Source organism: Passer domesticus, chromosome 1 (assembly GCF_036417665.1).
Source record: "Passer domesticus isolate bPasDom1 chromosome 1, bPasDom1.hap1, whole genome shotgun sequence".
In the NCBI taxonomy this organism is placed as follows: domain Eukaryota; kingdom Metazoa; phylum Chordata; class Aves; order Passeriformes; family Passeridae; genus Passer; species Passer domesticus.
Window position 1 is genome coordinate 91,807,292 of NC_087474.1, and position 72,089 is coordinate 91,879,380.

General features: G+C 37.4%; 2 protein-coding genes and 1 long non-coding RNA gene across 23 annotated transcripts in view; all 3 read left to right on the forward strand.

Annotated features, from left to right (window-relative positions):
* The first annotated feature begins 3,969 nt into the window (after positions 1-3,969).
* Positions 3,970-17,826, forward strand: LOC135305509 (uncharacterized). Its single transcript, XR_010366643.1, has 3 exons — positions 3,970-4,091; positions 12,079-12,181; positions 17,110-17,826. It is a non-coding gene; the product is annotated as an uncharacterized LOC135305509 (long non-coding RNA).
* A 7,016-nt stretch (positions 17,827-24,842) lies between these two features.
* SPMIP7 (sperm microtubule inner protein 7) lies at positions 24,843-49,985 on the forward strand. Its single transcript, XM_064418718.1, is given in 11 exon segments — positions 24,843-25,157; positions 25,590-25,651; positions 26,539-26,687; positions 26,690-26,782; positions 26,785-26,943; positions 26,946-27,075; positions 29,032-29,036; positions 34,110-34,158; positions 35,874-35,972; positions 46,047-46,154; positions 49,371-49,985. Coding segments are annotated over 11 exon segments (1,194 nt in total). The 3' UTR covers positions 49,396-49,985.
* An 11,222-nt stretch (positions 49,986-61,207) lies between these two features.
* IKZF1 (IKAROS family zinc finger 1) overlaps positions 61,208-72,089 on the forward strand; it is a 107,427-nt gene continuing 96,545 nt past the window's right edge. For 6 of the 21 annotated variants that reach the window (XM_064429288.1, XM_064429359.1, XM_064429289.1 and 3 more), the window contains exons 1-2: positions 61,862-62,174; positions 70,818-70,891. In XM_064429288.1, the coding sequence (XP_064285358.1) occupies positions 70,858-70,891 (34 nt within the window). In that variant the 5' untranslated portion in view covers positions 61,862-62,174; positions 70,818-70,857. Of the gene's footprint in view, positions 61,227-61,858; positions 62,175-68,415; positions 68,553-70,817; positions 70,892-72,089 lie in introns of those variants that run through there. The other 15 variants (XM_064429280.1, XM_064429337.1, XM_064429367.1 and 12 more) reach the window with 11 other exon arrangements.

Genomic DNA, 72,089 nt, shown 5'->3' on the forward strand with positions numbered 1-72,089 from the left:
TCACATCTCCCTGATTGCTATACATGAATTACATGGAAAAGAAGTGGAATAAGATTATAAACTCTATAATACTTATTAAAAACTAAGCAATTTGCAAATGCAAAACAAATAGCATTTTAAACAGAAGTCCACTAGTGAATACCAACTTAAACAAGGTGCTTGGTGAATGATGATAACAACAAATGCATTGAGTCAACCATTTAGTAATTCTGAGCATTAAAGAAGATGAGTGTCAGGAAAAGTATCATGGTACTTCATATAGCTGTTTGTTTTCTTTGGGTAAGAGCAAAAGTCTTGTGCTCAACATGGTCTCAAAGCTGGACAAATAACTGACCCACATGGATATGTTACATCCTTTGGGAAGAAGTTACCAATGGGTCAGTGGTGATAGTATAATTAACCCTGAAAGAAAGACTTCAGGATGTTTTCACATCAGAGGCTAGATGGCATCATTCATGACCTTTCACGTACACTAAGAGCTGCTGACTCTAATCCTCTTAACCAACGACTGAAAGGGCAGGGAGCTGAAAACTACAGTACAGACTCCTTACATCAGCCCATCTTTATTTGAAATAGGCTTCTTGAGCATTCTGAATTGATGATGAAAAAATTGTATATAATTTCTACATCATCTATTTCTTATACCATACTCTTCTTCACTTTTTACTCCATTTACATATGGGGGATATGCCCATCAATTGCATTTTAACAGGGCCTATATGCAGTAATGTTTTAAATACACTTCTATAGCTCCTTGTATAAGTCCTACAAGAGAAAATAAAGCTGAAATTTACACTCTGGTAATTATTAAGAAGTAGTGCAAAAATAATACATCAAATTAGAAATCAATGTATGATGCAGAACAAGTGTTCTGAATGAAATCTTTTTCTCCTCTTGGCTCATGTTATGCCATTTGACAAAGTCTGCACAGTCACCTGCAGAATGACTTCACTGCAGAAGACAAACTCAGCACTGTGCTCTTGGCAGAAAAAAGCAGGATTTGAGCTACTTGGTTATGACTGTCCTGAATCATACCTTGATTTGGCAATGGTAGCCTTTCTTTGGGATGGACCTTTAATTGACAGCATTTGCATTTAGTGTGTAAAGATAATTAAGGCCTTCTTCCCTTTTGCATAGTTGGCATTTCCCTTGTTACTGTGTTCTGCCTGTCTCAGGGCTGACATCACTGCTGCACAAACCTCCAGCAGGATTTTCAGTATTTGGTTTGGTTTATCTTTGTTTGTTGAGGCTGGCAGGATTCCCTGGATTCCCAGTGCTGTTACCAACTCACCAAGCATGTTTTTCCCTTGCTATAGATGGAAGGGACTTTAGAGGTTATGAAATGTGAGAGAGAAGGAGTCCTCTTCAGGTGATGTCAGATCATTGCTGTGTACTAGTACAGGCAGGCCAAGATGGCTTCATTGGAAATAGAAAGCTTTGCAGTTAACTAAAGATATTTTCCATCCTTTCTGTCTGCAAAATCCATCATCTTGTGTACCAGAGGAATAATTGTTCTCATTTTTTTGAGGATTATAGGCACATATCTAGCAAATCCTTCAGAATTTTCAGTTTCTTTAAATGCAGGAAGGTGGACTTTTCTTAAAATAGGATAAAAATTTTATTTCTCAGAAGTGCCATCTTTTTGTTATCTATCAGAAAGCATGAAAAACAGAAAGGAGTCAGAAGTAAGAACCAGTAGCATGCTTACCCAGCTACTGGAAACTTTCTCTAACTGTTAAATTGTTTTAATCTTTTCACTAATAGAAAACCCCTGTTTCTCTATATTTACTTTGAAAGCATAAAAATCTTAACAAAATACTCCTTACAGTATATTTTACATACTTGCCACATCACAAACCAAAGTAGACACGTCCTAATCTGTTCTTGTATTCTATAAACTAAATAGTATCTTGCACTTTCTTCTGATTTTTAGGATTGTTTCATTGTTCTTTGAATAATGCTTTTCCTTTTGGACTTTCAAGTTACTATATGTCTGCAATATAAATAATCACCATACTGTGAGCAAGAGCTGAAGAAAACCAAATTAGAACTGACTATTCAGTATTTAGTCTACTAAAAATAACATGGAAATCAAGCTCTGCAGAATAAAAATATTTCAATAAATTACAACAGCATCTCATATCAAATTTTCTCGTCAGTGAAGACCAAAGAAACATATGACATTTTGTACTGTATTAATCTCACAGCTGCATATTTTATATATATATATATATATATATATATGTATGTATTTATAAAGCATACAAATTGTATTTGAAAGTTTTGATGACATGAAAGTGACTCCATCGCCTGTGTTAAGTAAAATTTAATGGTGGATCAAGCGCGTTATCAAAATATTTAATTAACTTATTCTGAAATAACATTCTTTATGTAACATAAAACAGGATTTTTAAAGTAGAAAAGCATTAAAATTAATACAAAATTATATTAAATAATTTCTCAGATGTTTGTGCTTATCAATTCTGTTTATTCAAGGCTGCTTTATAGAAGCAGAACACTAAATGGAATTACTAATCATCATTAACTCTCTGTCTTTAAGACATTGCCTCTACAAAACTGCTCAGTAAAGGGTTGGCCTGAGGCTTATCTAGTACTGGATGAACAAAACCTTGATATGTTTTACCACCTGTGTTTTCTGCCAAAAAGATTTCTCAATGGATAGGTACAGCACACGATGACTAATCAGGGTAACACATTTAACTGATTCAGAAAGAGATTCAGACTAGAAAACAGGAGTAGAAGTTGAGACAGTAGCCCAATGTTTCCTGCCATGCTAGTAGAAAAGTAGAGGTGGAAAAACAAATCGGGATATTGTTTGATACTGAAGAGCATGAGGCTGATGCATGCAGAAGAAGTTGAATGCAAGTTCTGATACAAAGGTTTGGGTTGGCAGATGATGCAGTAAGTGCAAGGGGTTTATGCTTAGGGCACAGATTGTGTGATGGCAGTGTGAAATAAATGATGCATTGCACAACAGAGCACTGCAAAACAGTATGCAGGAGCAGAACTACTGAAACACCACGTGAAAAGAGATATTCTAAAAATAATAGAGGAAAGAGAGCAGGTGTAACAGAACATCAAGCTATTTTGCTGTATTAAGTAAAAATAGAACAGCCTTGGTTATGAAACCTGCAGAGGCCGCGGATAGGTTTTTTAATTTTTCCGTGCTCTTGGGCCTACTCCATAACCTGTTTCATTCTGTCAGATCCTTATCAAGACATGGAGACTAGAAACAGATGCACTGCTCCAAGTTTAATGTACTTTAGAAAGTGTGAGTGATATCTGATTGCATGTTCCAAAATGGGACTGACCCACAGATGGCAATATGAGGTTTTCAATGTGTCTGTGGCGATAGCCTATGGCTGGTAAGAAATGTACTTTAAACTTTTCAGAAAAGGGAAAAATAAGAAAATAAGAAATCACAGACGTGCTGATCATACTTATGTAATATGTAAAGACTTCATGAATGAATTCTGAAAAACATGCAGGTAAGTGTAAAGCAATACAATCTGATGTGGTTTTTAAATTAAGATATATATGTAATTAATTTGAAGGCACCTGATATGACATCACATACAAATGTAATTAACCAAAGAAAGACAATGTTTAGAATGAAATTTTAAAAATATTACTGAATGATCCTAAAAGGGAAATGAGAGAGAAATTGCTAAAGGGGTTACTCAGGAGCTTGCATTTAGAGAGGCATACTAAATATTTCCAGTAACAAGATTATCAGAAAAGGTCCCAATTGACAATGCTGACAATAAAAGTGTGAGAAACAATGAATAAAGACAATGTGTAAATAGGCAGGAAGAAACAGAAGAATGAGAGTGGCCTGCATATCTGTTTGATTAAAGAGGACTGTGGGCACAAACAGTCACAATGGAAAGGGGAAGTGTGTGCTGTGACATCTTTGGCAAAAGAGGTTCTGTGGACCAAGAGAAAAGAACTAATGATGTAAAAGGCACTGGTAAGAGCTCATATGAAATGCCATGTTTCATTCTAGTGACCCCTGTGTAAGGATATTAAAATCAAACATGACATGTAGGATACAGGTTTGCTTTCCAGAGGTGAGGATGTGCAGTTTTATTTCCTTGGGAGTCTGTGTAGCCTTCTGGGGTTTTTTAAGCTTGTGGAGGATACATCTCTCAGGTATAACTGAAGCTCATGTCTTGCCTTGAGATAGAATGATAAGCAGAGGATGATAAGCAATGTGATTTGGATTCTGGGGAAGCAAATTCATGATTTTACCAAGATGTCAACCTAGGTGTATTTTTCAGCATGAAAACACTCAAACTATGGGACATCCTCAACCATACAAAGCAGTAGCAGTCAGGTTTCAGGACTGGCAGTTTCAGATTCTTGGGTTCTTCAAATGGGAAATCTTGCCAAAGACGTGTCTGTTGCAGTCCTTGCTGAACAGGAATCAGCTCCTTGGGCTGACGCTGGACTAGGGCTGTGTAATGTTTCTGTCTAGTGCAGGAGGTAATGGAGCATGGAAGCTAAGAAAACAGTGTTATTTTTTGCTACTTATGTTAAACAGCCACCAGAGCTAATATGTAAGTTGTGTTTTGAAGAAAAAAGAAATGCAAATTAGTTTAATCTTGAGTAAAATATTCTGAGGGAAAGCCCAAAACAAAACTGCAGTCCATGCAAAGCAAGTGATCCTAAAAAAACACTGCTTTTCTAAACTTGATTTCAAATTTAGATTTATTTTTCAAATTTATACAGAGCAATTATTGTACCTATTATCCTTATTATACTTGGCTTTGGAATGGGGCATTTGAATTTGTAATTAGATGAAAGCATTGCATTATCATGACCCCCTTTATAAATTCAAGAACAAAAATAATTATCTTGTTTGTCTCACTGTAAAAGAGCCCTTGAAACATACCTTGTCAAATTACAGAGTTTATATCCTAATTACAAAAAAAAAATACCATTGCTACTTAGAGGTTTGAACTCAATCTGATTGTTTTCAATTTGGATCAGGCCATCGAAATTTAGGGTCTGGCATGAAATCTAAGTCAACAAGGCCTTATTAAAGTTCTAGCTAAGTACTAACCTGATCTAGTGCTTGTTACCTTGACAGGCTTGTCCCAAAACAGTCTGGCATAACAATCTTATGAAGTTAAATATCAAAGTACTGAGTCAAATCAGAGGAAAAAAAAATTGCTTCATTTAGTACTTCAAATGATAAATTAATTTGGCACTTAAGACAACAGTGTGGATGTATTAGAGCATTCATTCCATGGATATCCCCTGGATATTCCTGGGACGGTAACAATCAACTCCTGCCATTTGCAGAGTATCTTCAGTGTGGTGTATTACAGGGAATAAATCAGAACTTTCCCTTCTGACTTCAAGCAGTTCCACAATGAAAACATGCCTACACAGTGTTTTGCCTAAATTGAAGCAAACAGTTTTTTTCAAAATCTTTGATTTAAAGAGGTCAGAATACAAGAAAAGACAAAAACATTTAGGTATGAGTTAGGATTAAGATGTAAAGGATGTACTACTGAATCTTTGGGCTGTGGCTAAATGGAAACAGGACAAGGAATATTCTTGAGTATGTTTGGTTTAGTTTAGACAAACCTTGATCAATTAGTTCAATGTTTTTGAATGTGTTCTGGATTATACAAATGGAACTTTCAAAGCTCATCTGTGGCAACTTTGCCTACATTAGAGAGCTGGAGCTCACCCTCAGTAGTCTTAGCTTTCCATCTGCATAAATACTATTGTTTATGTCCACTTATATTCCAGAAATACTTTCCATCTTTATTAACTATTTCTGTTCACTAAAGAAAAATTCCAGAAGTCTCTTGAGGCCAAGTTAAATGAAGATGGTGATGACGTTTTTGACGATAATGATTAATCAATCAAATATAATCACAGAAGATGAATGCTCTTACCAAAAAATATTTGTACAAATACAGTCCTAAATAGGAAAAACATTAATTTCAGTCAGAGTGGGATATGCACCACAGAAGTACAGAAATGTTAGGATGCAAAGGAGTTCCATTCTATCACACCAATTCTATCTCCCTAGCCAAAGACAATATTTGTTTTTAAAAATGCTTTATTTTCTTATGAATTTTGGACTAATTTTATACACTATTTTCCATTTAAATATTAAAAGTTTTAAGTCATAGCAGTTAAATTTGAAGATGTGACTTTTAACTAGCTAAAATACATAGAATACAGAATAAAAAAAGCGCAATCTGACAAAAAGTAACATTAAAAGTTGTCAGTGCTTCATATCCACACAGTGCTTTCTTTCTGTAAATGGTCTATATGGTTATATAGCAAGAAAGCTAAGAGGAAAAAGTAAAAAAAAAAAAAGTCTTTATAAAGCTTACAAGGTTCAGTACACACACAAATTGGCAAAAACAAATTTATTCATGCTGTCTTAACTTCATTCCTTTTTATTGAAAAGTTTCACTTTGGTCCTGAGCTTTCCCTACAGATTAAGACTTTTTTTCAGTGGGCAGGATGGAAGCTGCTTAATGACTACAATGTTATTTTACACTCCCTCACACCTCTGTTGGAATCCCAAAGCACAACAGGTATACAAAATTATACTTCTTTCTTGCTATTCCCCCATACTTCCCTTCCCCTTTGTACTTTCCCCTCTCAGAATCTTTGAATTTTCTCTTAACTTGGTAAGCAGGACTATGGCTTCTGGTTCTTCAGTGCAACAGCCAAATGCCCTCAAGCAGAAAAAATTCTGCCCAATCAATAATAAAATCACTTTGAAGTGATGGAAAGGCACTCCCACTGCAGAACAGCGTGTTGGTTATTTATAAGATAGCACATGTTCAAAGTTTCCTGGTTGGCTTGCCACTTTTTATGCTCTTAATATAGATTGATAGTGTGATCTGCCTTATCCATAATGGCAATGGAATATTAGCAATTGTAACTAATAAAATTTTCTATCCACTAGAACTTTTCTATCGATTTATTAATTTACTAAACAAAGGCAGTTTCATTTTTTAAGTGCTGTTATTCTTTATTGTGTGAATAGCTTATTATGTTAGGTGCTGTTTTATGCTTCCATCTACAGTACCTTGCTTAGTCTCTGAGGTGCATCACAGGTACTCTGCTGACAAAGGCTGATTTTTTTTCTCTGTCTAAGGAAGCAACTGTAAAAAACATAATCTGATTATAAAAGAACAAAATCAATGAAATATTTTTTTTTAATTTACTTTTAATTGACTTGTTTAAGATTCTAGTCAGCTTTGATGAAAGTATTTAGGAAATCTATCCCTCTAATAAATTCACACATCTACACCTAATTTTCAGTATTCTTAAATATTTCAAGAGAGTTGTCATTTATTTGCAAATTGTAATGGCAAGGAACTGTATAAGTCTGGACTCTCCCCAGATTTATATAATCAGAATTGCTTAAATAAAATAAACTACTCCCTCTCAACTTCCCTGCTGTTGTGGTTTTATGAAGATTCAGCTTTATAAAACAGCTGTACAGGAACCATAACAGTTTCAGCTCCTGGCTGTTTCTGTTATGGACTCAAGTTTTCCCTCAAGAACAATCATTCAGGTTAATATCTGGTACATTTAAAGACTTTCACTGCTCCAGCCCCCTACAGAAACATATCAGTTCTTGACCCTCCTGCTCTCAACCCTTTATATTCTCCCTGGAATGTCTCTGACACACAGGAACAAAGGGAGATTTCAAGTACAGGCTGAAGAAGCAGCATAATTACATTTTATAATCCATTTGCGTGGCTCCACGCTCCTTATCAGCTGGCTAGTACCAACATACTGTGGTCAAGACCTGGGGAATTATTAACTAAGCTGCTGGAGTGCTCTCCAGGACTGACATTAGAGTAAGCTGCCATATTAAGAATGAAATAAACTGTTAGCATTTGAATTTAACTCTTTATATTACAAATTTTACCTACCTCTGTCACAGAAGTTATTCTGAAATACCAAATGTTATGTAGAAATCAAAAAGTATTTTTGAAGACTTGAAGCTACTTAAGGCCATGTAGTTTATGACTGGTTCATATCAAAGTTTACATTAATTAAAATCTCTCACTGAAGAATTTCTCCTACTAACATTCCAATATTCTATAAAGCCTGCACATGGGCCAAATCTCATTTATGTGATTTAACCCTAACTAACTACTTATGAGAGGAAGCAGATTTTTAACCCTAACTAATTACTAGAATTAACCCTAACTAACTACTTATGAGAGGAAGCAGATTTTTCAGGTACATCACTACAAATACAGTTTTCAGAGAAACACAACAGACTAAAGATTTCAATGCTTTAGTGAAAAAAAGATGCAGCATAATTGGTGCACTTTGTTCAGAAAGAGATATTTTCAAATTTCGTGTCTGGATACATAATAACTAATCTAATGTAACGTAGGGAAACAAGCCCTTTCAGAACCAAAATAATTAGAAACAGTTAAGTCCAAGAAAATACTGCAGAAGTTCTAATGTACGTTCAGCTCAACAATTATAAGGAACACCTCCTTGCGGTTTAGATATCTCTTTTCATAACAAAGCACTTCAATGCTGATTGTACATTAGAGCTTTCTTATAGGTTCCTTCAGAACTCAATGCATAAATGAATCTTTATTTTTTCCTGTGGCTTCACCGTTTGGAATGAAGGGTTTAAGAACAAATCTCAGGGAAAAAAATCTCTTTTGGACTGACATGGCACTGAGATTTCTGACTTCCACACTTAATGCCTTTAGTGAAAATCTGGTAATGAAAATATTTTATAAAAGCAAATTCATGTTGAAGCAAAAATGTATTTTAAACAACTTTGTCAAAGGAGAATGAATAACTAAGACACTGAAGTGTCTTCATTTATGTTTTATAATTATTACAATACACAATCACACTCATTAAGAATCCTTAAATATCCTGTAATTTGGTGACATATTCCCAAGACACCTAATCGTTTGCCATAAATCAAGCCAACTCAATATTTCTGGCAACTCAATTTTATCCAAGTCTCCTTTATGCTCCTTTTTTTAAAGGAATGCAAAATTATAACATCTCTCTCTTTGACTGGTGCCACTTCAAGAAGGGAAAATATTTAGGTTCATGTCATTCAACTTAATTCTTGAAAATCAGACATCCGGCTTTAGTCTGTCATTGGGCAGCTGTTTATAAAGACCAAGGTGCATCCATGGAGTGATTTATGCGCCTGCTGTCCGTGGCTGGATGAAGCCTCTCGGGGCAGTTAAAGAATGCACTCTATCACTTCCCTTCCTGTGTTACTGTGCAACCAGGGACATTATAATGGTTTATGATAGAAAATTAGAAACATCTTCATCTGTCCACAGCTATAAGAAGTTCTAAAGCTATTTGAAATAATGTCAAATATGCACTTTTGAGTAGATCAACTATCCTTTTGCTGTTGACATGAAATTTACATTCAATACTTGGAGGTATTTTACAATCAAGAAACTTTATTATTAAATCTTTACAATATTTTCTGCATGTAAGCAGTAAATACCATTAAAAATAAAAATTCTAATCATGCTTTTAAAGTGAGGCAGATTTTTACCTGAGGATGTAAGATTCTGTAGACCTCCTCTCTGCATTTTTACATGATGGCAAGTTGACTTAATTATGGCCACTCACAAAGTTCAGAAACTACTTTCCTTAGTATCAGAAGCAATACAGCAATACTTCCTCAGAAGTGTTACAGGAACTGTTGCAGGGGGCTGTTTGATACTAATCTATGAATTCACATTAATTTTTATAATCAGAATAAGCTTAAAGAAAAAATGTGGAAGATTATGAGGAACACATATAAAATCAAAAGAAGAAAAGAATTTGCACATTTAAAAATAAAATTTCCAGTTTAAATCCCCAATATATAAACAAAACTTATTTTGCATCCATACAGAATTTAAAATTATAAAATAGCATATGCTGGGCCAGTTGGAAACACTAAAGAGATTTTTACAATTCAACATTCTTGTTTAAATCCATAAGTAAGTCTTATTCTTTATTATTGTAATTTTTTTTGGTTTTGTTTTTAAACTAACAGATGATTACAGCAAGAGAATCGGGAATATGAACTCTAAAGTTAAGAAGCGCAGAAAATACACTTTATTTAATACACTATATTGTGGCATGATATTTCATCTCATATATTTTGACCAGTTCTAGTACATATTTTTAGTCAAGTATCACAAAAGTATTTTCAGGGGTATAAAAACTGAATCCTCTTCCCCAGAGAGCAAGAAGATGAACTAATAGATGAACAGGAGCTATGCTGCTGCATATTTCAGATTTTTTTTTTTTTTTGCATATATAAAACTGTAATTTTTCTGTCAAAACTGCTTCAAAGAAACCTTTTCCTACCCTGTTCTGTCAAGGAAGCCAGGTGCTAAAATCATGATTATTCTGAATGGAGGCTACATGACCAAATTTTAAACTCACAGGTTTACTGAAGCTATTGGGTTGTACTGTGTTTCTAAATGAGCACTGGTATGCATTGTAAATTAAAGAACCGATATAGTTCCTGCTGAGGGCAATAGGAGCTCTTTCCTACATCTCCTCAAGAACAAAATATCCTTTAAAGAAGAAAATAAGAGCTAGTAATTAATAAATAATGATTCCTTTACAGTATTTCACTTTATCAAAGAGTTTTTACCTGCTGACAAAAAACAAAATGTAATCAGAGCAGGAAAAAATAAGCTACAAGTATTACATCATTAAATTATATGTTCTTTAAAAACACAATCAGAAAATAATCACAGCACTAACATGTGTGAAATAAATTCATATGGCTGTGCTAAAATTAATCTCCTAAAGAGTAACTGTTAAAATTATAGTATTTTAATGTCATTAAGGATTACTGCCTATTCAATTTGTTACATTTAATGTTTTATTTTTCTTTTTTTAGTCAAGAGCTGTATCATAAGTTTCTCAGTCAGCCACTGAGCTTCACTTAAGGCTCTGTAAATAGCATTAAATGAACTGCCTGCTAGTGACTAATATTAAAAACTATTTCCCAGGGAAACAGAATGTTCCTATCTCTGCATATTAAATTCTGAATAAGCCCATTTATTTTAAATTAGCAAGACATATTTTAAAAAGTAAAACTTCTCCAAGGCAAGACCACCCCACTTACCTGGACTGATAACTCAATATAAGCGAAGTAGTTTATTATGAGGGTTATATCAGGCTTCACTGCTGTTAGTTTATAAATAATGGAAAAAAATGCAGACTCCACTCAAAAAAAAAAAAAAAACTGGAAAAAAGGACAAAATGTGTAAATAATCTCTTTATACCTCAGTATAGTCAGACCATCAACCTTGCAGTCTCCAGAACTGCTTTATGAGGTAGCTGCTGGTGATGTTTAACATGCAGCAAACATCAAAGTAAGCAAGACAGGAAGTTTATGTTAAGCAAGTACTGCACAATGGACCTTCAAAAATTGTGTTTCTACGCTAAAATAAGAAATGTATTTAATATTGTAGAATAATCCTTCTAAAGAGAAAGCTATGCATTGTCATGGTGGCCAAAGACTTACATCTTCTTAGCTCAAGGCAAAGTGGAAGTAGACTCCACTTCAAAGGCAGATCATGAGCATGGCTCTTAAAATGAGTTTTTCATTTGAAAGACAAGCACTGTTAAAGGTCTGGGTTGAGCACTGACCATGTATGTGGGTCACTTGATGACAGTTGTTAGGTCCTTTCCTTAAAAGTCTTCAGTCAGTAACAATAAAGGGTTTATAATAATGATATGAAGCCCATCTTGCTGTTGAAAAAAGCCTATATTAGATTATATTTGAGTCAGTTGTAATAGATTTCAAGGTAAAATTATCACTTTCATAAAATATTTTGAGAAAAAATATTTTGTTTCCATTTTCAGACTAAACCCCCCACCCAAGATTTAACAGCCTAAATAATTCAGAGCTTTTATGTAGACAATGCAAGTTCAGACAGTTAGTGTGGTGCAAAAGCAGTGTATTTTTAGGCTAAAAAAAAAAAACAATGAAATATCTGTATTACATATATTTTAGGGCTTTTACTTCAGACCAGTCCTAATCTGGTTTTACAGGCTGAGCACATATTTTTTGAAGCAAACCTCTTCAATAAACTTCATCCAAAATTATTCCAGTTTGTGCACTGAAGAAACCAGACAATGATCCAAACAAGATGTGGTAAGTGGGTAAAATCAAGCAATTCACTTCAAAGTCACACTCCTATTCAAAACAATGTGTTACTGTAGACACATGCTGTTTTTCTTGGTTTGTGATTTTAAGAAAGATATTGAGGAATAAAAATAACACAATTTAAGTATATCTCCTAGAGTACTTTGCAGGAGGATATAGGACAACTTTGTTCCACAAGAAACTAAGGTTTTAATTAATTTTCTTATATAGAATACAGTGTTTAAAAAAGTTGAAATTCTACTTAAAAGGGGCACTATTACAAAGAAAATGCAAGTTCTTTGGCAAGAATGGTTTGGGATTCCATATTTGCCTAGGCTCTTACAATAATGGTGCACTGTCCTTCATTTTCTGGATGATGGTTTGGTTTTTAGCCTGTGAAATAGACATAATTTTCTCTTGCGTGCTGCAACAGGTAAGAGATAGACTCACATTGTCAGAAAAACTGCACAGATTTAAGAACTACATGTAATTCTGGTCTTTGACGTACGGAACTGCCCCATGTGGGCCAAAAGCAAGAACACTGTTAGTTAGCTGATGGCTGGAACACCTTTAGGATGTGTCAAGGACAGCTTTGCTATGCTTATACTATGTTACTGAACTGCAAAAATGGCAAGAAGTCTGCAAAAGACAAAGCTTGGAAATCCAGTGAAGGGATCAGAAATATTTTTTCAAAGTACAACAGCACCAAAGGAAAAGTAAAGTGTTCTTCTGATGGACTGAGTCCCTGACTAGAATTTTTATCCTAGCTAGAACAGTAAATGTTTCATACACCAGAAAAGAACAGTATTTCTACATGGGAACCATTAATTATTTTAATGGTAGGTCTGAATGTAAGGAATCTCCTTTTGGATCATGTAATTATGAGCCTGTTATATTGCTGGTTTATGTAGTTTTTTCCTCCCAGTTCTATAACAGAAAATAGACCTAAAATACTTTACTCCATGGGATTATCCAAATGAATACTACCTACTCAGATGAATTTGGGTTGACATACAGACAGTTATTTTTAAAGCAAAATTTTTTAAGTGACTAAGGTATCCACCCTTCCCTGAAATCCAGCTTTTTTTGCATGTTACTTCTCTGTAATAGGCTCAGTAAGGTGAGCAGGTTTGTGATGTGAAAATTGATTAAATATTAATTAATATGTTTGATGGCAAGTTGACCATGAGTCAGCAGTGCCCTGGCAGCCAGGAGGGCCAGGTGTGTCTTGGGGGGCCATCAGGCACAGCATCAAAGCCGGGCAAGGGAGGGGATTCTCCTGCTCTGCTCTGCACTGGGGCAGCCTCACCTCAGGCCCTGTGTGCAGTTTTGGGTGCCACAATATAAAAAAGACATTGAGCTATTAGACAGTGTCCAAAGGAGAGGAGCAAAGGTGGTGAAAGTTCTGGAGGCAAAGACATATGAGGAACAGCTGAGGTAACTTGATCTGTTCAGTCTGAGGAGACTGAGGGGAGATTTTATTGCAGTTACAGCTTCCTCATGAGAGGAAGAGGAGGGGCAGACACTGATCTCTGCTCTGTGGTGACCTGAGGGAATGGCCTGAAGTTGAGTCTGGGGAGATTTAGGTTGGATATTGGAGAAGAGTTCTTCACCCAGAGGGTGGTTGGGCACTGGAACAGGCTGCCCAGGGAAGTGGTCACAGCCCCAGCCTGAGAGAGATCAAGAAGCAGTTGGGCAATGCTCTCAGGAACGTAGCGTGACTCTTGGGGATGGTGCTGTGCAGAACCAGGAGTTGGACTTGATGACCCTTGAGGGTCAGTTCCAACTGAGCTTATTCTGTGATCCTGTGATATTGTTAACTGTGAAACTAAATGAGGAAGGGAATTAAGGAAACAATTTTTCTGTACTTGTTGTGCTAGAGAAAAGAAGGGTACCCATTGAAAAGTAAACTAGTTTAAAGCAAACCAAACCCACTGATTTTTAATGTTATACATGAATGGTGGGAGGTTTCTTTTGTTAATTTGGTTTATTTGGGTTTTTTTGGTTGGTTGGTTGGTTTTTTTTGTTTTTTTGGTTTTTTTTTGTTTTGGTTTGGTTTTTTGGTTTTTTGGTTTTTTTTTTTTGTTAGAGGATTTTTTTTAAAAGAACAGTTAAAAATTATAAAAGTAATGTCAGAGACTATTGTCACAGACTGGTTCAGGGTGTCTCTAAACTGCAGACTGCCAAGAGCAAGAGTCAACACCATGAGAACTTTATTCCTTTTTTGGTCTATTATTATATTTTCCCCCTAGGAATCCTTTATATGCCACTGTAAGAGGCAGAAAAGCAAAACTAGAAATGGACTTTGGCAGTTTGCTTAGGTAAACCTGTCTTGCAGATTTTGGGATTTCATGTAGCCTCTCATTTGCTGTAGACATCAGGAAAAGGTTCTTCACCTGGAGAATGGTCAGGCACTGGAACAGGCTCCCCTGGGAAGTGGTCACAGCACCAGGCATGACAGAGCTCCAGAAATGTTCAGACAGTGCTCTCAGGCACACAGTGTGATTCCTGGGGATGGTCCTGTGCAGGGCCAGAAGCTGGACTTGGTGATCCTTGTGGGTCCCTTCCAACTCAGATTATTCTGTGATTCTGTGATTGTGTGAATATGCCTCTATTACACAGGATGCTTTCCACATGCACCATGGACCAAAAGTAAATTCAGAGATTCCCTGGAGCTGGTGGAAATTGATATGTTTTAAAACTGAAATTCTTTTTAAATAAATGATAAGAGAGGGAGCTAGATCATTTCCCAGGACCCTTTAGAATTAGAAGGATGCAAAGCAGAGCTATTTCTGTGAGAACTATGTTACGGATTCTAAACCCCACTGAAAATGTATGAATGTACATATGTATCGAGCAAGGTTTATGAATCCCTTAACTTTATATAATTTTTTTTAAGCAAATGTTCCTGTTTTTTAGTTTCTCTGTTTACTTAATTTAAAACCAACAGATTGATCCTTCTTCAGTTCTTTCAGATAAAAAATGAAGTTACTCCCCATCCTTTCACCCCATCTGTTATTCAGACCAGTTTTACAGTAGATCAACTTCTGTATTTCGGAATTATACTATAAGAACAAAATGCAATGACAGAATCATGCTGATGGGCTTTTCAGAGTTAGAATTTTCAGACATTTAGGAACAGCTATCAATCCAAACCACAAATTCAGATTAAACTACTGTGCATGCTCAAATTTAAACCATCAATATATAAAGATGTCAAATTCCGTGATTAATTATTTATATACAGAAACAAAAAGTAACATATCTAGTAATACATGTACATATAAAACTCATATGTGTGCATATATTTATATATGCACTTATATACATACATAATAAACTTGAGTTAACTAAAAAGCTTCTTAGGAATGAAATACACTCTGTTTTGTAGGACTCTGACAGTCTTATCAGGAAATAACTCATGTACCATTTATAAGGATAAAATGAGTATACAGACAGACCTATGTACTATAAGCTGTTTCATATTTTTTCTGATTCTCTTTTGTTTCCTATCCACAGAAGAACTGTTTTATTTACCAATAGAAGGTTTTAGAATGTCTGGGGTTTAGCTTGTACTTGAGGCTGACTGCAGGTGTTTGATTTCTCAGTTATTCATTTGCTTTGTTTTACAAAATTCTAGGATGCTCTTTTTTTCAGTATGAAAGGACATTCACAATCTTGCCACACATATATTCCTTCTATGCATATATTAGGGAGTGATGTATATGAAAAACAGTTACTTTCCTGTAAATCTAAATTCCTAGGTTCATTTTCACACAATTGGACCAGGCCTATTCCAATGTTTGCTTTTGGAAATAAAAATTGAAACATTATCTTTTTCTTTGTTCTATTTGGGCTGCTTAGAACATCAAAAATTGTGGTTAATGCAGTAAAACTCTAAGATCCTGAACTTAAGAAGCAATTATTTTGAAGAGTTTTTTCCTCCATTCAAAGTGTATTTTAAAAACCTCTTATTCTCAGCCAGCCCAACAGCTGCTCAAAAACTTCAAAGTACAATTTCCAGATCTCAGTACAAAAGAGCCACTATGCCAGCTGAAGAAAAATGGTTTGCTAATTTTAAAGTTTTAGTGATTCTAAATTAAATTTCATGCAGTATTCAATTTTTCATAACTGTATATGTGGATTAGAACAATCTGTGAACAAAGCTACTTGTTCAAAAAACAACTGAGTTTTAACGCTACAGAAAGGAAAGTGCTCATTGCACTTTGTGGGCTTTTACTGTAGTCATGATGTTTGAATGCATGTAGCTAGACAGACTTTTGGGGCACAAAACACCTTCTTAGGGAGTGTATGTATCAAGAGCTAATGTGTCTGAAAGAGAATTTTTCTAACTCTGACAGATAGTGCAATGAAAGATAGGCTCTCTTCCTGTAGATGTTATGCTTAAACAATTGCATTTATTTATTTTAAAGCATCCCAAGAAGAGGTATTTTATTAGTCTTTCCTAAAACTTGATTCATAATTCATCATTTCCATTTTTTCTTTCCTACAACGATACTGAAAATGAAATTATGTATCAAGCAAAGTTTATGAATCCTAATTTCTCACTGTAGTGGAGACTTGGTATGACAGGTATTAGAAGACTCAGTAGTCACACAAAAACACAGATATTTTTTACTATGTAGAGAGGATTACACCCATTGTTAAAGGAGGCCATATTATCAAATTCTTCTTTTTACACAGCAAACATTTAATGAGCTAGAAAGTTTAAATAGCTTTTTGTCCGTTTATATTTTATTTGAATAATAATTTAAAAAAATGTATCAAAGCTTTAAAATAAGGAGTGTCTCCATGGTATTTACCATGATGGTGGCTGAAGTCCTTTGATTAACATTTTAAAAAAATGCTTTTTCCCAAATCTAACTCATCCCTATAAAAAGTTAAATTGGGGAATCATAAGTTTTCTTCTCTTACAGAAATGGTTTTTTCCCTCCTGCTGCTGACTGCAGTACACCTGAAGTTGCCACAGAGCCAAGAATCCCTGCCACCATAATTTTTGTTTTTGCTGCTGAACTCAAGGTTGGCATAGCAACTTGGGATGCTACTCAAGCAATCTGCCCTAAGGGATTTAACCCTGTCAACTGGAAGAAGTCTGAGGTCTCCATGGTTTTCTGTTCTACACAGACGAAACTGCAGTTTGAATAAACAGAAGTCAGAGGAGTGAAACGGGCAAATTTTGTTAATTGTGAATCAGAGATTTTCTTCTGTCAGATCAGATTAGGTTCAGTACTTAGATACATGACAACATTCCTGACTCTGTCTGTCATGCTTCACAGACTGGGCATCAAAAACATATCAGTTACAGTGCAGGGCACTCAGATAACCAGAATATATGCATCCAAAGGGAGATTAGCAGCTCAAACTACAAGGACATTGCCCATAGCCTTAAATATTAACAAAACCATTTTGAGACAAAGAATGCTAAAAATTCAGAGGGCAAAGTCCATCATCAGATTGAGAGCAAAAACACAGGGCAGTGTTAGATACAAGTCACGTAAATGAGAGATGCTCTACCATGAAGGTTGGCTTGTAGAGGATTAAGAATGAAGAACCACTATGATAGAAATGGTATTTCAGATTGTGTAATAGGAAAATATCAGACCAAGGACAGAGTTCTGATAGATGCTAGTATAGACTAAAAAAAAAGCAAATAGGATAGGGTTTGCCCTGTAAAAGGATTAATGGTTCACAGTCTAAATTGTAAAATTAATAAGAGATTAAACAGGTTTATAATTTAATCATAACATTTTTCTTATTCTTTGTAAAAAATGAAATTACACTAAAGGATAATTGAGACATACATAGAAGGAAACAAAAAAGCAGAACCTAGATTCCCTGCCCAGACTTCAAAAGATATTGTTGATGAGCCAGTCATGATCTCCAAGCAATCCTTATTGTTTGAGAAAAATAACAAATATACAAGTAACCCAACATACTCCATGTAGAAACAATGATGTGGGGGGTTTTGTGTCATATAGATTATTCAAACAATGACATCATTAGAGGCATCTTTCTGAAAAAGAATTTTAATATTCTTAAGATCAGGAGGCCATCCTAGCTCATACTCAGATTTTTCACTGTGCCATATAATGCAGAAAACAGCATACTATAAATTTCCAATTGTACAATACCATATCATGGAAATAAATGCCATTTACAGGTGTCCATTTTTAACCCTGAAGCATGAAAGCTACTACGAATTCTACATGTTAATGCATTTGCCAGCCTGATTATTCATTTTCCAATGCAAATCTTTAATACTTTTTCTCAAAGTTTGCTAACCAGCAGGTTTACTAGCAGTTTACTGGGGCAAAATTTTGTATGTTGTGCATGATTCCCTTTTCACATTTTTTTTTTATTTCCTCAAAGTCACTTTGTTCTCTCTTGGAGCAATGGAAAAAAAGCCCTATGTATCCCTAAGTAACAAAATGATCGTGTCATTATCATCATAACCTGCCAAGGTGGTAAATTCTATCATACCACTGTAAATTTCCATGACAGTTTTGTAAGCATGTATCACAGGATACAGAAGGGCATCTGACAGAAAATGAAGGCTGCAAAAAAGGCTTCTTTCCTTTCAAAATAAAGTCTTACTCTTCAATTAAAGTTCTTTGCTATTGTTCTTATTTGTTCATATTTTCTCCATCATAAAAATATTTATCTTAGATTAGATAGTGTTCCAAAAAAGGAACATTGATGTCCGGTATTTTAAAACGGCAAGATTTAAAAAGTGCAGTATTGCATTTAACCAAATTTTTGTGGGGAAAAAAGAAAAAAATACTGTAAAGTAAAGATGTTGCCCTTCATCTCAAAAGAACACTGGAGCCAAGCCTAGAATACTCACAGTGGTCTATCCCAGATATAGTGAAAATATTCTTTCTTTGTACTAAATTGTTTAGAAACAGAGTTGGGATAAAACATTTAAATCTCACCTTTTAACTTTCAAATTTCACAAGTAGTAGTCATGTTTACAGGTGTTAAATCAGAAGAGAGAAAAAATACACTAATAGGATAAACCTTTATACCAGTCAGAGCCATTACTGAACATTAAATAATATTACAAATTAATAAAAGAAATCTTTAAATTATTTCCCAGAATTGTTTCACCTTTAGAGAAAAATTTAACTCTCAGATTTTCCAGAATTGTTTGGTTAATGAGAAAATAAAGTGGTAACTTTGTATTCTGAAGTTAGATACGTACAACTTAGAAAGCAATACATCCTTAACTCTTCCTTTTTTTTTTGTTTTTAAGATTATAACGTAAAATTCAAGCTTCAGGTTCTGTGAACATAACAAGTTAGATGAAGTTGGAATACCTACTGTAGAAGAAAGCAATATTTTGAAGTAAACAGTCCTACAGACAAGTGGAGGAGTAGAGAGAAGGTTGTTATTGTTACAACAATCACAGAAAATCATTATCCTGGTTTCCTGAAAATTATTAACGAAAATCCAAAGAAATATTTAAAAATATTTAAATTCTGCAGGATGACCTAATAAGCATACATCAGTGAGTCCAGAACTGTAATTAATCAAAACACTTAAAGTAATTTAAAACCACTCAGTAACAAGGAATTTGATAAAGAAGAGCCTTTTCTTTTAAAAATATTTTCACTGAATTTGTTACTTTATATTTAAAGAAAAGCAGTGGAAATAAAACATATCCCACTATTTTTAACCTGTTTTGTCTTGGTGCCACACTTAGAAACTCTTAAAGAGTTGAATTTGGAAGACAGAACAACATTAATAGAACTACTTAATTTATAGGAAAAATGGTCAGCATAATTTATGTTAATCTACGCTCTTTCATAGTTGTTTTCTTCAATGGGTATTCAGTTAATATCCATTAATGCTGCTTAATGTCTTTACAACCATGACTCATTACAGTAACAAAAAGCATTGCCAAAGGCCTAGTATCAGAAAAGCACCCTCATTCTAAATAGCACTAAAGTTTAAATTTCATTTTAAATATATTAATGTTTTAAGAAAGACTTGTCACATTTTAAATTAAGGCTGTCCATAATGTGGAAAAGGGGAAAAAGCACCGTCCAAAAAGTGGATAAAATTCAGCTGCCTTGTTACAATACCCTCAGTCAGCAGGTCAATCCATATATACATGAACCCTCAATGAAGCAATGAGCTTGGATTCTGTCATGACCGTGACCTTAATTTCTTCATGAGATGAAATATGAGGTATTTTATTTCTGCTGTAATTTGTGTTCATTTTAAATAGAAATTAAAAAGATCCATAAAGATTGCAGAGATCTGCAATATTCTCATGGCTTCTGGAAGAAAGCTGACATTTTGTTCAGATGGGAAGTCAGATCTGGGTTCTCTGACAGAGTTTTCTGAGGTACAGAACTGAAGCCAGCAGGAAGATAAGGACAGCTTTCAGCGTCCCAGCATTTTGTGTTCTTTGTCTCCACCTTCTGCTTGGAAAGAATGTGAGTAACAGGGAGTTAAAGCATTGTGATTTCTAATTCATTTGGAAAAATCTAGGAAACAAAATAAATAACAATGGAGGAGAATCTCTCAAATACAAAAGGCAAAAATAAAATACCGAACATATTAGCAATTATTTTAAGAAGGCAGGCCAAATAGTTATGTGACACCAGACTGGTGCTTGTTGCTGACTTGAATTGAGTAGTCAAAACCTAATAGCAACAATAAATGGTCACATGAACTGGTTAAAGATTGAGATATTTCCTGGGGACAAGAAAAAATATAGGGTCAAATCACAACTTGGGTTTGATTTATCTTGATTTAAACAATAATTTAAGCAATAATGGGCAACCATCAAGTCACCCCTTCTATTACAAAAATTGCTATTGGACTTCTCTACAATGTTGTTATGGAAAATAGAAGCAAGGCAAATTCTCTGGCTCTAAGGACAAGACAATCCGGTTAAGTTAAAAGAACTGCCTGTATTTGTCATGTCAGAATATCAGCAGAGTATGCCACTGGAGACACATAGAAAGTAGGAAGATATAAAACTTCATTTAAGAAGTAAAGAAAAAAAAAGATACTGATAAGAGTATCTCATAGGTGGTGGATTTCTGTGATTAACAGTATAATTTACTTCACAATATTTTTTTTGTTATACACCACTTTCATAACTTTGTTTGAGGAGCAAAATTTTTCTAATAACTTCATTTTCCCCAAAGACTTCATGGAATATTAAAGGCTTTATATTGAAAAATAAAATTGATTAAATTTTTTCACTGTAATATTTAAGTCTTTTAGAACTCTGCTGCACTGGCAGAAGCAAAATTAATGTTTCATTAAAATTCTGCTCCCAAAAGAACTTGAAGAGATTCCCCATTGACAAAAATCAGCATATGTTCTCATTTTAATAAAAGCATACTAATTCCTAACAAATAACAAAGCCTACCTGAAAAACAGCCTGTTTTAAAATACCATCTGCCATTATTTTCTGTCATGGTCCATAAATATTTTATGAACTGTCAAATTGATTTATGTATCATAATTGAAAGTGAAAAACATAATCCACCAAAACCAAGTGAGTTAATGAAAGAAAAACTGAAAACAATTATATTAAAAAGAGAGTGTTCAAAGTTTATCAAAATGCAATGGAGTAACTGTATCTAGAAATGTTAAGCAGTGCAAACTGACAAGATATGAGAAGATGTACATTGCATAACTCATAGGAAGTTTAGGTAGTAATTAATGCAAAAAGAAATCTTTTTTTTTACAATAACACCTTAAACCCGAAGATGGAGCTCTTGACCTGTTTATTTTAAAAGAACCAGAAAAAGTAAAAGCAATACAGTTAGCAAAGGAAGATACTGCAGAACTTCTGGATTTACTTTCTTAGTATCTTCAATAGCATTGCATGCCATGTTGTGAGAAAGTTTAAATTCTCTTTCATGTGCATATACATTTCACTCGCATAGCACCCATTTTGCTCTGCAAATCTTACTGTCCCCAAATGAATTCCAACTCTCCAACACTCCTTTCCTCACATTTGAGACAGTCTTCCAAACTTTTTTCAAAACTTTTTGTTAAATTTCTTACTAGAATTCCTTTGGAACTGATATGGTACTTGCTGCAGCAGTGTCTAGTACAAATTATTTTTCTCATTCCTTCTCTCTGTTTAAAGGGTGTGTGTGACCAGGTTAAAGACTCCCATTCCAAAGGGAAAAAATAAAGTATGAAAAAGTCAGTAAGTCTCACAGAAAGAGCCACAGAAAATTAAGTACAAGGGAACTGCTTTAATCACATTTTAAAGTCATTAAATATATTATTCCATCTCTTCTGTCTGAACCCATCTTAACAAGAAGTGGGAAAAATCCTTTGTTTCAGTACTCTCATAAAAAATGAATGCATTTCTGAATTAACTCCCTAATTAAGTTTTTTAATCAGACAAATACACTAGAAATACATAGGGTCTGATTCCTCATTGGCTTGTGCTTTTTACAGACACTATTCAAAGTATGAAAAACAGTTCCTTTTGCAGAAAAATACAAATGAAGAGAAACAGTTTACATAGTGATCAGACACACAGAAGTTTGGGGCAATTCACCCCTAAGCCCAGGCTAGTTCAAACCTCCCATTTTATATTGCCATGCCCTCAAAAGGTACATCTGGCATGTAAAATATTTGTTGTTTGAGGATTCCTTGCTCAACTTTAAAATCAGACTGAGCTAATTCAACAGCTTTGCTACTAATTTATGACATAGAAACAGGCCAAAAGAGCATCCAGTGAGTTAAATTCGAGTGTAAAATGCTAGCATCCTGTTCAATGCATTTAAAATCTCCTTGGGCAGCAGTACAGACACTACTGAAACATGGAGATACTGAGTTCTTATATTTCTAAGGGGTTCTGCATATTGGAGGAGTCTCAATTCAAGATAAGAAATAGTAGGTGGATTGTTCCCACACAGGAAAACAAACCTTCCTGCTCCACCCTGAGGAGAAAGTTACAACAGCCTCAGGTAAAGAGGGGTCTCTTCCCACTTCTTGTGCAAAGGAGGAACCAGGATATGTTAGACCAAATTAACATTATTCCTATGCCCACTGAGTGAGTTGAAATGAAATGCCATTCACCCCCTTAAAGTTTCACATCAAGTACTATAGTCAAGTATGAAATACATCAAGTATTTAATAAAATATTTTTTCTGAATCTTTCAGCCTTAAAATCAGTGTTGGAGTTGAAAAATCAAGTATCTTCACAATACTTTATCAGAAAATTAAATTTAGTCTGAATCTTGCATTGGCAGGAAACAGTTTAGAATAAGCCTTAAATAATTAGTCAATTTATTAATTGACTGTTGTATTATTATAGTGTTCAACTGTCATTGTTTCAATTCATTTATTTAGAAATTAAAATTCTATAAAGTGATAAGAAATTATTTAAGTCATGGTAACTGCTAAAATTTTTTTTGAAGTAATTATATTTTGAGATAGTTTTTGTAAAGAGATTTCTGTATTAAAAGATTATATAAATAGCAGTTCTGCTCACTTAAATTATTTTTCTCAATCATGCTAGTAGTCAAGATTGGTTTTCTAGACCCAAGCATATTAATGACAGCTAGCATTTCTGAACTGCCTGTTCATGGTAAGTGCAGAAATATTACCATTTCTATTCCTTATCATTTTAAAGTCATACAGGGGAAATAATTTCAGTTTCTGATCTGTCTCATTTAAGTGTAACCCTTCAGACAAAAAGTCTGCAAGATATAAACTGCATTATGTTTTGCAAGTGGATCTTTATATTTTCTTTCTGACAACTACACCACTCATGTGTTTCCTAAGCTCAAAAAGAAACTTCTTTATCATATAGCATGCCAAAGTTAAAAATGCAGTATCTTTTCAGTAAGACAAAAACTTCCTTTAGATGGCTCAGAAAACTCAAATTTAACTAAGAAACTTCAAGAAACATGCTCTACACTGTCCTGAAAAAGTTTAATTAATCAGTTAGGGTAAAACATAGTGCCAAAACTGTCATTATTAAATTAAAAACAAAACAAAACAAAAAAACTCTAGGGGAAAACAAAACAAAATAAAACAAACAAAGAAACAAAAAAAAACCCAACAAATAAACAAACCAAAATTAAAAGTCTCATGTTCTTTACATCACTCTGAAACTCAAATAACACTCCAGTGCAATAAAATGGAAGTGTCTTTTCTGGAGCAGACAATGTCTATGATGCCTACTCAAACCAAAGACAGAATAAATACTCTGATGTTTTAGTGGCTATGTACTGAAATACTGCATGTGGGTTTCCCTTTTTTGTCAGAGAGCAGAACTTTGAATTTCATCTTGGATCAGAAGCAGGCCATAGAATAAGAAGATAAAGCACATACGTACACTCATCAAATAACCTGGTTTAATACTACCAGAAAGCTTAAGCAATTTACTGTGTTTGCATTTCAAAACCTCACTGGGATGCAGAGACTGTTATCCCACCCTGGCATGCAACTTTGGCACATGGGAAGGCTAAATACCCATCTCCAGCACTCTCTGCCCATTTTTGTGCAGGAAAGGAATCAAATTAGATAATCCTTGAGCTTTCCTGCATCCATCTGCAAATTCCTACAGAGAAAAGAAGTTCAATCCCACTGAGTGAACGTAGATGGGTAAAGCTCTGGCAGGTGTAAAACAAAACCCACAGGGGAAAGCTCCTGTATCATGGAACAGCACGTCCCAGACAGAAACAACAACACAAGACTGCCAGGCTGCAAAGAGGGTGGGCCAGAGGAAGAGGAGGAGGCGGAGGAGGAGAGGGTGGGCCGGGAGGCGGCCCGGCCCTGCCCGGCGCCTCAGGCCGGGCCCTCCGTGCTGCCCGGCCCGGGAGCTGCCCGGGCCGAGGCGGCCGCGGGGCTTTCCCGGCCGCAGCGCCCAGCTCTGCCTGCACCTCTGGCGAAAGCAGGGAAGGGAGGGGAGGGAGCAGAGCAGAGGCTTTCACATCCTCAAACCCCAGGGAAACATCTGCTGTTGCCGCAGGTTTAGTTAACTTATCCCAGCCCGTCCCCTCTCCAGGGCAGCTCCTCTGAAGCAGCCTCCGACTGTGCCCGGCCAGAGGCACGGGGAACCGTGCTCCCTGCAGCTCTTCCTTAAGAAAATAGAAACTAGGGAAGTCCTGGCTGCTAAAGAACTAAAGAGCTAAACTGGACATTGTCATGGGCATCCGCAGCTCTGCTGCTCCATCTTCATTGCACTACTACAAAAAGACAAAGTGTCTGGATTCCGAGGGTATTTGCATGCTCCTGTGGCATTCGAGTATTTAGAATCTGTGCTGCAGTAGAGAAGGGATTTTCTGAAAGATGAAGGCAAGGAAAAAAGGAGAGAAACACAAGGAATTCTCTGGGGAGCAAATAATCTCTGAAACAAAAATATCATTTTAGTGGAAGATTTGGTGTGTTGTTACTTTTCCAGAGAACGAAAGCAGTTCTTTATGTCAAGGAATCAAGAATGATCCACAGGAATCCTGAAGCAAAGTAACAGGCAGATGTAGCAGAGAGAACTAAGCCTGGGCACAAAACCAATTCATCCATGTGCTTCTTTAGGCATGGATCACTTCACAATGTTGACAGTAGAAATAATTCAGCCTTCCTTGGCAAATTCACTTACCAGGATAAACAGGATAGAATCCCTGTCAATAAAATCCAAGACAGCTTAAATTGCATTTCATTCTACAAGATGAATGCAACAAAACAAGAGCCATCCCTGTGATGTCTTCCGTCCTGTGCCTTACCTGGGTCCCATGTCTGTACCTCTCCTGTCATCACTTTCTACATCTTTTCCAGGAGGAGGTAAAAAGTAGGGAGGAAAAAGTCAATCTGCACCACTGAATGTAATTTCTAGTGTGAAACTGATAATAATTGATATGGAAATTACTGAGTCAGTAAATATAGACACCAGTATGGCATTTTAAAGGCTTTTTACTGGTAGAAGTCAAATTTTGGAAGTTTCTTTCCACTCAGGTAACTGTAGAGTTATGATAGAAAGTGGACAGGATGTATCAGACAGAGTTCTGTGTTTTCAGTGTGTTCGCTTAGCCTTACAGTGCCCACACTGCATATAAAACATTCTCAGCTGTCACTACAATTTGTTATGTGTGTCCCTTTAAAGACTACATTACAGTGGTAGGCATGAACTAAGTGTCACACCAGGAGAAATTTCATTAAGAGGTGTTGTCCATCATTATCAAGCAACAGAAAAAAATAAGCTGAGCACACAATGGCCCTGTTTTTTCTGTACCATACTGGATAAATCTCTTCTCAGGAAAGAATCCAGTAGCTGAACACTGCCATGCTCTTCTATACACTGTTTTTTCTGGAGAATGACCTCTGCTTTTACTGTGATTTATTGGCTGGGACTTCAGAATCTTGGAGAAAGAGGATCAAATTGCATCTTTTAAGTTTACTGCATACAGGGAAAATAGAAGAGAATTACTGTTTTCTGATGGACCTGAAAGACAGGAAAGTGCCTTTGGAAAGTCCTCAACTGCCTCGCCAGTTGAACCAGTTCACAAGATGATCACCAAGGGTATCCAAGTCCATTGAAGAAGATGTGTACATCTGGTATGAGGGATCTTGCGAGCAATCATGGTTTTGCCAGCTTTGAAGAGAGAACAGTAATTATTTCCTTAAATTCTATCTATTCACCCCTCCAGTAGGGGCAAATTATCCTTTATTTCCACACCAGTATGTTGTGCCTTTAACAGATCTCTGCTCAGGTTTTGTGAATCCAGCAGCAGGAGCTGAACAGCAGCCCAGTGTTGGAAGAGCTAAGTGTCCCTGGCAGGCTACAGCCATAGGGAACCTCACCAGCGTCCCCATCACAGCCTGACCACAGAGACCTCCTGGAGGAAACCAGCCAGGACAGAAGGGGGAAGTCCAGGGTATGACTCAGAGATAAAGTAAACTACTTTTTTAATCACTGAAGGAACTGGTGGGGCTTGACAAATAAATAAAATGAGTTTCTGAACTCCATTCCCCAGGGTCCTTAAGGAACAGTCTTGTAAAATACATTTGCCTTGGATATTTGAACTGAATATCACAGCAGTAAACTGTTTGTATGATTAATTGTTCCTGCTGTAGCAAAGACGTACCAGTCAGCAAATTCTAATGAGAATTCTATTGCTAAAAAAAATCCAAAACAATTTTTTAAGGTGATTACTGGTTTTTTTTTTAAATCTATTTATGCAAAATGTGAAGTTATTTACCATAGTTCTAATGAACACCTACTTTAAAGCAAACTAAGAAAACCAAATCACTCCAAAGCTAGGAAATCCCCGTGTATCCCGGGATATTTCTGTATTTTAGTGTATTTTAGTATTTCCTGACAAGGTGCAGTGCAGCACATTTAGATACCTGTTCCAGTGTCTGGTTGATCAGAGAACAGAGGTTTTTGAAGACTGCCATCACATATTGGTCAAAGTACCCCATTACCCTCTTATTTCACATTAGTGTCATAAAGATAAATTTGAGTCTGGTTATTTTGTAGTGATTGTAGCACCAAAATGGAAATTCACTCCTTATAACATCAAGTAAAATTGGCTTGATGGTTTCTGAATTCAGATGAATTCAGAATTCAGAATATCATTTTCTGATAAAAATTGTGGAAAGCAGAAATACCTGCCCAGGAATTATAAGGATGGACATATGTCATGCTTTGGCCCGGAAGTGAGTTTCTGGAAAAGTTCAGGTCAAACCAATCAGTGGCCAGATTTGAAATTAGCACCTGGTGTGGCCACTGGGGATTTGGGATACACCTCTGAGAACACACAGGGGTTAAAAGCAGAAGATTCCCAGAGAACTTCCTCTTTGGAGTCCGGTGTTGGTGAGTGGAGTCTGACCTCTCCCCTGCCCAGCTGCGCCTGGGTGGGGAGGGGCAGGCCATGTGGCTTGTGGGGCCAGGGCCGGGAGCCCCAAAAGGTGCAGGGGTGGAGGAGACCTGGGATGTCTGGGCAGCCCCCCCCAGAGAGAGTGATAGAGACTGTGCTGGCAGCACGGCCGGCCAGAAACGGGGGATGTGGCAAGAGAAAGTGCCCGGCAGCTGTGGGAGTCCTGGGCAGACAGAAGGGAAGATTTTAACCCCTTGGTAGAATAATGGAAACCTTACAAATACTGATCCTCCTGAATCAGAATGAGGAGAGAGAGATGAGAGATGAAATGGGCAAGCGTGAGGAAAGTTGGAAGAGGTGAGAAGAATCCTGGGTGGAAGAGATGATGGAGTGGCCTTGAGCTGGACTCTTTCTTGTATGGCCATGGACAGACCCGTGTTTTTTTCCTGTGACCCAGAGACTGTATTTAGGGGGAGGCAACACCTTGGAGTCAGAGTGAAGCAGCGGCGTGAACAGAGATGGCTGAGGAGGGTGTGAGATGCCCTCTGTCTCTGTGGAGAAGAAGACCTCTGTTCACAAGGCCCCTCAGCCCCAGGGGGTGAAATTTGGGGGAGACTGGTGTCCCGTAGTTGAGAGACTGCTGCTTTTGGAACTGGGTGGAGCATCCTTAAACGGGGAGCCCTAAAAGCAGTCCTGGCCCATGTCCACTGGTGAGAGCACTGGACATGGGGAGGGGAGAAGTCACAAGGGCCGACGTTCTCTGGACAGAACCACGAGTGACACGGAAGCACAGGAGGTTTCAATTGTGTTTCCAGGGGAAGCCTATGGTGCAAGGGGGGACTCCTCTCTCCCTGATAAATTTGAGAGTTGATTATTTGAGGGGTGGTGATGGACTGGAATTTGATTACCTGAGAGATGGTGACTGAGTAAAAATCTAAGCTATTATTTCATTCTGTGAAGACGAGGGGGGAGGAGGAATGTATTTGGAGGGTTTTCATTTCTTAGCTTTATGTGTGTGTTCCTTTTTAGATATTGTAATTAATAAAGTGTTGTGTTTTTCCCTCCATCCCCAAGTAGGAACCTGCTTTGTTCTGTTTCCAGGTCACATCTCACAGTAACCGTTTTAGAAATACACCTGCCATGGAGGCCCTGGCACTGTGTCAGGGTAAAACCATGACAACATAATTAACAATAAGCAATATGTTTGAAGTTAATTTCAGTGACTTTCACAGAGAAATGCTCATTACATATAGCTAGAACACAATTTTATGGTATCTCACACCACTTGAGATGAGGGGAGGCACTTCTTAGAATGTGGTAGCAAAATGCAAATAAACTCCTAGTTCCATTTTGCTATGAAATAGTGCAGTTACTGCACAGTTAACAATACTTTCTGCATGTTATTGTCCATTGTACCATAAATTATGGCAGTGGTTTTGGTTCCCGGTTTCTGTTCAAACTTTGCATTTTAAATCACTTTTTGCTTAATGCAGCCATATAAAAGAACTGTAAGAAACCCAAGAAACCACAAGGGATAAAAAATAAAATACATAATTTTCCTTCTTTTTTTTTTTCTTGCCCATACCATGTAATTTTCACTCTTATTTCTCATTTACTGTTTTCTTCATTTACATATGAAAATTAGACTGGAGACATCAGTCAGAAATGTTCGGCTGGTTTTTTCTGCAAGCCTCTAGAAAAGTGAAGGGGAAAGAAGATTTGAGATAAGCAATTTTAGCTTCCCAATAATTTTTCCAATGCAAAGAAAAGCGGGCAGAGAGAGACATACTAAGGCACATAGAGACACACCTGAAATGAACACAGACAAAACCTGAAGCTGAATGACATCCGGTCAGTAATCTGGGTCAAGAAAGTGCTCTGAAATGGACCGTAGTTCCAGGAAGCAGATAGAAACTGTCTGGTGGCTTTCTGATGTTGTTTTTTTCAGGAAAGTTCACTATTAGACTAAAACGCTGACCCTGCTGAAGTTGTCAGGAAAAGTCAAACTGAACTCAGGGACAAACCTTGAAACAGATATAGTGCAGCATAAATTTCTTAAGGAATTGGTGTAAGTATTCTTCCAAACCTAGTATGAATTTACAAGTTCTTTTGTGGTGCTGAGGTATTAACTTCAAATGTGTAAATATTAATATAAAAGGTAGATGGGTTTTTAGGTACTATTTTTAATGAGACTGCATAAACAAATTCCAGATTTTAGCTGTATGATTCAAACCTCAACTACCAACCCCCAAGCATGTGATGTAAATTGCTAACCTTTCTAGATACCAGTCCCAAGACATTCCACAGCTAAGTCATTTGGGGAAGTTGTGCTGAAAGAGAGATCAGTCAGGCATTTTGTAAGCAAATTCTACAGTCACTTTCTCCACTGTGTCTGGGATGAACATGAAAAAAAGAGAGAGAAGCTGCCTTTGAGACAGATGAGCTGTGGTATATAAAACATCTGCAGCAGGCAGGAGTTCTCTTTTGTGAGAAGATGTAGCACTGTGGCTTTGGCAGTCCACAACTTTGAACTTCTGTAGCAGTCTTTTGCATCTGCTAGCAAAGCAAGCTCTGTGAAGTTCTGTAGTAGCAAAGCAAATGTGAGAAGCTGGTGAAGAAGGTCGTTCTAAGACTGAAGAATCAGGGAAAGGATGACAGCTGAGGTGCTATTCTCAAAGTATTCTCATTCCATACAGGGGACGTGCTCTGTGCTAGAAGACCAGCCTTAGGAGTGGTTGCCTGTGGAGTCCCCTTCTCTCATGACAACAGAATTTTCTACCCTTTGCTCTGTGGTCTCAAGTTTTCTTTGCAGTGGTTAGGAGGAGGATGACCTCATAATTTGACTATACAGGTGTACTGAGGACCTGATGATTAAGTCTTCCTGTCCAGTTTGTAAATATTATTCTATTTGTAGGTCTTAACACAGAGGTTATGGGGATTGCAGAATGAACCAGGTTATCTGACAAGTCTGATAAAAAGCAGAGATGATTTCTTGCCACTGCCAGAAGCTAACATATCTGAAGACACAGTTTTCTCCAAAGCTGGGAAATGAGAAATAGGAAATACTGTACAGTTAACTTATAGACAAAAGTAGTTTACTCATGCTGCTACAAGATTTTGGATTTCTCCAAAAGCCCATGTAGTTCAGCATTTCATCAAAGACTGTGGCTGTTTAGTAAAGTTGTCATCCTTCCTCCAAATGTTTTGCTATCATGAGATGATTTGTTGAGCAGGGATTGATGACCAGGAGATTGTGTGTTTTAGTTAAGAGTCACGGATTCAAAGATTTGTCTTCATGAATATATACATTTCCTTTTTAAGCACACCACTTACATTCCAGCTCCCTACTTACAGCTAATTTGTGAATATGTTAGGCAAAAATCTCCTAAGCCCAGATGGGTTATCTGGAGGTCTCTCTACAATGGTCTGTATCCACCTGGAAAACTGATTATTTATCCCTTCCTTCTTTCTGTGATCTTCTAACCAATTATTTGTCCATGAGATCTTATCTTTCTTCTACTGTATCTGTAACAGGCTTAGTTGGAGAATTTCATGCAGAAATTACTTGAAAGAGTTGTGGTCACCTTATATTAATTTCCATGTGGCCTTTGTATAGGAAGAGTCCCTTTCCCAGTGGTTCCTCTGCTGAAGCAGTAAGCATTTTCTCCAGAGTAATCATTACTCTAGAGAAGTAATCATAACATTGACTGAGAGGTATCTCAAGGTAGGATTCCAGTTCTTTTCCATTTCAAATATTGATAGAAAATTTTCTTAGGCAGTATTTAGGTACGTAGTTAAAAGTTTTGAAAGCCTGTAGAAATAGAAAGAAGAAAGTTTAATCAGAAATAAAAAAATGTAAAGTGAGAAGAAATGTACAACTTGAAAAACAACAAATGAGCTATTTATGGACATTCAGACCTTGACAAATTAGATGTCTGGACAATGACCAGCCAAATTCGGTTCAGCAAGGGGAATATTAGGCTGGATGTTAGACAAAGATTCTTCTTCCAGAGGTTGGCTGGGCACTGGAACAGACTCCCCAGGAAAGTGGTCACAGCACCAGCCTGAGAGACTTCAAGAATATTTGGGCAATGCTCTCAAGCATATGGTGTGACTTGTGGGTATGGTCCTGTACAGGGCCAGGAATTGGACTCGATGATCATTGAGGGTCCCTTCCAACTCAGATTATTTTGTGGTTCTGTGAAAAATGGTCTACAGCATACTCAAAAATATCTGTGCAATTAAATACCCATAAAACAATGAAATGTGTAATAGCATACTGCCTAATAAGCTAATAGGTCATCTGGAAATGATGTAAAAAATTCGAAATAATCTCTTTAAGGCTGAATGCCATTGAATAAAACAACTGTTGTTGTTCACTAAGGGTTAGATTATTTATCATGCCTACAGTTAAGTATTTCATTTTGCATTTGCTTTTCTTTGCCCAATAGCAGAATGATTTCATTTCTGATTCAAAAACTCTAGTTTTTTTTCTGTTGCTTATATTGCCATGCATGTCCTCTCCAATATAAACTGGTGGGATTTATGCCTAGTTAAAAGGAGTTTTCAGGGAGACATTTGTAGCCTTTTTTATCAAAAGACTAAAAGAGAGACAAGAACTAATGGCAATAGGTTATCTTTATATTCTGTATGTAAAGAGATATAGTATAATTAACCAAATAATCAAGTGAAAGAATCTGGAAGAGTCATTTGAAAATCTTTTATTTGGCATTAACTGTTGCTGGGCCCACTAAAGTTAATACTCCTAATTTTAAAATATAAGGGGTCAAAAACAATGCACAGTGTCTACAAGTCATATACTAACAGTGAGCTACCATTTCTTTTTAAAACAGTTTTTGCTTTTGTTTTACTTTGGTTTTTTAATCTTCTTTTTGCTATTAAGAAGCACCTTTAGGTAGCAGAACATATAAGACTATAAAAATTTTCTAGGAGTCAGAATTTCTGCTATTTAATGGCATTTAGCATAGGATTCATCTCATGAACTTTAGTTATCTAGAAGCTTGTATCCAGTCTGTGCCTTTCATCTCAACTTCCCGTGTAGAGAAGTGAAGACAAACTGTAGTTTCCAAAAGGGCATGCTGCACCTCTGTCTTCAGCGCCTGTCAGGGACATGGTGTGCCTGCTGTCCAGGCTCTTCTTATGTCTCCTCTCCCTTAACTGATTATTCAAGTTCAGACAAAATAAATCCCTTCACCACTGTAAGCTTCCTGGAGGAGAAGCTACCTCTTTCACTTAGTGAGTGAGACCATTTTAAAGAAGATAATCCTGTGAAAAATCCTGTGCAGTAGCTACTTGTTCCCCAGCAAGCAGCATAAAATCCCAGGCTTTTCATTTCCTATTAAAAAAGAAGTCTATACTTTTGTTGCTTTCTACATCTACTTAACATAGTCCTTATTATCTATCTACCAGTGTCATTCACTAATGATTATACGGAAACTTTTTCTCTACTTTTTTTTTAAAATTGTTGATCTAGAGCTTACAAAGGAGTTCCTTAGGATAATAAGTTTTCTTCCAAAATACAGCCTCCAAAATCAACAGGGGAGATGTTGGATGATCCTGTTTCCCAGTATTTCACAAAAAGAAGATACAATCACAGACCTAAAATAAGCCAAGTCAGTGAACAATTGCTAATTGTTTTTAGGTTTGGTAATGAAAGGGAGCCTAAATTTTGTGTAGGTCATATACATAAACCCACAAAAATATTTTCAAGTAAAAATAGTCTCAAGTGCACATAAAAGGCCACCACCACACGCCAGTAACTGCCTCATATTATTTCACATTTCTTATTTTTTCCCTGGACCTCCCTGTAAATTGATACAGAAAACATGCATGCAGAATGTCAAAACAGAGTGCAAGGAAATTGATGAAAAATTGGTTGATAGGAATTATCTACCTTAACAAATCTCACATCATGTTAGTTTTTGTGTGATTATTAACTGCAACAATTATTATTTTTAATAAACTAAAATTCATTCTTGCAATTGGTTCTGATTGCTGCCTGAAGAAACTATTAAGTCAGATTAGTTAACTAATGTTGCATACAAGAAGCACGTCATTATAGTTTTAGGTTGTCGGAGGTTTCTGAGACAGATTTCAGACAACATCTTTTACCTCTCCACAGAGATCTGGTGTTTTGTAAATTTCAGGTTTTGTGAATATTGGAGTTGTCTGAACAGTCCTTTTATGAAGTCTGTGGACAGTTAATTATCTCAGCAAGACTAAATTCAGCAGCATTCTATAACTAGAGAAGTTAAGATACAATTGGTAACTGTATCGAAAATATTTTCTGCATGCTTCTCCTGTGAGAGAGTTAAATATAAAAAGCAGAACAGAAGAAACCTGCAAAGGGAATGATTGTCATGATTTCATACATCTGATGTTTGCATTAAGACGTGACATCTATGAAAACACCGTGGTAATCATACCCACGCACAAACTCGAAGGGGGTTTTTGCTGTCTGTTCAAAACAATCACTTCTGCATTGGTGCCTTTTATTTACTCTGTATTTCACTTATTCAAATCTATCTCAGAGTGAAGCATTTTAGATGAGTCCAGTAAAAGGTCACAGAAGTCTGAAAAGGGGTCAAATAAGAGCTAAGTTGAGACAAAGAAAGAAAAGTTGGTCAAAGTATGATAGAAAAATAAGAATATGTCTCCCTTCCAAACTATGAGCCAGAAGGTTTGCTCAATGGATAGGCGAGTTGCTGGGGAGTCAGGCATAGAGTGGGAGAGACAGGTAATTCAGCAGGGTGGAAGAAAAGCATAGATAAGATAGATAGATAGATAGATAGATAGATAGATAGATAGATAGATAGATAGATAGATAATGTTATCATCGTTTCTTGAATGATGCTCTTTCAAGGGAATATAGTTGTGCATGTTGAGAGTTGCTTGCAGGGGCAGACCGAGAGAGAAATTCAGACCTGATGTTAAATTGTCCTGTGTCCTCAAGAATTCAATTAAATAAGTGTCGCTAGAAGGGAAGTAGTTAAATTTTAAAGAAAACTTGCATATACTGTCCTATGAAATTGACTGTAGTCGTAATATCAGCAGAGGTTAAAAGATAAGATTCTGCCTGCTGAGCTGGTTCATTTATCATATATGCCAAACTATATATTTGCCACAGTCTTTTACCAAATTCAAGTGAGTACTGTATTATTCCAAGAGCAAAACTTTGACTTGTCACCACCTGTTTTTGGGACCTCATAAATATTCTATCAGAATGTTCTGTCCGGTGAAAAAACATGATTGATCCATTTTGTAATTTAAAGCGTAAGCCAAAGCTCTCAATCCTGTCTGTCCCTTTGTATATGTAAGTACAGTGTCCCTGGGTTTTTTCAACTTTTGTCATTTTTGATTATGCCCAAGCAGTCCCTCTCTCATTTTCTGAAACAAGAATTGTAGCTGGACTATGTTATTTAATGTTAAGGCATTTTCTGGTGCCAGAGGAGAGTGTATGCTGAGTCTCCTTTGCTTGTGGGTATCTCCAACTTTTCACCTGTAAACTAGAACTCAGAATCTGTTATGTCTATTTTGTAAGAGTATCCCAGTCTGATGATAAGGCTAGCCAAAAAGACGAGAGATGACACATTTCTATCTTACTTCCATTTTTTCCCAAGCCTCTCTGAACATATGTATTAGAGCTGTCAGTCTTTATGTGCTGCAAGTTCAGCAGATGATTGCTTTCATCTTGGGATATGCCAAGCACACAGGGCCATTCATCTCTGTGTTCTTTTCTTGTGGACCATTTTAATAAATAACTAGAATTTTGGGGCATGCAGTGTATGGTTCAGCTGCCTCCACCAGCTGTCTTATGAATAATGTACTATCTTTGATTTACTTTCTATCTGCTGTGTTGGTGCAGTAAATTTTGAAGGCAGTGCTGGTATAGACTTAGTCCTACTTAACCATGTTCAAACTTTGAAACCTCACTACAAATGCACTGAACACTCTGTTTCACTTCTTAGCATGATTTTGCCACTGCCTTTGGCATTCTTGTTACTTGGGAAAAGGGAAAAAACTTAAAAAGCTGATCTTGGGTGAAAAGAATAGAAACATGTTTATTTTGAAACTATACCATACTTTCATACTTCAAATGTTTCCCATTCTTTAGTATTAATGGTCTGTTGCATGTTTGATGAGTAGCATGATTTGAATATTGCCATGTCAAAACTGTGTGAATATTAACTTTAGTCACTAGATGGCCTTTGAGTGTGCAAAAGTTCCCTGAATGCTATTGGAAAACTATACTTTTACCTAGGTCATTAACTTTGATGGTTTTCACTTTAAGCCATTCCTAAACCTGTCTTTAGTAGCTTGAGCTGATATTAAGTGTTTATTTGCAAACTTTTGAGAAAGGAAAATGGCAAAAGGGCAAAAGTAACAGCTTCATTATAAGAATTAAATTAATAAAACAAAAGAGGAACTAGACTGATTTTTTTTTTTAATTTAAACAGAATTTCTCTTTTCATCAGCCTTTCCTGTGTGTCCTTGAAATGGTCTTCCCCAGTTCACAGTTGTGAGGAAAGTACAGACAGGATAGTTCACTGGGTAAAGCAGTGGGTCAGAAGCTGTAGAAGTATTACCTTCCCTGTTCTGAAGAAAAGACTTTATGCTGGGTGTTACTCATGTCAGTTCATGTGCTAAACACTCCTGGTTGTTGGGAGCTGCCCTGTGAGTAGCTGAAATTTTTGAGCTACATCTTAGATCTGTTCATTTATGTTTCTTACATCTGTTTCAGAGTAAATGTACATCCTTTTGCAGTGCATCACATGCTGTTATCTGTGTGGGGAACAGCACATTATTCTTCATACAGCAACAGATTCACAGGTAAAGTGAGGTGCTAATCATTGTAAGGTCATCACATTAGATCCATGTTACTGCAAAGAAGCGTATTAATCCCAAGTTTTTATGGCACAATGTACCATTCTGATTATTTTATCTCACTTTCTGCACAAGTCATCTGGTTTCTCAGAGCCTGCATCTAACTTTTCTGCTTGAATTATGACAAAAACAGTTTAAAATGGTTATTGAGAAATGACTGTGCTTTCAAAATACAGCACATGCAGAATACAGCATAGTGCTGAACAGAGATGTCTGGTTGTGGTGAAGTTACAGAGTCGTTACCCCTTAGCTCTGCTAGATTGTGCTGCTGTTATGGTGGAACTTTGAAGAAAAGAAGCAGATGTGTGCACTCTGCTGCAGGCAGACAACCTATCTGGGACTACTTGCATCACATGGTATCTTGGAGGATTTGTAAGTCTGAGCAAGTGAATCTGTATTGCTTTCTCTAGAATGCTGCATCTCATTTTTCTGGTTTTCAGTGAGTTCGACTATGGATTTCATTGATTTCTGACAACAGGGAGACCAAGATCTCTGAGATTTAAAAGATTGCGACATCTCAGAGCTCAAAAAAACTCAGTTGTAATAAACTCGATTCCATCTGGAAAATTTTATTACGTTTTTCACACTTGATATCTATCCATGACTGTCAGACATCAAGATTGCTGTGATTTGGAGCAGAAGAAAGAAGGAAGTCAGAAGGCATAAAACTTTGCCTATAATTTGTTTTTCTCACTTTGTGTGTTTGCCAGTAGTTATGAAGAGTTGTGTAAAGGTCGTTAAACTCAACCAAAATTCTTGAAAATTCAGATATATATTTTGGATTGAGAAGCCTAAATATAATTTGTAAGTATAAAGTGTAAAGCTCTCTTAAGTAAATAGTCACTTTCACTCTCACAGAGTAGCAGCAGCACTTCCTGCTTGCAACACTTGGGCAACAGCATCAGTGCCCAGGCATTACTCCAGAGTGAGACACTGTTCTTCCCCAAACCATGCAAGAAAGTGGTTGCCATTCAAATTATTAGCAAAGCTGAAAGTAACTAAGAGTCATCTGTCATGTAGCTGCAGAGACAAACAGGAAGAGTGGTGAACCTGGGCATGTTTTTTATGTTAGCCTTGCACCCACCCGCTCTTCCTTTTGGCAGAACAGGAAACCATCTTCTGTTTTTCTTCTTTTTTCTTAAGGAATTAGAAAAAAGATAAAAGTCTTGACCTGAGCTGTAGTTGAGCCTAAAAGCCCCTAATCCAAGATCAGTGTTATGAGGAGCTGCTGTGCATGTATCCAGCACTCTAGATAGTATTGTGAAGTCCTTACCATGCAACTTGGAAGTCTTACAGATATAAATCCAGGTGCAACGTGATAAAGTCATGCACCAAATTCCCACTGGGAATCTGTAGCACAGTTAGGAATGAAACTTCACATATCCTGAGCCCAAGCATGTGCTGGTTTTTTAACTGAACTCTCATATTTAGGCTTTTAAAATACTGCTTTGCTCAGACTTGGTTTTTATAACATTAATTAGGACAAAGTGATGGTCATACTTCTTAAAAATTGGGCTGAAATAAAAATGAACATTTAGGAATCATAATCATGTATTATCCAGCTTTTCTCAGTGGTTCAGATATGGAATAACTGTGGGAGCTTTCAGCACATGTAAAAAGCCATGTCATAAATGTTGTGATTCATCTAGAAGTGCTGAATTTTGAATATGAACTTATTAATAACTGTGTGGGTAATCTGGTGGCAGTCTAGAATAATCAGTAAAAATTGCCCAAAGAGAGCTATGGATGTGCTCTTTGGGTGCTCTTTGTGCTCTTCATCTTTGCACATGAGCAAAGATCTTGGATCATAATTCAGTTCTTCTCATTCTCTTCCAGGCTTTCATTAAAACCTGCCTTTGGGGAAAGTCATGAATGTCATAGTCTCTTGAGGTCTGTTCCAGTCCTGGAATATAGCATCATTCTTAATATCCATGGTTTGTATATGCACTCCTGAATTTGCTTTAGAATGATCTTGTTTCTCTTTTTCATCCCCAGATATACTGCAATGTATGCCTAAAAGTTGGAATCTTCTACTATTTCTTTGCCAAGGGTAACATAGAAATACGTTTTTTTTTAAAGAAAGTGAGAGTCAAAGAATTAGGAAGCTGTTGTGGAAGACCGTTCTGAAAATCTCTCTCTGATGCAGTCCTCTTTCACCAAGAGACCACCTAAATTTTTTTATAAAACTTATAATCCCATTGTACAGCTCAGTGCTTCATTGAGTAGGCTACACTGTCAGAACACATGTGGTGTAGGCTTGAAACTTATCTTCTTATCCCAGCAAGGAATGAGATTCCAAGTTGCATTGATACTTTTTTGTATTTTCAATGTATGTTGCTTGTGTGACTTTTAAGGTACACTGGATAACAGTTGCCCAGTGGTTCAAGTGACTTTTGCAGTATTTTGAAATGTACCATTTTTTTGTGCATACATTCTTTTCTTAATTTTTCCCTCTTACCTTCTCTACTTGTCTGCCAACTGTAAATTCTCTTGTATTTGCATTCTTGTTTTTTCAAACCCATGAAGTGTAAATTCCACTGGAATCAGTGAATTAAAGGTATCTGCTTAACAAGATTTCCTGAACAGAGATAGGATTGAAAATCTGTTCACATATTTCACAGAACTGAGACCTCTAGGATTTCTTTTCCAAGACTTTAAACTCTGAATTGGTTGTGTCTGTTTTCCTCGGTTATTTTTGCTTTGTTTCTTAGTAGTTTGATTGTTAATAATTCCCTTATTTATAATATTAATTTATTTGTGGAAGATGAATATAGCATTTGGCTTTATATGTCACATAACTACCCATATATTAACTATAGGTAAGCAGCTGAGTGCTAAATGAGTATGTTTTGTGCAGCTAGCCAGGCTTTCAAAAATAGCTCAGCAACCACATATGAAAACCAGAATTCTGAAAGAGCTCACATTCTGGGTGCATGCTGGTCGCTAAGCTCCTGCGAAAATCTGGCCACAAACACCACAATCTGATCTCCTGTGTCTAACTGCTGCTCCAACCCACATACATACCAAGGAATGGGAGGACAGTCCAAATACTGGAAAAAGCATTGTGTTTTCAGAGGAAATTTTGCAGCAGGGCTACAGCAACTTCCAGGAAGGCTCAGACTGATAAATTCTCTAAGCACTTTTGAGAGGTGCCATGTTATTGAAAAGTGAAAATAAATAATGACAAAAATCATTGTTTATTTTTATTAACAACTACTTTGAAATACTGTCTTTCTTATTTAGAAGTTCATTTTGAACTCAACAATTTAGAAAACTGTAGAAAAACTGCTTTTATTGGATCATATGTGTTTCCAGCATAATCATCTGCTGTTCCTTTTTTCATATAATTCTACTTCACCCCTAGCCACCAGCTTTTTTCCTCTGTTGACTTCTTCCCCAATCTGCTACTGAAACGAGGTTATGTTCTTTGTGGTATTTTAGATTCTGCAGGTGTTTTAAGGGTCAATGGAAAAAGCCTCCCACGCTTTGGTGATGGGGATTTCCTCTGTAGCATTCAGGGGCTGGGCTCTGCTCTGACAGGCACAGATAACTCTTCTCCCTGGTATTTGGAGCTCCCTTACACCTCCAGTGTGCTGGCAGAACTTAATGTAATAATAGTGCAGCACATTTAGTGCATTCCAGCATATGTAGCAAGGGTTCATATCAATCCAGGTATTTTCCTTTATCTGACTTGTGCTTTTCTGTTTAGTGTGTCTTTGCTGTTATAACACAACTTCCTGATTCACTGCAGTGCCTATTGGAATCCGCCTCTTGACATTTGACAAAAGCAGTTAGGACAGTGATTATGTTTTCTTGTTCCACAGTGAAAGCCCCCTCAATTAAGTAAAAAATGGGGCAGTCATCAGCTTTTTAAAACTTTCTACTCATTCCTCAGCGCTCCTAATCCGCAGTAGAGGGCAGTGCTTACACAATGCATGTGCATTCTCACCAAGTGTTAGTTACATCCTAGCACATCATCTAGTGCAGTGCCAGAACACTGATAAAACATGTTACGATACTGGTTTTTGACAGGTACAGATTGACAAGGCTGAAGTGACCTGTCCAGTGCCAGAGGCGTTGTGTGTGTGTGAGGAAGACAACAGGATCTGATCAAAAGCACTTGATTGAAATGGGAAACATGCAGTTCCTAGGAAGACAAAGTCCTAAGTGTTCCAAGTCCTGCAGTTCTTGCACAAAGATATTCTCTGAAACTACCCTTTATTCATGGTTTCGCAAGCACATTGAGCAAAATGCTGCTATCACATCAGTACATTTGTAGTGACTTCACATATTTCCTCAGTGTAGTCATTTTCCAACTGTCTATGTGCATGCATCCCTTGGAAATTCAAGTTATCAGAAATCCCACACGCCACAATTATCTGGGAACAGGGCCTTCTGCTGTCTTGCACCTTGCACAGTCATTTCCAAGGGCTGCTGTAGAACTTTCTCACAAAGTATTCTTTCTTCAGAAACTGCCAGCTTCTCTACCATACATTCCGGTTTAGTGGTTCTCCAGTTTGACTCATTCAGGGGGTTGTGGAGGCAAGCGTGTGTTGAAATATCCTACTTTGGCATTTTCCAAATGAGATTTTATTGCTGCCTTGAAATGCTTTATTGTGTCTGAAAAACATTGCCCCATACTACAAAGGGGGACTGAAAATTTTGAAAGCAGAATAAAATTGTTTGAAATTGTAGAAACAAAGTTTTCCTGTTCAACATGATTCACAATATTTGGGGGAATTTGCCATTTGGTGCCTTTATCTTTCCAGGAACCCCAAACCCATTTTTAAGTACCCATTCCCTATCGTGCTTTGATGGTTGAGGGAGATGGGTGTGAACTGAAACCCTGCTGTCATTCCTATTCTCTGCTCTGCATTAAAACACTTTGTTTTGTCTTCACAAGTAATCTTAGGTATGTTCTTTCACAACACAAAGGCATGTGTGAATTTCCTGACCCAGGATCATGCCTGAGACATTTCTACTAGAGGTTGTTCTGTTTGGGAAATAATATCACAGAGGCAAAATAAATGTAGAAGGGCACAAATGTGTTACATTTGGAAGAGAATTTGAGGTGGACACCAGTTGTGACCTTTGTATACTGTGAGTGATGTCTGTGAGGCCTATTTTATAATAGCAAAAACCAAAAGAGGTATAATGACTTCATATGGTGGTTTAATTCTATTGCATTTATACAGGAGTGTTTATAAGAAAGAGTAAGATGTTAGGAATTCTTTGCTTGTAAGTGTTAAGGTAAGAATCTACCAGGTATATCACTAGACAGAATTTTTGCACAAAGAACTTGGATACCTCCATTGTTCTAGCTGAAGTGTTAGATCCAAGGTTTTGAAGAATTATTTGGGGGAGATCTAGATTTCACTCCCATATAAATGGGCGATGTGGAATTTACATGGCAAACCTGAGCATCCAGTACCCTGGAGGCATTCTAGACCATCACTTCCATTTGCTGCTTCTGAACAATATGTATCCCCTGTGAGTCCTGTGTTACAGAGAATTATCTCAGATACCTTAAGGCATCTCAAATAGCTCCAAATATCTGTATGGAGGGCCTACTAAATTAAGTCCACACTGATCTTCCTGATCATTGCCAGGAAATAAAAATCTGTAAAGACATCCCAAGATGGTAAACTCTACCACAAATCCACTGTCCAGTTCAGGGCCCCTCACTAAAAGAGGACACTGAGGTGCTGGAGCATGTTCAGAGAAGGGTAATGAAGGTGGTGAAGGGTCTGGAGTAGCAAGTCTTAGGAGGAGCAGCTGAGGGAGCTGGGGTTGTTTAACCTGGAGAAAAGGAGGCTCAGGGGGGACCTTATCCCTCTTTACAGCTACCCAAAAGCCAGGTGGGGATAAGTGTCTTCTCCCAGGTAACCAGCAATAGGACAAGAAAATTAGCCTGCCCAGGGAAGTGATGGAGTCACCATCCCTGAAGATTTTTGAAAGATACGTAGATGTGGTTCTTGGAGGCATGGTTTAGGGTGGACTTTGCAGTCCTGGGTTAACAGTGAACTTGATGATCTTAGAGGTCTTTTCCAATCTTAGTGATTCTATGATTCTATGGACAAAAATAGAGGCAGTCAGAATCACTACAATTCACTTGAAAAATCTTAGTGCTTGCACAGATTCAACTGTCAGCACAATATATTTGTTACTGTTGGAACTAAGAGCTGCTAGGATGATAACAAGGAAGTGTATGAACAAGGATGTCATGGTTACAGAAAGAAAGATTGATGACGGCAGCATAACCACAGAGGAGTTTTGTGTGTTGCCCAGTGGTAGGCTGGCACTTAGTTGTTTTCTTCAGCAGCAGCAATGGGTTAGCAGCTCATCAGAGAAAGCACACAAGAGCTAGACGGCATGATCCAAAAAAACAAAAACACAATGGGGTACTTTTTTAACCTCAGTTTCTTCTGCTTTATCACCTACATAACCGCAGCACAGTTTTGCATCTTCTCTGCAGGTTCCCAGGAGAGCAGCTGCTCTACTGTAGTGTAACCTTGCTTACTTTCCTGGTACCTTTTGCTTCTCTCTGTTCAGCTCTCTTCTTTTACAGATCCACATTCATCCCACATATTGAATGTAGCAACTTCTGTCAATTGTTTCTAGCAGACAGTCTAGAACAAGTCTTCATCTTGGGTCATTTCTCAGATTGACTTTTGGGTCATATTTGCCCATATATGATGCCTTTACCTTTTCTTCTAGTTTTGTAAGTTTCAAAGGTGAGAAGATTTTATCAATCAGATTCCTCATAGTTATATAGTTATATTATTATAATTATAATTATATAAATGTATAATACAGTTAATATATTAATATAGAAACATTAGTATATAAAATATAAAAAGTATTCTATATAATATAAAAACATATATTTAATATTATAAAATGTAAAATTATTATAACAACATAATTATTGTGCAATTTAACTTAAAATAGGCTTCTAAAATGCTGAAAGCTGCTATGGGACTTCTTGTTGTCGTCTACTTCTCTTTATGACCCCCATACACTTCCAAGGAAATCACTGGAATTTCATGACATGTGGCAGACATGCTACATAGCTCATTACCAGGCTAATAAAACTGGGTTCACAGTTTGACTAATTCCTTCAGAGTGGTGTCAGGTATATTTTCAGTTTTGGATGAATTCATGTGCTTACAGTCACAACCCAGTATCCATTATGTCACTGGCTGGGATCCTGCTATACAGATAGAGTTTTCTACAGTCAACTAATGTGCACTTAACCTAACAGTTGTCTGCTTTGACAGGAAAAAACAAATTTGAATGCAACCCATTTTGGCCAATTCTGAAAACACGTTCTACTACGTGAAAAAAGTTTTCATGACACTTGTTGCCCCAGCACAGCTGCTGTCAAGACAGAGAGCAAATTTGTTCCTTGCCCAGCCAACTACTGAGTGATTCCCTATAGACAACAGCTTCCCAAGTGCTACAAAGCCTCTGTACTGATTTACAAAGCCATCCTCTCTGGCGAGTCGTAGACTGGAGCATGGCACAGGGAGTGTAGCAGTGTATGAAGGTGTGGGTTAGTGCCAGGTTACTCCAAACTGAGATGGAGAAGTAGGTGGTCCTTCTGCTAGCTGTGGGTGCAAGGACTACAAAATATACCACCAATGCTCCCATGCCGAATACAGCTAATTCAGAGTTTTGTGTTATAACTCTGGTATGTAGATACATTTTCTTGTTACTACATCTGCTATTCCGGTGAGGAATTTCAGAGCCAAGTTTCCCACTACAAAAGTCAGAGATACACAAAGTCTGATAAACTGTATCTCTCACACATCCTTTTTTGCATCCCATGCTGAACTTAGCTGTAGTAGAAGGAGCTCATCAGCTGCATAATACTAGTAATACATGCATGATCCTAGTAACTCTATGCATTTAATAATTAAATAAATTGCTTAATTTTACACAAACTTCAAGGAGAATGAAGAAAACTTGAGAAATTATTTGAAAGGAAGCACTGCTATCAGTTATATGGTGTGAAGACCCACAAATGACTAAGAGAGGTGAGGTGTATAATCCCAAATATTTAGGTGATTCAGCAGATGAAGCAGCTTGTTGTGAGCCTTTACCTGCATGTGTATGGGCAGTCTGGATGTAAATATGTAATTCATGTGTGTCCTATGTTTAATTGTATAATCCAACAGTGTCCTACATTGATATGTCAATACAGAACAATATTGAAGATAGTCTATGAAAAACTTTGAGTTGCAAAAAAAGGTACTATATTGAGGTTTTATATTATTTTATTCTAATACTCATGGATTATCCGAATTCATATTATTACCTATTTTTTCTTTAATTTTGTCCATCTCATCTCTGCTTCATCTTGCAACAACTGTTATCAAAATTTTCTTTGTATTGCTTCAGATAAGTAGAGTTTTTTTACTCCACATCTTTAAGGAACTCTGCTTTTCATTTTCACATTAAAACAGTATCAGAATTAACAAAAGGCTTTCATTTTCCAAGGTGTGGTGCATACTGTCTCAGTACAGTGGTTCACTCACACTAGAATTTAAGTTGGTGTCTAAGCAGTGTTGTTAATACTACATCTTAATAAATTCTAAAAGGAAATCTAGAGAATCTTAGAATAATTTGGGAAATCATTTATGTTTTAACCCATGAGAAATCACACCTCTTTTGGCTTAAAATCTGTTATTTAAATTCCATATTTGAAGCTGGAAACTAAACATGAGCTAAATCTGTATCACACTTTTAAAGAACATTTCTTGCTTTTTTGTGCTCTATGCAAATTCTGTGATTTCATTTCTTCTTTGTGATTAAACAATGCTTCTAATAATGAATATTATACAGATACTAAACCTAAAGAGATTGAAGAAAAAAGAACTCTCTAAAGAGCTCACCTTTACAATGTCTAACCAGAGATTTTGGCCCAGATCATCATAAAGTTGTTTCCCCAACTTTAAAGAAGCCGTGACAGTTTATACATTCTAAGCACTTCTCATTTTATTATTAAGAGATTTTACCCCATCTATCTTTGATAAACCCTATGCATTCTAGAACTTACCTATAAGTCATATTTCAAGCCTATAGTCATTTAATTTACCCTTTCTCCACCCCATCCCCCTTTTAACTGTTTCCTTCAGCACTCCAAATATTCCTGGATGCACTGGCAAGGTTCATTGGTCAGCAACTCACCCATCAAATTCTAATCTTCCATCAACAGCCCCATCAGTAATTGCAGGAATGCATGGGTAAGTATGAAGTATATTTTTCAGCATGTTCAGAAAAATTACTGGGAAAATCATAATTGCATTTATTTAGTTAAAGAACAATTAAATGTTACACATTATATTCTACTGACTTAAAAAATACAGAACAGTTAGAGTTGAAACCCACTACATTATTGTCATGTATGTCAGAAGTCCTTTTGAGGTCTTAGAATTTTTCTGGAACATTGGATGTTATGTGTTGGGAAGATGACTTTTTTTTTTTTTAATAACAAATGTCTTTGTCTTTTTTTCAAAGAGGCCAAAGAATGTCAAAGTTATCAATTCCCAAAAGAAAACTGTGTGGAGTTTCTCAATTGGTCTTGGCAGACTTAAGAAACGGGTATTTGCTATGAAAAAATGGTTGTTAAAAATGGATGGGTTCACTTAAAAGGCAGTGAGAAGCAAAGTCATACCATGCCACCACACTGATGTAGCCTGGGATCCTGTGATTGTGAAATCATCACAGCTCCCCATCACTATCATGGCTGCCCCATCAGGTGCATTAATAATCTTTACTCTCTCTTGCTCTTCCATACAAGGCTAGTTAAAATTGTGGGCCAATATAAGTATTTATTTGTTGATTTCAAAATATCTGGACACTTCAAAATCGCTGAAAAATCCTTTTCCTTTTGTTAGCATGAAAAGCTTTGGATGCTGGCAAAGAACTAACTTAGTCTTTCTCCCCAGTAGCTTAGTAACTATTTGTTTCTCCTCTCTCTTTTATGATTTTGTGCTTTAGATTCTGCTTTCTTGTTATCTGTAGTGATCTAGGATATGGTAACACTTTTCCAAGATTCCATGTTTTCCTGAGAAATATATCTTCTAATTAAACTTTTAATTTGCCTTAGGATTCTGTTCACAGCACATCACACTTTTTTCAGCACTGTCAGTGAAAAGTATCCAGAAAAGGCTCGAGGAGATTTATGGAGCTGAATGGCTTTTAAAGAGTTTGCCGTGTCAAGTTTAACCATTTCCAGGAATGACCTAACTTACTTTAATGCTGCCCTCCATCCAGTCACCTCTGCTCTTTTTCTTTTGTGGTTATTCTTGGGAAATAGGCAGTCCTAACCTGTAGTTATGGGCTGCTGTTGACAGCAAATGGAAAGATGCAACAAAGTCCTGAGTCTCCATAATATGATAAAGCTGAACTCAAAGCAGTCTCATGCAACTCTAAATTGCTTGCAAATGTCACAAACAAATAGAAATGGCAAATGCATCTCAGCAAAGATCATTGAAAGACTTCATTCAGGTACCAGAATTCAAGAGCAAAAATGACAGGCACCACTGTGATCTGAAGAAAACACATCAGTCACTTCCTTTTACTTTACACAGATGTAAAGTTTTACTGTGGATGTAGTTCACAGTGGAGGAATTTCCTTCATTTTTAATGTATAGCAAGAACAGGGCTCTCATTCTGTGCTAATGGATACTTTCCAGAACCAAGACAGAGTCTCCTGACCTTTTTCGAGTAGGTTGTGTAGGAATAAACTAGAGAGCATAATCACATCCAGAGATTGCAGAGCAGGTTTTGCCACCCTTAGCCTGAGCAAATGGACCTATATGGTACATTTCCCTGAGGAGATATTATCCCTGATAGCAAAATTGTAACAGGCATATGGTCCTACTTGTGGAGTAGGACCATAGTCCTTAGTGTTCACTGAGCTAAGATGGAACATTCTAATCTTTCATGCTGCTGCTGTATAAAACTATGATGGATGCTGAGAATCTCCCCTCAACATTAGTCACCAATGCCCATAAAAGAGGTATGCTTAACATTTGATTCCTTCCCTTTATAAAATAAATTATAAGAATTCCTGCTGATTTCAGGGATCACAGGTCAAGCTTGACTATAGTGGAGAAGTGAAGAGAGATTGTTCCCATAATTTGGGGTCAAATAATATGCTTCCATGGACTTTTGACCTAGGATGTGATCTCATCCTTACCATTTTTTAAATGGTGGCCCCTTTCTTTGTCTCTTTGCTCATTCTCAAGCAATTATTGTATTAATTTCTCAGAAAGTATGAAGTGATGGCATGTGGTGGATGTTTTATAACTGCTGTCTACAACATATAGTCAGTGTCCTGAAGACAACTATAGGTATCAAATGGAATCTCTTGTGTACGGCTAACTTGGTCTAATAAGTATTCCTGTCAAAAGTATCAGCAATATCAGACAGACCAGGCAGCATGCAACCATTTCTGCACTGTGTTTCTATTGCATGGTGCTCCCACGGGATGTGCAGCAAAACCCTGTACACCAGTGTCAAGTGTTCTGAAGTCAACAGGATTGTATAGAATATGAAACAGTAGAAATATGATTTTCTCATCTTTGAACGTGAATAGTGTTTTTATATGTCAAGATTTATTGATGTATTTTTAATCTATTTTTATTTCCAGGTAATCCCAAGGTGAAGACAGAAAATTATATTTTAAAGTCCTCTTAGTGCAATTAAATTCTGGCAGATTTGTTTAGTTTTTGCATAGGTAGGAATGCTTTATGTATTTTCTTGTGTCCACTGCTACCTGGAAAATACAAATCCAATTGCATCTCATGTTGCATGGAAACCCATTGGTTTCACCATAATTAATTTAAGACAGAGTTGGATTTTGTTTCATTATTGAGAGAATAACTTTCTTGATTATTGAGAGGATTGAGAAGCAGTTTTAAGCAAGTTGCTTTGAAGATTTCAAAAGTTATCTCTAGGTCAAAAACATGGTTTTTAATGTGGAGAGTAAGTGGGAATAAATGTCTGTGGCCAGTTCTGTGTCAGCCATGATAACCAGGCATCTAAAGCAGATGTGACAGTGCCAACAAAGTATTTTTAGAAGGCTTGAAAGCCAAATATCCAGAATGACCTTCAGGCACCACAGGGCCTTATGTGCTTGAGAGCATTTGGCATGGTCATGGAAGGTTAGTTGTGAAACAACTGTGTGTGTGAGTGACTGTGTCTCTGTATGTGTCTTGTCTGTGTGTCTGTGTTCAAGCAAGACTGCGGAAGCTCTTCAGGAAGATTTACCACCACTGATCTTTAGAAGGCTGATTCTAACACTATGGAATATTGCAAATTATTAATATTCTCTGTGGCCAGTAGGCATAAGTGTTTGTGAAGACAGGAGTGAGAGAGAAAAAGAGAGAATGTTTAGGAATATGAGAGCATGTTTTAAAATTCCTTTTTTCCCTGTCTTTATGTGACTGCAGATACATTGCAAAACATGGAAGTTGACTCAGTAGAAGCACCTGGGATTTTTTCTCAGCTCCAGTTGGTCCTCAGATTTCTTTCAAAGCAGAATAAAAAAACTATTACAATTTAGAGAATGCCAGTCCTTTTTACCTGCATAACTGAGAGCCTCAGTGTCTGACAGTGAAGAGGAAGGAAATGTATGAAGATGTGCAGACACTTTAAATACAGAACAAAAATAAAATATTACAGAAGTGGGTGTTTGTGGTAATCCTTATTGCATTATTCTCATATTTATGACTTACTAACATTGACAGTTAAAACCATATTAAGAACAAGAAGAGACACAATTCAAAGTCTTGAAACTTGTCTGTACTAGATTGCCTTGTTAAGTATGGTTGAAAATGATGCCGTAGCTGTTCCATACATTGACATGAACATTTTGTGTATGCACACAGACACAAAAATGTGGACACACATATGTGAATGTATTATTAACTATTAAATCATTACAGGTCAGCAGCCCTTCTCAAGCTGTTCTGAGTGTGCCTTGCAAAGATGGTTAAATGTCATAGAATGAGATTTTAACCTTTAACTGGCTTTGTTTGTAATGAATAAAAGGAGCCAAGTTGTGTTCCCTGGTTTGGAGGTTAATTAAGAATGTATGCCTTATACCCATGCTTAAAATCTTGTTGCTTAATCTGAATAGGGAAAATCTAAACATGGAAGATGGAGGACCTCTAGTTAAGCATTTGTCTTGGTACTGTTTATTTTCTGATATCGGTGTAGACAACATGAGGAAGAAGCATGCCAGAGAAAGAGAAGATCAAATGCAAATTTGTCAGTCAGGAAGTTCTACTGTGCTCCAGGGGCCAAAATAGCGCAAACAGTTATTCTAATTCAGACAGCCTTGCAGATTCCTCATAATTTTCTGTCTTGAGGTCTGCAGTATCATCTGAATAATCTATATTTCTTCTTTATTATCTCTAAGGATTGTTTTTCTCCAGTACAGGCTTTTCCAGGCTTTTAGGTATGTACATGTGTCAAAATGTTTGTAAGAAGTAGCTTTTTTGCAGCCACTTAAGAGTTTTCAGTGAAGGATTACAAAGTGCACCAATGGTGAGAGACCCTTTCAAGAGTAGACTGAAGACTTATTGGAAATACTGAAGGGTAGGGAGAATAAACCACAGAGCCAAAGGCACAAAATCTGCACAAGGAACTAACATCCCTTAACAAAGGGATTAGATCCTCAGCAACAATAAGGGGAACTAAACATCCAAATCCCTGACATTGCTGTGCAAATCTCAGTCACAGAGGATGTACAACCCCCTAGGGAATGTGAGATGACAGCTAAGATACTAGGGTATACCATTTCCCCTAATAAAATCGTAGAAAGCTGCTTGTCCTGAAGTGGGGCAGAAGGATACCAGTTTTTGAAATGTCAGACTTACACAGAAACTATTACACTTTCAGCTTTCTGTATTTTCCTTGTGCAAAAATCACCAAGCCCAGATTTTTAAAAGAGATGCTTTCATCTAAATACTTTCTCTGTATGCATTAAATGTATACCTAGAATGTACCTGTGCAAAATTATAGCAAAAGTTGAGGTGGAGGAAAGTTGCAAACTGCTTCTCTGTTTGGAGCTACACATGTATACAAGCCAGTGAATATTTTAGATGAAAACATAGCCTCTTTTGCAAATTTGGCTTATTATGTCCTATCAAATTATTATATACCATTTAAAAATATTTGCAGATTTGTTACTGGTTACTAAGGCCGTGTTGTTCCATGCTGGAGAAGGATTCCAATTAAATCTTTCAGACTCCCTAGTTGTGCAGTGCAAAGATGTGACGTTAGGTACAAATGTAGGAACTGTCTGTGCAATGCAGTGCAGTATCACTTTCTGTACCTTGAACAGAAACTTAAATTCCATTAAATCTAGCTGATGAAAACAGATTACATTTTAAACCAGCACTGGGCTGAGAACATTGACTGCAAAGAACAAGATGCCATTGCTTGAGTAAATTCGGATTGGTTGCTTTATGTATAAAAACACTTCACACATGGCATAATTAATGCATAATAATCTAAATATGGGAACTGTATTTAAAATGGGTGGATTCTCAGTTGGATAATTCAGCATGGTTTCATCTGATTTTATGGATTGATTAAGAGCCAGAATTTCTGGCTCTAATGAGGGGAAGTTGTGTCTAAGAAATCCTCTAGAGAAATCCAAATTGTAAAAAAAAATATAAGGATGTTTTACACATGTTCATATTGATAGACCAAGTGAGGACATTTACTAAGAAAAAAACCCCAAAACTAAACAATGAGGAGGAAAAGTATTTTTAAAGTTAGTTTCTATTTACTATCAGTTTCTCTGAGCAGTTCTGTAAAGAATAAAAATCTCTAGGTCTTAAAGACCAAGTTCAAGGGAAATGCTTGTATCCAAACTATAAAGAAATTCCTCATAAAATAAACTAAAACAACAATAATCATGCTTTGAAATATTTCTTTCCCATTAAGAAGTTCTTATGATTTTAAAAAAAATCTATTTTTTCCCTAAAATTAAAATGTAGTATTCCCTGAAATCTCAAGGAGGGAAAATTTTCACGTAGAAAAAGTTACAAGAGTATTAATGAAAAAGGAAGTATGTGACACACTCAATATAAGATCTAGCCCAATTCTACTGGATGCAATAGCATTGCTCATGATAGTAAAGGCAGAAGGGGATTCATGCCATCATGTCCATCCTGTAACTAGTACCACTTCACTTAATCTGAACCCTTCTAGATTCATGAGATTCATGGTATGGTAATCTGCTTATTGCTATTTTATAATTGTATAACACTTCCACACTACCCTAAAGAGAATTAACCCACACATCCTCCCCTGCCCCAAATATCCTTTCAGCTGATGCTGTAGCATATGATATAAAGTAAAAAAGAAAGCTTATGAAAGTTTTTATTAAATAATCTCTTTCCCCTCAAGTGGAAACCAGTGAACAAATAGTTCATGGGGCAACTTTTGCTTTCCAGCTGTTAAATGCCTTTCTGAATCATAGGTGGTGTAAAACTGTACGCAAGGTTCATAACGCAGTCAAATTTCAAGCCACTAGAAATTATCTGTTCCTTTGAGAACAGATCCAAAAATCAACAGCTAGATGAACAGGAACAGAGTTGGCTTCTGGTGTGTAGTAAAACCACTGAAAAACAATGCTGCTGTGAGAGAAATGGTTTCCTGGGTAGAATTTAGCTGGTTTTCCTCCTACAGTCATCTAAAGCCTTCTGAAAGTATAGTCTGCTGAAACAGAGGATTTACACCATGCACAAGTCACTGCACTTACATCTTGTTTCACAGAATTTCTTTTTAGAACCAGTGGGCTTTGGAAGTTAAATTATTTGAAGTCGTTTTGTGTAAAGTAGTTGTTAGTATATTTACCATGCTTTTAATATGATCTCTTCGATGTGCTCAGTAAATAATCATGTCTTAAACTATTCTATTTCTTTCTAAATATATCTAAATAGTATCTATATATATTTTGTATGCATAGCTACTAAACCCTTTCAAATAAGTTTATGCTGAGTGGATTGATCATAAAGAAGCATTTTGATATGGGAAAATAGGTACAATGGAGCAATTATCATAACTCTAACTGAAGTTCGTATTTTTTAGACTAGATTCTTTTTCCTCTTGCTCCTTTCAGAAATACACTTCTTAAAAAATTGGTTTCCTTTGGTTTGTTTGTTATTTTATTCCTAATGCTTCTCATCTGCCATCTAGTAAAGGTCATAGAAATATTAATGTACTTCCAAAACAAGAGGACCAAAAAGCTTTGCTTTCAACGTAGCTTAGACTATGGGGATGCAAATTGCAAAAAATCAGTGGCCTGTATCTTCTCACAGAATTATTTAGTAATGAATATACCAAGTGAAAGAGAAATGTCTGTTGGGTAAACAATACACATAAACAACTTCATGGTAGGAAAATTGTATAAGAGGCAGTAGTGATCTTAGCCTGAAATCTTGAAAATGACTGGAGAAAATAAGGTGTTTATAGAGGAATCAGAAACTAAAAACATTTAATAAATGGAAACTTTGGTTTGTTTTACTGTAGATGAAAGCTTCTCATATTTGATAAAGTGCAATTAAAACCAGAAAAACATCATGAACAAGTAGAGAATTTGTGTTGCTTTCAGAAATGAAGCAACTAAGTGTGATTTACTTGGCAAAGTCTGGAAAAGCAGAGGAGAAAAAAGTTTAATTGGGGTATTCCCTTCATCAGTAGCTAAAATCTCCTTGTTTCGTGCCTCAGCATCTCTTAGCCCTTGCTGTCTTTTCTGCCACCCCAGCAATGTGGGGTTCAAGAGGCTTGACTTACACTTTAGAACAGGCCTCTATGTTTTCCCCAGTGTGCAGGAATACAAAGCAGCCCTGCAGTATGTATCAAGCCATCCCAGAGGAGGTTGCTCCCAAAACAATGACCTGAATGCTGAGGCAGGATGGCTGCTTATCACCTCCTGCATGTCCAGTTGCACTTAAAACATGTAGCTGCTGGCTTGAGGATTGAGGACACCCCTTCGCATGCAAATACCAGTGTGTGACATTTAATGCTGGTAATAAAAGACTGTGCCTCACATAGTCTCTGAAAAACACCAGCTCTAAGAGCAGCCTTAAAAATAGTCTGTAAAGGCTGAGAAGGGAAGGCTGAAACAGGAAGGCTGAAATAGGAAGACAGCCTAAGTGTAATTGCTTATGGAACCAGACAAAACTATTGTTCTGGTTCCACAGCTGCTCTGTGCTCATTACTTGATCTAAATATGAGCATATCTAGTAAGTTTATCACATACAAGCCCTAAAAGTCAAAGGCTTTTAGGCATCCACGTTCCACTTACTAGTAGTATGGTTTGCCTGCAAGGCTAACTTTGGAGCATGGCTAATTCAGCAGCTGGTCACAATCAGTTGTCATAAGAGGTGCTCTTTCTGCTTATACTGCAAGCCTCTGGCAGTATCTGTCTTATATACAGACAATTTCCAGCCATTAAAAAGACAATAATCTGGTTCTATCTTCAGATAAAAGGCATTGTATGGCCTCTTGTTGTCATCCTGTATGAAACTAATTTGTATATGTAAATTACATGTACACTTATTATCTTAGGATTTTGTCATGAACTCCAACATTCTCAGAATTGGAATAAATGATGAATGTCTCTCTGCTCATTGCTGGCTCTCGGTTTTAGAACAGCATACACCTTGCTGAACCTTGTAATGTAAACCATCTCATGGTTTACATATTTATGACCTCTAGAAACCCCATAGAACACTTGTTCTACATCATCTAGCCGAGCTGTTTTGTTGCTAGAATGAAATCTAACATTTAAATATTGCACTTATTCAATAAAGTAAGAATGCATTTATTAAATCCATGAATTCCTTCGACAAGAACTCTTGAGTGTTCAGTGAGTCCACTTCTTTTAGGTTAAAAAAACATTATTAGACTCTCTCAAAAACTGTACCAATTTTCTTACAGGACCTTTATATTTTTGAAGAAAGAATGTCCATGGTATTCTGCATGAAGTAAAGGTAAAGCTCTCGGCTGAAAAAAAAATTGTTACAGCTTTCTGTCATGTTCAGTTCACCAGTGACAGACAATCAATTCAGGATAAAAAACCTACCTAAGGTCAGGAAGAAGCCCTGTCCAGTTAACCAGGTACAGACCTAATTTTCAATTTACCTACATCATGCTCTCAGTCCTCTTAATTTTCATTTGCTACACACACTCCTTTAGTATGGGATAAGAGAGCCTTGCTTTGTAAAAAAGTAAGAAAATCAAGAAAAAAGGGATAGATAAGACTTAAGTGTTCCTACTGTTTTTTTAATTGAAATTAAAATGTGAGTTATTTTATTTTCCTGCAGGCTTCAGGTTGCTCTTGCTATTTCTCTAATTCTAGCCCTAACCTGAAGAGCTATTACTGTGAAATCTCATAGAACTTCCTAGGCTCATTTACATTTTTTTTTTCTGACAGCCTTGCATGGAACAATTAAATAATTTGGGTAAGCAGTCACCCCAATCAAAATATTTTCCAGTTAATTAACAGATCAGATATCAGTGAAAAAAAGCATATAATTGTATTATCCACTATCAGTTTGAAAGAGTAACTATGCTAGTATGTACACATCTCAAATAATGACACAGCCAGCAGGCTGTAGATCAAATTAATTTGCATTTAAAATAATTAAAGAATAAAGGAGAAATGATTGAAATTACTGAAGATTTTGTAGAAGGCAAGCCACAACACAAATGCTAGTGATTAAAAAGAAAAGCTTTAATGACAGTGTCCAATGACTTCAATGCTATGTAAATCAGGCTGCAGCTTTCCAATGGCTAAAAATTCAGTGCATGGAAGGCAATATATGCCTAAACCAGAAATCAGATGGGATTTAATTATTCAAATTAAAAACTGAGGTAATTCTCCTCCCCACAATATACATCAAGCTGCACAACTGCCAGTACATCCTGAAGCTGCCCCTTTGGCTGGAAAGTTGCCTAAACACTAAGGATGTGACCCTACTGGTGAATTAAATACATCAAGAGCCATTTGATGGCACTTGGGTCAAGGAATAGCCAATATCCATAGTGTTGAGAAGACTCCAAAACAAAGGTGCCACAGATAAGAAGAACTGAGAGGTTCTGTGTATTTTGAAATTTATGTCTGAGAAAATTTGGATATGTGAAGAAGAATGCTATTTAGCATAGAGCAAAAATATGCTGAACACCAGGCTAAAAATCTAATAGTATAGCTAGTCCTGCTGTATAGCCAGGAAAAGTCTCCAATGGTGTTTAATTAGCTTATATAGACAAAATGGCATAAATTTTGTTCAGAGTTTGCATAGTTAACTGATAATCTACATACATAAGCCAGATGGAGTTCCACAAATGAACAGCAATAAAAAAACTGTTTCTCCAAGCAGCCTGTCCCCTGAGAATTAGGATATATCCTTAGGAAGAAAAAATATGGATAGAACTGAAAACTGTGATGAGAATAAGATGGCCATAAGCCCCAGAAAACAATCATGGTATCATAAAAAAATTTGGTTTCAACAGGGTCATCTGTATAAACTCCAAATTCACAATGAGACCAGTGGTAAAGACAAAGCATTTTGCTCAGGGCCTTGCCCAGCTAGATTATGAAAATTCTCCAAGAATGGAAACTCCACAACATCTCTGAACATGTTTCAATGCTTCCTAACTCTCCTTTTGAGATTATTTTCCTTGTAGTGCCTTTGTTCCCATTTGTGACCATTGCCTCCTGTCGCTTGGTATTGAAACTCACGGAAACCTCTGGCATTGTCTATTCTGTAACCCTCCCATCTCACTCCTTTCCTTCGGGTAAAGTAACCCAATTCCCAAGTCCTTAGATGATGTGACCCAGCCCCAGAACCATCTCTGTGGCCCTCCTCTCAAGACCCCTGTTTGTCAGTGGTCACCTCCCCTATCTCCAGGCATCCTAGGGTTTATCCAGCCTATTTGAATCCTTTAAGGCTGGAGACTAATGAACTTCCATACCACATAAAGGAGATGTCAGAAGGGTGTAGAAAAAAGGGAAAGTAGTTTCCCAGATTATTTTTTAATAGAAAAACATCTTGTAGATTTTTTTTTCTATTGTACAGGCAATACTATTATAAATAATAGGGTTTTATACAGACATGGTAAGTCTTCTAATGCACATATTTGTGTGTGTGTATATTTATGTATAGATATGAATGTGTGTATCTCCCACTGTCTAGGTTAAAGTGGCTACACACCAAGTGCTTCAAACAGCCCAGCTTCAGGTTTTCACCTTCATCTGCCATTCCTGCCTCTCTTTAGGCACCCTTCCCCACATTCCTTTTGTTTAAATTAGGGATGGGGCTTTCCCTATGAGAGGATGTTCCCTCAAAATTTGACCGTCTGCTACCTTCAAGGCACTTGGGTTCTTTTTCCCTTTTGGTCCCAAGTGACTGCTCATTATAAGAGAATTTACTTACACACTGATTTTTGCACTGCTCTGAGAGCAATATGGTACTTTACAACCCTAGACCTTTCTCAGAGGCAGTTCTGTAGTTGGATGAGGTTTTTTTTAGCACAGACAGGGTGTCAGTTGACTTGCAACAACTAACCTGCCTCCATATAACATTTGCTGGCAGAGTGCTATGAATTTCCTTTATATCAGCTACTCCTCACTCTAATTTACCTTTCAAGTGGGCTAATGAAATGCATTACTACAGTCCGTCTGTCTTTAAAAATAAAAAAAACCAACCCACTACCCCAATTCTGCAGCACAGAATAGGAGAGAAAAAGAATCTAATATGACAGAGATAGGCTCCTATCATATTTGTAAAACTTTCCTAGGAAGGAAATCCTGTCAATTTTCAAAAGTTCCTCGTCTATCCAGACATTTCATTTAGACCTGTGTTTTTGTGTGTAATAAATTGCTTCTAGTTGGCTGAAAATCATTTTTAGCTCTTATCTCTGTGATCGGTTACCCCTGCTGTTCTTTAATGGCCTTCACCTCATTATGCAACTAGTCATTAAAAGCTTAGTATCCAGTACAATGGTAGCTTATGTAAAGTGATCTATGAGAGCTTTATATAGGCTTACCAGCCGCAGCCTTAATTTTACTCATTCGTCTTAATTTTTTGTAATCATTTTTTGTAAAAAGGGTATAATGTCAGGCATGCTTCCCTGCGACTGACAGATCCAATCTAGCAGATAATTACCATAAGGAAATTGATGTTTTAGTGTGCAGGGGAGAATTTAATTTACTCAGACATCCTACAGTACAATGCATTCCAAAAGATATGAGGATTTAAGTTTTTAAGAAATTAAATTTCACTATTTAACATGATTACTTATGTTGAACATCATTAACTAGCTTTTTTTTTTAACTGTTTGATATAATTACAAGAGCAGTTATGTGGTCTAAAATCCAAAGTCGTCTTTAAATAAGGGTTAAGGATGCATGAAGTACAGAAAAGAAGGTTGCATTCTTTCTCTCTCCCTCTCCAACACCAGCCTTCCAGCAGCAGCATTAAAAAAATCTATAGAGATTAACTGAGCCAATGTACGAACTATAGAGCTTTTTCCAATGATGTTTTAATAGATACTTTATTATCAGCCCATTCCACCTCAACTCCAGCAGTCAGGAAACTCTTTAGTTCTATTCAAAAATACAAATTGCTTATAATGTTTCAAAATGATAGAACCATGAAAGAGTTGTGGATATCCCAATTAAACAAGGTGATTAATTTATGTTTAATTTGGGGCATTTGATTATTTTAATTGAAACTCCTGTGATTTAGAATTAGATTAATTTAATTAATCTCTATTTAACTGTTCACTCTTCATGAGAAAGCACTATTTCTAACATACTGCATGTGTACCTTGCAAGAAGAACACACAAAGCACAACCAGGAAGGCCCAAATGGTTGAGTCTTCCGAAAAATAATTTTTTTTGTCTTGAAAATCCTTCTCATATGAAGTCCAGAAGCTTTGCTTGTTCACTAAACTTCCATATTAGTAATACTTGAATCAGAGAATTAGAGCAATGGAATTTTATAAGCCTTCTCTTTTTTCTTATTTATTTGTTTGAAGTTTTGCTAAATATTTTGAGACCATTTTTCTGTGTTTCATTTTGTCATGAGGTTGTACAGTCAGAGAACAAAAAATACAAAACTGTCAAGAGGGTGTGACAAATACTTGTAAGATGCCAGATCTGCCGATAGAATTTGAATAGCATGTGCACAACTGTTGTACAGACAGAGTAATGCTGATTTGAAATATTCTCTTATATACTCTTTTCATTCTGGATTGAAGTGCCCTCTCCAAAGACAGAAAGCTCCTACCACATGATGTTGTAGGAATTATGCTGGTCAGAACCTTGACTGACACCCTACTAGGGACACAGTCAGGACATAGGATCTTTCCTTCCTCCTGAAACTGGAGAAAACTCATGGGCTCCTAACCACCCTTGGTCTGATGGCATGGTACAGAGGACTTCTGCTCAGATAGCATTTTCTCCTATTCCTTGTTATTTAAATAAAAGACACTACAGCCAAAGAAAGAATTCTTTTAGTATGGATACACTAAGACTAATCGTTGGCGTTTCAGATAATCTACTTGAAAATAAATTGTCTGTCTTTTCTTGAAACAGTTTTGTCAAAGGCATGCTTTTTGTATTCGCAGAAGAGAAGCTAAGAAACTTCAAATAGAAGGAGGAAATTATGTGACTCAGAATTATTTCTAAAATTAAATGCAAAACTGTGCCATTTTTAGTTACAACCAGAAATACGCGACGTAAAATGGAAAGAGCATAATGTCAGTAATGACATCAGTCCTAACTTCAAATTAGTTGTTTTCAGGAAGAACTGTGTTCATAAGAATGCTCCATAATGCAGAGAAGAGCCAGTCAATAACACCAGAAGCACAGTAGGTATGATGACTCTGACGGGACTGCATGTCACTGAAGTCAGCATCTCCCCAGGCTTACCTGAGGGTGACAGCAAGGGAGCAAGGGGGAGCAGCAGTCGCTATAGCAGACATTGCCTGCTGGCATGCTGTCTTGAGCAATTTCTTTTCCAAGTGATTAGATGCATTTACAACGTAAAACATCTTCTCAGTTTTTAACCATGATCAAGTTTCTGCTGGCAAAATCCTTCTTCAGAATTTCTTAGGAAATTAAAACAGAAAAACAATAGTTTAAAAGGAATTATTTCCCTTTCTGAAGCTTGCCAAAGATTCACCAGCTTGCATAAAAATTCCTTCCTCTGAGAAAAGAAAGAAAAGATCTTGCCTGGTAGATATTTGCCTGAGTTTGGCTTGCCTGTGATTAAGGCGGGGCCTTGGCATCTGAGGAGATAAGCAGCTGGGAAAGCTACATTCATCATCTGTGCCAACACAAGGCCTTCCTCTCATAGGTGTTTGCAGTCTTTAAGAAATCAGAGCCCTAAAACTTTCAAAATAAGTAGAGAAAAAATTATAAAATTCAATGAGCCCTCAGTCAGTGACCCTGACAGCACTTTCTGAGCCGTTGCCTACCTTAAGCAGTCTAGACAGGAACTCGACTGGTGCGTGACAGACATCCCAGCTGTGCCTTTGCCAGGCACTGCATCTCCTCCCCTCAAAAACCCTGATTCACAGTAGGTACTTTGCAAACTTGCGTATACAGTATGTGTATGGAGATCAGTGCACACATAAGCATGCACATTTCTATTATATGTATAAGCATGTATATTAAAGGATACATAGTGTCAAAAGTATGTACTTTGTACATTACCTATATACAAAAGCATATATAGCCACGTTTCAGCTGTTTACTGTAGCATGCAGATGCACGGTGCTGTCAAGTCCAACTCAGCAAGCTTTGAGCATAGGCAATATTTCTGCTCTTTTATAAGACTGATTTTTTACACAATCCCCAGAGCTGTGAAAAAGCAGTGAATTTTTTTTTTTAATTCTGTTTTGGGGTGTGATTTGTTTGGTTTTTTGGTTTTTTTTTTTTTTAAATTCAGAGAAATGTGTTTTCCTTTTCTCTTATTCTCAGAAGACACTTTTACCTCATAATTCCAAAAAAATGTTGCTTCATGCAGAGGTCAGGCATGGAAATTTTTACCCTGAAGGGTAAAATTTGCACGAGCCGTTTAGGTGGGTGACTGAGAAAAGTGGGTTAAAGTGGAAATTATTGCACAACATTGACAGAGACACGTAAGGGGGTACCACTACTGTCGTAGACTGGTTTGTTAGTGAGAGCGTGTAGCAGGACATGCCGTATCCTTTTGGCATTTAGCAAAAACCCTAACTTCCATTGAAACATCATCAGAGACCTTTTTTTTAAACTGGTATGTGTTCTTGTCATCTTTTCTTCCTTTTTATTTATTTTTGGGTTTTTTATGAATGAGCAGTTTGATGTCACTTTTTTTAGTCAGAGAAGGAAAGGTGACATCCCCTACACCTGTGTAGAGCCGGGACCAGGCCACCAGGGATTTCCCTGGGAGATCTGAGCCTCACCTCTCAGGTCTTTGAAGACCTGAGGTGTTTGGAAGACATCAAGATGTAGTTCACAAAGCATTCCCACAAAATAAAACATGGTCCAGGATAATCTTTGGCTAGAGCTGCATGTGACTGAACCTGTCACTGCACGCTGAGGGCAGCCATGGACATGTCTGAAGGGAGCACTGTTTTGCATGGAAAATGGAGTTTAAATGCACTTTTGGAAACTTCGAGAGAGTTATCTCCCACTCAGAAGAGAAAGGCAGACAGCATCTCATCTTGCTTCTTTATAAGGAGAAAACAAACATGCTCTAATAAACTCCTGGAAATGGCAGGCCCCCCTGCTGCCACGCCACAGCCATACATCCCACCCACAGGGCCATGGCTCCTGGGAGGCGTTGGGACAAGCACACAGCCATGACAGAGGTGGTGACACGTCACCACCTCGGGGCCAGCACCCAGCTGGGCACTGCGGCCTTGCCTGGGCTCTCCCAGGGGCAGCCATTTTGCAGCGGTGACCAACCCTGCGCTGATAAATCCTTTCCCTCGTCAGGGAGTTCCTGTAAAATGGTGTCAGACAACTGATGGCTCTTTACGGGCTTTGCCCATCCCTGCACCTGCAGGCCAGGGCTCGGCTGTAGGCCCCCCGGCAGCCCGGCCGCCATCAGGCCCTCGGTGACCGTGCCCTGTGGGGCAGCAGGCGAGCCCCGGCTGGTCCTGCTGAGGTGCGGTGCCTCTGGAAAGCAGCGGGCCACAGGCTCCGTCCCAGGCAGCACAGCTCTCCCAGCTGCTCAAAGGTATGTGCTTGGAATTGCTTTGGTTTGGTGTGTTTTTAAAGGACGGGCTTGTGGAAAGCTTGCTTGAAAGTTTCTATTAAGTTAGTCTTGAAAAATAGTACCCGTACCGTAACAGATTCTTCCTTAAGGCTTTCTCCGAGTGATAGTAATTTTGATTCTGGTTTTCTTGTCATTAAGTCAACGAGTTTGATTTAATAATTATGTTTTATTATAGCTGAAGATGTCTATTATAGTAGAGGGTGGACTGAGTTTTCTCTTTGGCTGTTCACTGAGTTTGTTCCCTGGACCCTCCCACAGCAGTCTTGACCAGGAAGGGTCGGGCAGCGCCGCCATTTTCCAGAGGGGCCGCAGTCGCTGGGCCTCATCCTGTGAATAGTTTTACGTGGGATTAATTTCATCACGATGGATGTTTCTGTTAATTGCTTTTCCCAGTAAATACCTACATAAGAAGGGCTACCATATGGCTAGATAACCTCTTTTCCAGGTGTTTTAACTTTGCTGGAGATAAAGAGGTCAGGGAGAGGGGTGGCCTCAATGGGACTGCAGGGCGGCCTGGGGAAAGGAAACTTTCCCGAGTGCTGGGAAAGCTCAAGACTGGGACATACTGCTGCTTTCCTTCATAACATTATCACCACAGCCAGGCTGACAAGCCTTTCCTTGCCATTTTGTCATAGTTGGGACAGAGACAATGCAAAGCAACACACCAATTTCAGAAGGCTTCTGAAATAAAAGCTTCTGCTTTTATTATAGCATGCATGCGTTTATTCTTACAAACTCATAAGTTTACACTTTACTCCTTGGTCACAAAAGACTAACAAAGTGCTTATTGGAATACACACTTGCAGGTTTCTCTTATTTATCTTTCTTTCTTTCTTGGTTTCTATGTTAACGACCTTGGTAGAAAATTCTTTCGGGGATAAATATGGATCTTCTTATCAAACTTCTCTCTGGCTCACAGAAGTCACTGTAAAATCTCTCCCATACCACACCATTGAAGCAGTAAGGGATGATCAAGGTTTGGAGAAGAGCAGGAAATGAGTATGCTGACAGTGAAAGAAAGAGTGCAACTAAACTTCACAACTTTGAGAAAGAGGGAGATGTGGCTGGAAAATACAATGACTGGGGGAAGTGGAGATGAGGGTAAAATGACCGGTGATAGCAGGAAGGTAAAAGGAAGGGATGTAGACATGAATGTAAGTTAATGGGCAGACCACAAATATCACTTTGTCAAAGAAAAGAAGCAAGTGTCTGGGTGTGTAAACAGCTAGGAAAGGATACAGGTATAGGCATATTATGTAAAAGTTTCTTTCTACTGAGGGCAAAGGCAAAATTCCCATGGCTTTATGAACAGATGGTCTTGGGTTTGCAGAAAACCAGAAAAATCTATGGGGAAATGTTGCTACTACTGAATTCATTTATAGCCAGTGATTGCAGAGTCAAGCAAATACTGACCACCTGAAAATCCCACACACATCATGTAGTGATAGCTCTAGTGAAAATACTGGGTGTGTTGTCCATCCCCAGATCCCCAAACTAAAAGAGAAAAGGAATAAGAAAACAGCCCCAAACTCACTAAGCCATCTGAAATGCTATGAAGCTAGACATGGGAACTGGTTTGGAGTTTTGGTTTTTGTTTCTGCTTTGGACATTAACTTCAAGAGGTGGAGGAAAAGGATATCATACATATGAGAACTAAAACTGGAAGAGAATGCATCTGTCCCAGTGACAACCATACTGTTTGGTGTGAACATCTGGAATAACTTGAATGTTTACTCAAGCAGCTGGAATGAGCAGTAGGTTGAGTACTATCTTGCTATTTTTAAATGTTCTTTTATTCTTTTTCATGGAAGTGTGTAAGGAACTGAATTTTCTTTCAGGTGTGTACTGTAAGTAGGGATAATAATTGTTCAGATAAACTGTGTGACTAATGCAACGCTCAGTTGGATGTAAGGTAGACATACAATGCTGTGGCCTAAAGTCCGACATCTTTTTCCAAAGACGTGACTTTAAAATGACAACAAAAAAAACCTCCTCAAGAAATATCTGTCTTAATTTAGTATTCTTACGTGCCATTAAATATTCTGATTTCTTTGTGTTAGAACTTTCTTTAACTGTGATGTGGCCAAGCAGCAGAAAGGCTGTTCCTGACTTCTGCGGGCTTGGAACAGGTCGTTTTGCTGGCAGATAGATCATGTACTTGAACCATGTCTGCACTGAAAACAGAGCCAAAGGTATAATATCACAATATGATACCAATTGATAAAGAAGGCTGCTGAGCTGGTTTCTCACTAAAGTCACAGGATTCAGGCAGTGAAATCCCTGGAGCATTCAGTCTGCTGCAAGCTGTGCAAGTAAGTGAAAAAAGAATCAAACGAGTGGAGCTGTAGCTAGATGCTAGCAAGTAGATAGATAACTGTTTAGGATAGTTATTCCATTGAAAATTAGTTATTTTTAAAGTAAATCCATCCTTGTAATCAAATAAAGGAAAATATTTTAAAAATTACTGAAATGCTCTTTGCTTTCTATTTCTGCTACTACTTCCCTTTTATATAGCAATTCACTCACACTTAGATTCACTTTCTTCTGCTTACAGCAGAAACGTGATATACCAGTGACTATCTGTCGTAATTTCAAAGAAGTTTCCCACAAGTGAAGAAATAAAAATGCATCATCATAGTCTTCAGTTTGAAGATGTCTAATAGCACATGAAAGTATTTCTGCTGTGAAATCAAGTGGATATTTTAGAGCTTGATAAGAGAAGATCTAGTAGATGTCTATTTAGACATTTAATATTTAGCAGTCACTGAGATTTCTCTCTAGTTTGGAAGCAGAGGGTCCAAGTTTGGGAGACATCTTTTGACCCACAAGTATTTCTCTAACCCATTAAAAATAGAATGTGGAATTAAGACTGATTTATATACAAATTGTCTGATCAAGTAGTTTTTGGAGTGATCCTGATTCCTGCTGCATGTTTTCAAGCAGGAACTAGACTATGGATGTAGGATAAATATCCCAGACAGTGACTGATTCTAGTTTGGTACGCTATGAGGAATAGTACACAGTTTTAAATATCAGTCCTTTATGTCTAGTAATGAGAATTTCTAGTTTCAAGATGACTAGCATAAAGGCATCTGTGTTTCATTTTATGGCAGAGAGAATCCAAGAAATATAAAAGGACATGAAAAAACCCCATATATTTAGTTATAACTAATTGTGTGCATTTGCCTGTGAAAAAATTACATATTTATGCCTAGCACAAATGTCCAGGGCCACCCAGCTTCACAGCTGATCTAAACTTCTAAACAGGGCTTTCCATAAAGGTGTTTCAACAAGCACCTTGCCTTAACATGGGATGCAGGAAGGCATGACATGGAATTGAGTTTGTATCCCTGCCTACCAGACTGCCAAAGAAAGCCTGCATCTCAGCAGCTCCCTTCACATCATAGGAGTCCTAGGTTGAATTGAAGCCAGTTATGCAGCTCTGTTGTGCTGTCTGGTAAAAGAGGAGCCATGGCCAGAGATGTGCTTTATAAAGAAGATTCTCCCTGGCAGCAGAACCAGTCGAGCTCAGAGCAAGCTGCATGGACTGTGTCCACAGCAGCTGGGACATACTGTTCATGACCACAGCTCCAGCTCTGCCTTGATTCAGTCCAGCTCAAGTACCCAGTGCCACTGTAGCCAAGTCAGCAAAACGTCAGTCGCTGTGGGCTCTGTGGATCTGCCCAGAGCCCCAGGGACAGCCGGAGCAAGCCTGCGCTGCAGTCTCTGCTGTTACTGCAGCACTGCCAGCCTGAAGCTGTCTTGGCTAAGTCAGTCCATGCTAGAGGGCTCTCTTTCCATGTACAAATGCAAACAGGACCTGTGAGTTATTACAGGGGCTCCATCCTACCAGCAATTCTGACTTAATGTCAGCTGTTGCTCCCAGCCATACTCTCACACGATTTGATAAATACCACTGCAAAATCTCAGGTGCGCTGGAAACATTGATATATCCAAAAGTGTACTCTTTGTGTTTTCTTTTTTTATTATTTTCTTTATTATCTCAAGTCCTGTGTGGAAGAAATCCAAAATTTCTGCTTCATCTCTGAGGTTGGCTTTCTTTTTTGTCAGTGTGTTTTGTTTTGGCAAATTATAGGCAAATAGAGGCTCTTGATGATGAACTTGTCCTTCCTAGCTTTAAACACAAGTTTCTCCAAACTGCCTGTCTTTTTAAGATCAACTTGACATAAGTTCAGAGCTCATAGTGAACCGTGCAGTATTTTCTCTCTGTTGAAGAAGAGACAATTAATGAGGAAAGGCATAGCTAAAAGGCTCACTGGAACCCTATCAAAATTTATCGGAATGGTGCCTAAATTTTAATAACAGAAATCATTAAAAATTCTGCCACTTATTGAGAGTCTCACTACTTTCTTTTTTCAAACAGGCTGATATATTTCTGGAAAAATCTTTCCCACCATATTTTTCACATATACTTCCTATTCCAAACTGAAAAGAACGCAGCACAGATTTCTTCTTGATAAGTGTGTGCACAGGCAAGTTCCTTAGCCTCCCTTTTCAGGGAAATCTCTGCCTTTGTTTAAAAGCACATGTTCTCTGAGCAGATAGTAATTTACATTTTTGGGATGCCATCTGCACATTATCTTGTAATTCTAAGATGGGATGAAGTACACTTAAGTGTTGGTGTTAAACTTTCAAAACTTTAACTTACAAGAGTGTCAGGCTGTTCTGTCAGTGAAAATTTGAGATTTTTCAGCTTACGGGAACTGATTGAACTGCATTTTGTCCTAGGGATTTTTAATCAGTTTGATTTTCTTTGATCATGCAGATAAGTATTAATGATAGTAGAATCAAACGAGGTGTAGATTCATGCCTGTTCTTAGAGTACTTGATCTGAAACTGAGAGACTCAGACCTTGTGGACTTATATTTCATCCATAGTTTCTTGGTACTCTGTATTTATGATAGCAGAGTGATGAGAACCTCCGCCTCTGGACACTTACCTACCTCTTCAAAGCAGCTGGGTAAAGTAGTTTCTTTCACAGCCCATGATTTCGGGGGAGGTGAAGAGACAAAGAATGGAATCTCCTCAATTGAGAATTTGATTTATTTTATATGGAGAAGGCTTTGCTATTGTTTTATATATATATGTATATATATACATATACACAAATGCAATTTCACAACACTTTGGAAAATGACATGGATTGGCTTTAATGTATTTAAAAATGTGAGTTATTCAGAGGAGATTTCTGTTTATTAAATGAAATAATATTTCCCTCTTCTGTGTGCTTTAGCATTCACCCTTTCCATCATAGAAACAGTTTTCAGTGTTGTGATTCTTCTATTGCTAACTCTCTCCTTGGAGAAAAAAAAACAGTGTGAGAGAATTCTTACCATAAAACAGAGGTTTCCCAGCAAGATCACATTCGAGAATTAGGCATGCCTATAGAGTGAGTGTCTTTTAGTGGTCTGATGATCATTACTGCTGCAATGGAGGAAATTACTGTATTCCTTACCCAAAACATTCTTACAAAGTCAAACACAACTATCAACGGTACGTTTATTCGTGAAAAGAAGCCTAAAAAAATGTAGGTGTTCCTCTTACATCAGCTTATATCCTGTTGACAACTCAAATGACACTAGGCCCACTTATTAGTTTCTCGTGGTTTAACTGACAACTTTTGGTCTCATAAAATGTACTATAAATACTATCTGCAGCACAGCCTTGCTGTTCAGTGGTACACCAAGTGTTCAGATGGCTGAAAATGCTGTTTCCCAATGGGAAATGTGGCATTTGGCAATCGTTTATTCTGATTTCCTCTGAGGATATGAAGGAAAGATTTTACCAAAGTAATCCCTGAGTAAAAAGCAAACAACAAAATGATTAATACCAAATCACTGGACTGTAGAATGCATGCTAAAGTGCAGACTTTATTATATCTTTAAACTAGATAGGGTGATCACATAGTTTTACCTCTACAGGGAAATACATTTGTGCTTTCCACACATGAGCTTGTGGGAAAATTGCATGGGATTGATTTCATGAGTTTGGAAATGAGCCCTGGTGTTGAGACCTTCACAGCCCCAACTCTGAACTCACTTGGCAGCATGGATGTCTTTCTCCCAGTGAAGTCACTCCTGCCAGTGGTTACAACACAAAGAGGGTTTGGCTCATAAAGGACAAATTGTGATATAACGAAGCCCCACCGTAGGGTGAAAAAACCCTGGATTTGTTTTCATTTGGAACAGTTTGTAGAGAGGGAGGAAAAATCCAGCACAAGCACTTATTGCTTTTAGTTCCTGTGAAGTGAAGCTGCCCCTATCTTGTCAGGAACATCAGGGAAATGATGCGAGACTGTGAAGTGCAGGTTTAGCCAACGTAAGATTAACACATTTGCTGAACTTTAATCTCATTTTTCTAGTTTACCATATTTACATAAGTTTACCACGTTCCTCATTGCAGTGAGTTTATTGTCAATCTTTCTTTATTCTTGACCTCCTTCTTAAGAACGTGAAGGTTATGGGGCTGTGCTCCTACCCCACCTTAGGCAGCAGGGAACTGGTTCATGACTTTCAGCTAAACTGGATGTGCTGGAGGGATTACAAGATATAAGTTCCTAACAGACCTTTTAGGGAATTCATACCTGTATGTAGAAAAGAATTAGAACTGAGAGAAAACAGAAGGTGACCTGTGCCTCAACTAATGGCAGAGGGCAGGTGACCAGGAAACCTGTGCTTATCGCTAGGCTGCCAAGAAGTGTCATCCAGAGGCAGCCACTGAGAACACTGCCTCTTTGTCAGCTAAGTGTGCAGAGGATGTGGGAAGAGAGGAAGAAGAGGGGAGAGTGACAGAGAGACACACTGGAAAGTCAAGGGGGCATAGGAGGGGCTGGGTATTGCAGGAGTGGAACATTTGAAGAATAGGAAATTTCATTCCAGAAGAAATAATGTTTCATGTTCAAATGCTTATTGATTTTTTTAATATATATTCAATATTCTGTTTCCTTTTCACAGTTTCTTTTTTCCCTCCCCACACTCATTAACAAAGCTTGTGATAACATGGAGTGGGCTGTACATTTACCTCTGGAAGATTTTAGCCATCACTTCGAAGAATATATTAAAACTCTCAAGATAAGATGTAGATGCATTACACTGAAACAGTTAAATGCTGATCTCAGAATAAGACATGAGACCTCAACCCCTTTTTTCAGTCTCAGAATAATAGCCTCCCTGCTGAAGCAAACAGAAAATGTGTTGCCTGAGCACATAAGAGAACCTTAGAGTACCTTGAAACTGTGATTCAGCACACTTGAAGTTACTACTGTTTTACAAGAAGGTGCTGACTCATTTACTAACTGCATGCGAAACAGTCTAGAAGTGTCACTCTTTTTCTCCAGAAAAAATTTATACATCACTGTCAGTAGCAATCACAGTTCACAGAATGGGTCACAGAATGGAATGGACTTCATCTGGTCCAACCTCCCTGCCCAAGCAAAGTCATCCCAGAGCATGTGGTATAGGATTGCCATCACAGTCATGAGCAAAGGACGGCCAGAAATGGCTTTTGGAAAGGCAAATGATTCCACACTTGCCAAACCTGATCAGCCCATGTTGGGAATCATCAACAGCTTTCAGGAACAGATCTGATCATTGGTCACAAGAGTCGTTCTTGTTCACCTCTGGTTCTAGAATCTTGTTCTCTTGTCGTGGGATGAGGTAGGAAAAGGATTGATCATGCTTTGTTGTTAAAGAAACTGATAGTGACAAGGCCCTCAGAAACAGGTACAAAGTTACACTTTCTGCTGTTTCGTGCTTTTTAAAACAAGGTAGGTGAACAACCAGATTTTTCTTCTTTTTTTATTTCTTCTCAGCAGCAAGGAGATGAAGACTGTTCCTGCAAAGAATTTGGTAAATGCCTATAACAATTTATTTGCTAAGGTTTTTATTGTGAGGCTTTTTTCATAAAAAATAACATGCTGTCTGAAAGTTAATTTTGTTCAGGTTTCCTAACAGCAAATGCCCTAAAAATCTAGGAAATTCCAGTTAAGCAGTCATTAGTACCTGGATAGTCAATCCCAGATGATGTAGCATTCAACACTGCTCTCTGATTTTATCCAGCAGAAGTGATATTGCCCCCATATGACCACCCATATTGCAAACCTCCAGTTGCTTCCACACATGTCCAAATTGACTCCAGCTCCAGTAATGTGAGATGTCATATGGAAAAATACTGCACTGAGTGAACACACAATATTCCTAGAAGTTGTGAGCTGCATTCAAGTTGAACAGCAGTGCTATGGAGTCCTGTGTCACCAGTGCCTTGCTTCCTGATTTCACACTTCCTCACATATTAAATAACTTTTCAGTAATTTTGAAGTCCTCATGCAGTCTACCTGTCTTTTACTAGGGAATTTACTGAAATGGATGCCAAAGCAGCACCATAGCAAAGACCCAGGTCAAACTAGTATTGATATAACCTTCTCAAATCTCTCCAGATGGAAACAGTTGGTGAAACTATCCCAGGCTCTTTCTTCAAGAGTTTAATAAAATCACTTCTCTTCTTGTAAGTTAAACCATGGTAAGGCAGGTATGGAAACCATGAGCAATGATCAATGTGTAAATGTCACTCTTATTCTTCCTCTAGATCACACCCAGGGAAACTGTCTCCACAGCAGACCTGAGCAATGGATTCAAAGTGCTTGCTCTGCATCTCTCAGGGTAGGATCTATACTTGCATTTTCTGTATTTTAGCTGAGCAATTTATTTAATTTATTCAATGTGTAAAATGAGCCTACTACTGCCATTTGTGCTTCTGCAGAGGACAGGCTGTATTAAAAGCTGCTGACATAAAGTAATATGAATCCCACCATGGATTGGCGGGAATGAAGTACATAGTTGCTCAGAGGGATCTGGCCTCTAGCAGTTGTAAGATGTGCCTGGAGATCAGGGGGTTGCCTGGAAGAAGCAAAAGTATCAGTAGGGTTAGAGTTTGGTGCTGAGTGGAAAGGATACCAGTAGCACATACATGCTGGAATTGTGTGCCCTGATGCCTCTTGTGAATCTAGCCCAAAGCTTTCTTCTACTGCCCAGCCAAAGTGCCTCAAGTCTGTCCAGCTGGGAGATGAGAAGCTAGGCCACTTCTTATGCTTTTTCTTACAGTTCCCTGAAGGGTTAATTAGTATATAGCAATAAAAATAATTACTTGTTCTTTTTACAGGGCTTTTCATCAATAGTGTCTAACCTTAGTTTTAGAGAAACTAAGGCAAAAAAAGCAGATATTTGCCCAAATTCACACATCTAGTGAGGCTTAACACTAAAGGCAGCTTATTTTTGTGTATTGACTTTTCTTTGCACATGCCTCCAAAGTCTGACTTTGCAACTGAAGAATTAAAATTAGCCTGTATTGCAAATTCCTGAAGACTTGTACAGCTAGAAATGAGAAATACCACAAAATATTGCATTAAGAAATATCTCCATTGAAAGTGGAAGAAACTTGGACAGCAAATTCATTGGAGCAGGATTTAAATACAAGGAAAAAAGTGCATACCGTCCCGTGAGTGTGTATAGGATATATAATTGTAGTATAACCTTATGACACTACAGAGCTGCATTACACTACAGGAAATACACAGGCACTCCACTGGAAGAGTTTCAGAGTCGAGTATTTGGTAATACAGATAGAGTGGTGCACCCAGTCTCCTCTGCATTTGGTTTTCATGGGGTTTAAAACAGACAAGACAATGGGGAATCGTGACCCTCCTCTCCATACTCAGGAGAGACACAAACATATGAATCTAGTTTAAATCTGTAGCATAGGGATTCAATATCTGGGCTTTATTTTATTTATTATGTTCTTTGTCCATTATGCAGCATTTCAGTATTATCCATCTAAATATGTGAGTCTGTTGAAGTTCTT